This window comes from Pleurodeles waltl, chromosome 3_1 (genome assembly GCF_031143425.1).
Source record: "Pleurodeles waltl isolate 20211129_DDA chromosome 3_1, aPleWal1.hap1.20221129, whole genome shotgun sequence".
NCBI classification, from domain to species: domain Eukaryota; kingdom Metazoa; phylum Chordata; class Amphibia; order Caudata; family Salamandridae; genus Pleurodeles; species Pleurodeles waltl.
The window spans coordinates 962,973,364-963,045,452 of record NC_090440.1 but is presented as its reverse complement, the minus strand read 5'-3'; the positions used below and the strand labels follow the sequence as shown (position 1 = coordinate 963,045,452).

General features: G+C 44.9%; 1 protein-coding gene across 2 annotated transcripts; it reads right to left on the bottom strand.

Moving 5' to 3' along the window:
- Positions 1-23,660: 23,660 nt before the first annotated feature.
- LOC138284822 (uncharacterized) lies at positions 23,661-60,564 on the bottom strand. 2 transcript variants are annotated; one of them, XM_069224008.1, is made up of 4 exons: positions 60,446-60,564; positions 56,252-56,343; positions 50,598-51,338; positions 23,661-27,201 (listed from the first exon to the last, which is right to left on the bottom strand). In XM_069224008.1, exons 2-4 carry the CDS (start codon positions 56,316-56,318, stop codon positions 26,144-26,146), a joined length of 1,866 nt encoding a protein of 621 aa, XP_069080109.1. In that variant the 5' UTR covers positions 56,319-56,343; positions 60,446-60,564; the 3' UTR covers positions 23,661-26,143. The 2 variants fall into 2 exon arrangements, with proteins under 2 accessions (XP_069080109.1, XP_069080108.1); XM_069224007.1 differs by lacking the exon at positions 60,446-60,564 and adding an exon at positions 60,381-60,403.
- Positions 60,565-72,089: the final 11,525 nt, after the last annotated feature.

Sequence of the window (72,089 nt, the reverse complement as noted above, 5' to 3'; positions counted from 1 at the left end):
ACCGTCACAGTCATTGGCCCGCATCCCTACCCTTGCCATGACGCACATGCACTCACCGTCGTATCATGTATGCCTCATTCTTCCTCTCCTATCTTTCATCCACACCACTCCAAACAGGCATTGCCCATACAGCATGCTCACAGTGTACTCACCTGTTTGTCTGAAGGACCGTAGAGTAGCGTGTACTGGGGGAGGACCCCATCCACTAGTTTCTCCAACTCCTCCGTGAGTAAGGCAGGGGCCCTTTCCCCAGACACACGAGCCATTGTCTCTTCCAGACTCAGGTCACAGCAGCACTTGCAGTGTAGGTCCTCTCCTGTCGAAGATCAGGTATCAAGTGATTGAACAGAGAGAAAATGGTGGTGGCGTCTGCGGCGGTGCTTACCGTCACCTCTGGCGTACATCATCTTTGGCTCCTGGGACCTATAGGGTCCAATGTTAACCAATGCAGGATTGCACCGAGGTCTTTGACCGCCTGCCGCGACGGTGTACAACGCCAGCGCAGTTACCTCATATCCCCTTGTCCCACGTTACAGGTCAGGCAGCCGCCATTTCAGGGGGCCAAATGGCATTATTTCTGACTGTCACACATATCTTGGCCTTGCTTAAACACTAATTCAGCCATATGTCGATTTTAAAACATTTTCCGATTAAATTGTGTTGACGTACTTCAGTGTTGGTTGACTCTCTGCTCGCTGTTCTCCTCCATAGAGCACGTCCGCTGGGGCAGGTGAGGAGATGGCGGCATCCTCCGGTGTACAGACCGCTGATGGACCTGTCGACAATGGAGGAGCAACATGTAATTATCACCTACAGACTTGATCGTACCACAATCCTGGAACTGTGTGCCCAGTGTGAGCCAGACCTGATTTCAGCTATCCGCCATCCCACAGGAATCCCCCCTCTAGTGCAGGTGCTGTCAGTACTCCATTTCCTGGCAAGTGGGTCTTTTCAGACGACAGTGGCCATAGCATCAGGGATGTACCAGTCTATGTTCTCCAACGTGTTGTCCAGAGTGTTGTCTGCCCTGCTGAAACACATGCGCAGTTACATCGTTTTCCCTCAGGTGGAGGATTTGCCTACAGTGAAAGGTGACTTCTATGCTCTGGGACATATCCCCAACATCATAGGTGCCATCGATGGTACACATGTGGCCTTGGTAACCCCCTGCAGGAATGAACAGGTGTACCGAAACCGGAAGAGTTACCATTCTATGAATGTGCAGATTGTTTGTTTGGCCGACCATTACATCTCCCATGTGAATGCCAAATTTCCTGGCTCAGTGCATGACGCTTACCTTCTGTGGAATAGCAGCATCCCTTATGTGATGGGGCAACTCCAGAGGCACCGTGTGTGGCTATTAGGTGAGGACATGGACCCAATACAGTGTGACTAGGTGCCTGGGCCTGGGGATGTCCTTAAGAGTTAGTATGTGTCTAACAGTTGTCCCTCGCCATTTGCAGGTGACTCTGGTTATCCCAACCTGTCATGGCTACTGACCCAAGTGAGGAATCCCAGGACAAGGGCAGAGGAACGTTACAATGAGGCCCATGGCCGGACTAGGAGGATTATAGAGAGGACCTTCGGCCTCCTGAAGGCCAGGTTCAGGTGCCTCCATATGACAGGTGGTTCCCTATTCTACTCACCAAAGAAGGTGTGCCAGATCATCGTGGCCTGCTGTATGCTTCACGACTTGGCTTTGCGACGACAGGTGCCTTTTCTGCAGGAGGATGGTCCAGATGGAGGTCTTGTGGCAGCTGTGGAGTCTGTTGACAGTGAAGACGAGGAAGCAGAAGAAGAGGACATAGACAACAGGAACACGGTAATCCAGCAATACTTCCAGTGAGACACAGGTGAGAAGACAACACTGCCTGCAACATCTGATTTAATTCTTCTACCTCTCATCTGTCTGTCATTTTCACCCAGTGTATGGACACTGAGTTGTCACTTTCCCTTTCAATTTCACAGATGTGGGTCCCACTGTGTGACCTCTGCTTTGTTTCCGCATGGACTAGAGCTGTGTGACATAGGTATGTTGACATTACATTGGAGATAGCATTTTGCCACTGTTATTGCTAATACACATTTTCGAAAGCACAGACTGACTCCAGAGAGTTTTTTGATTTAACGGTGTTTATTTAAGTGCTAAATAGTGGAGGGGGTTGTAAAATGGTCTGGGGTGATGGTGGAGGAATGTCCATGGCAGAGTCCAGTCTATTAGTCTCACAGGTGCATTGTCCAAAGGGGCATAGGAAGTGAAGCTGGGGCAGTTGATGGATGGACAGGGTGACAAAGTGGGAAAGAATGATGACAATCAGGGTGGTCTTATTTCTTGGAGGGGGTCTTGGCATTGTTCTCTGTCTTTGTCCTGGATCTCAGGGAACGCTTGTGGGGTGGTTCTCCATCTGCAGGGGGTGGGGTGCTGGTGTCGTGGTCCTGTGGCGGTGCCTCCTGTCCACTAGTGCCGGCGAAGGTGGTAGGCAGTTCATCATCCAGGCTAGTATCAGGGGCCCCTTGGTGTGCCACAGTGTCCCTCCTCGTGTTCACAAATTCCTTCAGCACCCCTAGAATGGTGCCCAGGGTGGAATTGATGGATTTGAGTTCCTCCCTGAAGCCCAAATAGTGTTCCTCCTGCAGCCGCTGGGTGTCCTGAAACTTGGCCAGTACCGTTGCCATCGTCTCCTGGGAATGGTGGTACACTCCCATGATGTTGGAGAGGGCCTTGTGGAAAGTGGGTTCCCTGGGCCTGTCCTCCCCCTGTCGCACAGCAGCCCTCCCAGTTCCCCTGTTTCCCTGGGCCTCTGTCCCCTGAACCGTGTGCCCACTACCACTGCCCCCAGGTCCCTGGTGTTGTTGGGGTGGTGGGTTAGCCTGGGTTCCCTGTAGTGGTGGACACACTGCTGCTTGACGTGTCCTGGGGACAGAGGTATGGGCCCGCTGGGTGGGTGCTGTGCTGGTGTTTCCAGAGGGGGGAAGCTCTGTAGTGGCCTGTGCCAGTGTGAGAGGAGCCGACTGTCCTGAGGTCCCAAAAGGCCCGGGCTGGTCATCTTGATCCATTTGGACAGAGCTGCTGTCATCACTGTGGGCCTCTTCTCTGGGGGAGTGGACATGTCTGGAACCTCCTGTCCGGTGACGTTGGGTAGGGGTCCTGCAGGGGTGTAATGCCATGATTATTGCATCTGTGTGTGCCATCGTGTGCAATGGGGAGGTGACCCAGTACTCCAGTGTTTGCATTCTTGTCTAGAACCTTGTGTGATATTTGGTTTGGGGTCTGTGTGGGTATCTGTAGTGGACATGCTTGGTGATGGGTGTCCATGCTTTGGTGTTGCATGCAGGGCTTGGTGTTGGGATGTGTGGGTTGTGATAGTGGGACATTTGTGAGGTGTTGGAATGATGGGGGTGAGGGTGGGGTATGTGATAGTATGCAGGTAGGGTGCGGGATGTAATAGTTAAGATTTGACTTACCAAAGTTCATTCCTCCGGCTACTCCTGCAAGGCCCTCAGGATGCAGTATAGCCAAGACTTGCTCCTCCCATGTTGTTAGTTGTGGGGGAGTGGGTGGGGGTCCGCCGCCAGTCCTCTGTACTGCAATCTGGTGTCTTGAGACCACGGAACGCACCTTCCCCCATAGGTCGTTCCACCTCTTCCTGATGTCATCCTGTGTTCTTGGATGCTGTCCCACTGTGTTGACCCTGTCTACGATTCTGCGCCAAAGCTCCATCTTCCTTGCAATGGAGGTGTGCTGCAACTGTGATCTGAATAGCTGTGGCTCTACCCGGACGATTTCCTCCACCATGACCCTGAGCTCCTCCTCAGAGAACTTGGGGTGTCGTTGAGTTGCCATGATGTGGTGTGGATGATGTGTGAGGTGGTGTCAGTTGTGATGTGTGAGGGGATGTGTTTGTGTGTGTTGTCTGAGGTGCGTGGATGTTGTGTGTGTGATGGTGTTGTGTGGCTGTGGATGCTAGTGTTTTTTGCTGGTAGTGTCTCTCTCTGGGCTTCTTTCTCACTTTTAGTAGTAAGGGTTTGTGGGTGATGTGGGTGTGTGTTTTATATTGGATTGGGTGTGTGGGTGTGGTGTGTGTATGTGTATCAGATGTGTGTATTTCAAATTGTCCAATGTGGTTGTGTTTTGTATATGTGTGTGTATTTTGAGCGCAGCAGTGTGTAGGAATACCACAGTTGAAATACCGCTGCGTGGATTCGTGGGTCGTGATAGTGTGGCGTATTCCTGCTGGCGTGATGGTGTCAGTTTTATCGCCAGTTTATCACTGACCTTTGGTGTGCCGTACTTGTGTGGGTGTCTGGATTTTGGCAGATTCCGGGCTGTGGGTCATAAGAGCTGTAGTGGAATTCCGCCGCCGGAGCGGTGTGTTGGCGGTCTTCTGCACGGCGGTAAGCGGGATTTACCGCCAATGTTGTAATGAGGGCCTGAATCTGTCATTTGTAATCTTTGTAAGGTAGAACCCCAAAATTTGTACTATGAGTTACATTTATGTCCAGCCTTAAGGGACTCTAGAATTCACTATTTAAAACCTTTAATTATAAATGTTAACATTAATACACATTATGACCTGGTCCCTTTGAATATGTATCTGCCAAACAAGCAAGCCTCTTTCAGGACTTTTAAATATTTAAGGTTTTTTTTCTCAATATATTTACATATGTACATGTATGTGTTACCTAGTGGTAGTCGCCACTAGGTAGTTATAGTTAGGACCTAGTTTCTATAGAAAAAAGTTTTTGTTTTGCTAATAACTTTGACGCTATTTGATGAAACGTCACAAAATTGTGCAAAAAGCTTTCACGCTCACGTTTGCTGTTGTCTGAAAAGTTTTGGGGTGATCTGTCAAGTAGGAGCTAAGAAAAAGGGGGGGGTCCCAAAATGCATTTTCCCCATTTGTTTTTCCAGAGGGATTTTGAACAGCAATAGTGCTGAAACCACTGAACAGAATAACACCAAATTGGGCCGAAAAGTAACTGTCCAGAAAGAGGCCTTTTTGTTATTTAATGTAAATACGGTCAGTAGTTTTCTCATTATTAAGTGAAAGCCAAATTTTTATATATAGGTGTTAGATCTGACAGCCTTAGGGTGGTCACCCCTAACATTTTGCCTGCCTTCCTCCACTTTTGAGATACTGTTTTTGCTGGTTTTTAGACTCTGCGCACTTTACCACTGCTAACCAGTGCTAAATTGCATATGCTCTCTCCCTTTAAACATGGTAACATTGGATCACACCCAACTGGCCTATTTAATTTACTTATAAATCCCTAATAGAGTGCACTATATGTACCCAGGGCCTGTAGATTAAACGCTACTAGTGGGCCTGCAGCACTTATTGTGCCACCAACTTAAGTAGCCCCTTAACCTTGTCTCTGGCCTGCCATTGCACGGCCTGTGTGTGCAGTTTCACTGCCAATTCGACTTGGCATTTAAAAGTACTTGCCAAGCCCAAAACTTCCCTTTTTTTCTACACATAAGTCACCCCTAAGCTGGGCCCTGGGTAACCCCTAGACAGGGTGCTGTGTAGGTAAAAGGCAGGACATGTACCTGTGCAGTTTACATGTCCTGCTAGTGTAAAACTCCTAAATTTGTTTTTACACTGCTGTGAGGCCTGATCCCTTCATAGGCTAACATTGGGGCTGCCCCAGTGCTTAATTTGTGCTTGTAGTTTCCGGTGCTGAGCACCGGCACTTATTATATTTTTATAGAGAAAAATTAAAAAGCGTTACAAAGGGAGAGACCAGAAAGCTGCTGGAGTGAGCGAAAGAGACAGGGAGTGGCTATAAATTGAGTAAAGAGGCCTGAGATGGCTTCAGAATTATGCCGCTTCAATATTCCGTGTTTGCACATTTAATTGTAGCAAACGCGTGTTTAAGTGGAGGGCTTTGAGCACTGGCACCTTTTTATTTACAAATTAAGCACTGGGCTGCCCTCATACATTGTTTGAGTGGTAGCTGCTGATCTGAAAGGAGTAGGAAGGTCATATACACTATGGCCAGAATGGTGATACAAAATCCTGCTGACTGGTGAAGTTGGATTTAATATTACTATTTTAGAAATGCCACTTTTAGAACATGAGCATTTCTTTGCACTTAAATCTTTCTGTGCCTTACAATCCACGTCTAGTGGGTTTAGTTGACAGCTCCTTGTGCATTCACTCAGACACACCCCAAATACAGGCACAGGACACTCAGCCTCACTTGCATACATCTGCATTTTGAATGGGTCTTCCTGGGCTGGGAGGGTGGAGGGTCTGCTCTCACACAAAGGACTGTCACACCCCCTACTGGGACCCTGGCAGACAGGATTGAACGGAAAGGGGACCTGGTGCACTTCTAAGCCACTCTTTGAAGTCTCCCCTGCTTCAAAGGCACATTTGGGTGTAAAAACAGAGCCTCTTCCCCTACCAACTCAGACACTTCCTGGAGAAGAGAACCAGAACCTGCATCCTGCCAAGAAGACCTGTCTGGCTGCTCAAAGGAATCACCTGTCTGCTTTCTGTGAAGGACTGCTGCCTTGCTGTTGCTCTGCTGCCTTGCTGCTCTCTGGCTGTGGAGAGGAAGTGCTCTCCAAGGGCTTGGATAGAGCTTGCCTCCTGTTCCCTGAAGTCTCAGGACCAAAAAGACTTCATCTCTACAAGAAGGACTCCTTGTGCAGCGAAATTCGACACACAGCCTGCCAGAAACGACACACAGCCTGCATTGCGGTGAAAATTTCACTGCACCCTGAACCGGAACGACGCAGCCCGACTTCGCAATGAGAAGATTGACGCAGCGCCAGTGTAGCGACCAGAACTTCGACGCACGACCTCACCAGATGGACATATAGCCAGCCAGAACGACGCAGCCCAACTTCCAGCGAGAAATCGATGCAGCACCTGCCGTGCATTCGAAAATTCAGCGCAGCGCCTCCCGGATCGATGCAGCTCCTGTGACTTCGTCCAAGCAGCACCGGAAATCCACGCAGTGTCCCTGAGGATCCACGACAGAGCGCTGGAAACTGACGCGCAGCCGTCCTTGCGTGAAAACTAAACGATGCATCTCTGTGTGCGGCCCGAGAAATCAATGCACACCCTTTTGTTCCCACGCATCTCCTCCTCTGCGGCCCTTTGCAGATATTTTTTATGCAAACCAGGTACTTTGTGCTTGAAAGAGACTTTGTTTGCTTTGAAAAGACTAAAGACACTTTATATCACTTTTCAGTGATATCTCTACATTTACTTATTGCATCTTTGATCGTTATGCCCTGCATTTATCCAGGTAAATATTATACATTTTTCTAAACACTGTGTGGTGTATTTTCGTGGTGCTATATTGTGGTATTGTATGATTTATTGCACAAATACTTTACACATTGCCTTCTAAATTAAGCCTGACTGCTCAGTGCCAAGCTACAAGAGGGTGGGCACAAGATAATTTGGATTGTGTGTGACTTACACTGACTAGAGTGACGGTCCTTTTTTTTACAGGGGGTAACCTGACTGCCAACCAAAGACTCCATTTCTAACATTGGTGGCAGCGGTGGGATGGGACTTGTATTTGTGCAGTGACATACAGTAGCTAAGTATTTCACTACCTACCCAAAGTTAAAGGTCAACTTGACTTTTTTTTTTTTTTGCACTTTAGTTTTTTCCTGACAATTTTCTAAACTAAAATCCTCACTCAACGTGTCTCAGGCTGGGTCTCAAGCAAGAGATTGTGACCTGGCCCTGTTGGAGACATATACTGTCAAACAGCTGAAAGGGTTCTGCAGGAAGATGAGAGTACCCTCCCAAGGTGCCTCCAGGAAGGAGGAATTTCAAGCGGCGCTGAGGGCCTGGGCAGAAGCCCATTCAGAGTAGGATGCTGAGGAAGAGGATCCAGAAGATGGCCCCTCGGAGGATTTTTTGCCATCAGTGGATGAGGTTACCACTGCAATTGTGCCCCCTGCAAAATCAGGGAGCAGTGTCTCTGATCAAAGCCTGACCGCAGAGGAAAGGAGAGAGGAGAGGGAGTTCCAATTGCAAATGGCAACACTGAAAATTGAGGCTCAACAGGAGGGAAAGAGGGCAGAGAGAGAAGCACAAGCAGCTGAGAGATCCTTGGCTGAGAAGAAACTTTTGTTGGCTCATGAACTGAGTGTCAAGGAGCTGGATCTTAAGGCAAAGCAGTCTGAGTCCAGCAGTAATGGCGGCAGCATACAGGCAGTACCTGCTGTAGAAAAGAAGGTTTGTATACCCAAAAATGTGGTGCCCAGTTTTGTGGTGGGAGATTACATAGATAAATGGCTAGCTGCTTATGAAGTTGCACTATGGGCTCATGGGGTTCCTGAAGAGCAATGGGGTACACCTATGTGGGGTTATGTGGCAGATCATCCTTGGATCCTCCTCGGAAACTCCACCGATTCAGGGGCAAAGCAAGGCCCTGACTGCTGGCCCCAACCTGACAGAAAATATGTAGCTGCCATTTTGTTTCTCGCAGTGACTGGGGAGATGGGAAAAAAATGTGTAAAAACATATAAGGGGTCAGGATACAGCTATCCTGACCCCATAGGACACATGGAGGGGGTCCCTTACGGACCTCATTCATGGACAAAAAACTGCCAATTTTTTTCCGGCTGATCCATGGATTTGAGGATCCTCCTTAGATCCTCCTCAGATCCTGGGAAAAATCAAGCCTCTGACTGGCTTGCCGCAACCTGACACCAATATTAACATGTTTGTTAAAAAAACATAGAAATTCACTGAAAAAAACAAAGATTACAGGGACATTATAGTTTGGTTGATGTTTCACTCATACAAAATCATAGAAATTCAGCAGTTATAGTTATACTTCTCTGAAGAAACCATAACTTGTACCGGAAAGTAACTTTAGGCTACGAGTTATAGTTCCTTAACATAAGTATAACTATGTATAACTATAACCACCCGAGCTAACTCTAACTTGTGCCCCCCATAATGCACTGCTTATGAGCTCACATATTACATCCCTAATGACATGGTCAGTGACATCCCTGATGAAATTTCAAATGACATCACTGATGACATCATCCAGTAACTGTAAGTGGTTGTATGATCTCTGAGTGCTTGTGTGAGTGGGTCTATGGCAATGACTGAGTCAGTGGTTGAATCAGTTGCTGTATAGGAGAGTAATTTGAATATGTGAGTGACTTTATGGGTGAATGAGTGAGTGGTTATGTGAGAGGGTGCATTGCTGCAGTGGGTGGGTGTTTGAGTGGCTGTATACAAGAGTAAGTGAGGGTGTAACTGTTTCTATGTGTGAGTGACTGGGTGTGATAGTGACTGTTTTGGTGAGTGAGTTGATGAATCAGTGACTGTATAGGTAAGTGAATGGCTGTATGAGTGACTGTATTCATAAGTGAGTAGCTGTGTTATTGACTGTATGGGAGAGTGATTGGATGTGTGAGTACCTGTATCAGTGAATGAGTGGATGTGGCAGTAGCTGTATGGGTAGGTGATTGGGTGTGTGAGTGTTCATATGGGTGAGTTACTGGGTGTGTTAGTAAGTCTTTCGGAGAGTGAGTGGGTGAGTTCCTAACTGTTTGGGTGAGTGAGTGTGTGTATGAGTGTGTAGTGCTTTCCTCTTATTTAGTTTCTAAGCACTAACATAACACAACAGAAATGCACTTCTGAGGTCAAAGAAGACTTTTATTGTTATTTTATTCTTCCCCAACCACAATGTTTATGAATGAATGACGAATTAGTAGCTTTCAAGTCCGCGTTAATCAAACAAAATATATCAGTTTGCAATATACACAGCAGGTTATATTTATAAGATATTGAATGCAAAGCAAAACAAATACTTCACCGTGTAGGAACTATTTACAGCTACATCTTTCTAAGGTCTGCAAGCTGAAGACCCCTGTCAGCCGCGAAAAAGAGTGTCATCTACCCACACGGGATACTGGCAGCTGGCGCCAAGCTCCAGCACGAGGTCCGGCAGATTCGAATCTGACTCTCTGCAGCCTGTTACATTCGTTACAAAGGTGTGCCCCCTCCTCTCAGACCCGGGAAACTGAGCAAGCCTTTTGGAGACTGGCCAGGTCTCCAAGACTACTCCTGTTCCCAAGCTCAAGGGAAGAGAAACGACGCCCATGTACTCTCTCTTATCAGGTCTAGTCTACTGTGAGAGCAAAACATCTTGGTTCTCTGGTGCAAAAACACAGCTTGGAAAAATACAGCTTAGATTCTCAACTGCCATGTCTAACTCCACGTTAAAGGCAATGGGCAGCTAACCTAAATATCAAATGCAATGTCATGTTAAAGGCAATAGGCAGCTAACCTAAATATCAAATGCAATGTCTAGTGTCATGTCAAAGCCAATAGGCATCTAAGCTGAATACAAAATGCAATGTCTTATATCATGTCAAAGCCCATAGGCAGCTGAGCTGAATATAAAATGCAATGTATAATATCATGTCAAAGCCAATAGGCAGCGGAGCTGAATACAAAGTGTAATATATAATATCATGTCAAAGCCAATAGGCAGCGGAGCTGAATACAAAATGTAATATATGATATCATGGCAAAGCCAATAGGCAGAATATCTAATAGCATGTCAAAGTCAATAGGCAGCTAAACTGAATACATCATGTCAAAGTCAATAGGCATGCAATGTCAAAGCCAATAGGCGGCTAGACTGGATACAGCATGTCAAAGCCAATAGGCAGAATACAGAATGTAATGGCTAATGCAATGTCAAAGCCCATAGGCGGCTAAACTGAATACAGAAAGCAATGGCTAATGCCATGTCAAAGCCAATAGGCACAATACAGAATGTAATGACTAATGCAATGTCAAAGCCCATAGGCGGCTAAACTGAATACAGAAAGTAATGGCTAATGCCATGTCAAAGCCAATAGGCGGCTCAACTGAACAAAACATACCATGTGCTACTGGTGAACATTGAGCAACTAATATGCGCAGTGGTGAAACACAAAGTCATTGGTCAAAACAAACTTTATCAAATGGCAGGACATTCCGCCCTTTGACCAATGAATTTTTGTTTCACATATCTCATATTTCAAAAAAAAAAAAAAAAAAAAAAAAACATCAGCACAAAAAAAAAACATTATGATCAAAGCAATCCCTGTAAAGCAATAGAAGTGAATTAACACATTGATTTCATAACCTTTCACATCAGATACATCTACATAGAAAAGACTGGGCAATTTTTTTTTTTCTGAATGAGTCTCTAATTCAACAGTGTTAGCAATTTGATGTGGCATGAGTTCTACTCATGTAAAGGTGCACGGTCCACCTGAAAGGTTTGCTGGAAGGTAAGCAAAAGTCAGAGTTCCATACGAGAGGGAAAAAAAAAAAAAACACAGCGAACAAGTTGAACTTGAACTGAAGGCGCAGTTTGCGCAAAATGGATCCATGGTGCTGGCACTTTACTCAGCCAGGTTCAGGTTGGGGATTCGGTCCCTTCCCCGACCCCACACGCACACACCGGAAGGGGGACCACACAGCGCACTCAGGGACAGTGGCGAAACGTGGTCGGATCTGCAAAAGAAACAAGTATGACTTTTCTTGCAAATAACATTTTTCATTTAAACTGCACCCTTCCTCTTCCTTTCCCTGTTTTATAATCAGCAGGACGTTTTTGGGGCCCTTTGTTATATTCTCTGCAGGATCACTTGGGGCTTCAGCCCACACATCAGCACTGAGGTTTGTATCTGCTGCGCCACAGCTCCCCTTTTCTTGCACTGTCAGAAGGGCTGGGGCAGACTCCTTCTTTACCAAACCTCCATTCACTGCACTTTTGTCAATTTGGGCCATTCTGTCTCCAATTTGTATGAATGAATCAGATTCTTTTCTAGGTATCAGCATAATTTCGATTTTTCCTTGGTAATCTGCAGCAATCACTCTCCCTAAAACCTGATCACTTTGCCATTTCTGTTCTGGTAACTTTCCTCTCCCCAACTGCTCTGTGACTGCTTGCATGACAGATTGCTTTTGTGCGTGCTGCACAGTTTTTATCAAATCTAGGGGAATGGGCATCTCTCTCATCTCTGCCCACCTGTAAGTGGCCTTTTCACATTTCTGGGGCACCCACATAGCTATCCCCACTAAGGCAGAATTCTGGGTGTACACTTCTCTCTCTGCATTTTTCTCATTAACATCTGCAAGGTAATTGAACCAGTTAGGTACAAGCCATGTGGCTAAAACATTATCAAAGAACCAAAAATCAGCGTAAAAATGACACATCTCACGTAGCTCTTGCTTTAAAATCTGACACACATTATACAACTCTGTTCCTTCTACTGTGCCAGAAAGCAACATTTCAGTCAATGAATCATTAGTAAAACAAACATGCTTTTTATCTTCAGTGGACACGAATTCAAATGGTGCACACAACTTCATTGGTAATTCTTTTATCTGTGGTACTCTAGCCCTGTCTTGCAAGTACCAGATCCATTGTATGATTCTAGCTAGGGGCACTATTTTCTTTCCTTGTTCTTGAGTTACATGTACATCAGTTTTTCCTTCTTGCACTGCGCAGAAACCTAAAGTCTGCATTATTTCATTTGCCAAATCACAAGCGCGCAGCTGCATATTATTTTTCACAGTGACCATGTACAAAAGTGTTAGGATTTCTCTCAAATGAGGGCTATTCTTTTTCCAAAAATCAAACAAGCTAATGAAACTCGGGGTGTCTTGCTCTAAAATCTTTTGTTTTACTTGTGCATTTTGCAACGGTAACTCGTAAATCACATTCTGGTCTCTCTCCTCCGTGCTCAGTGCAGCTCGGAGCTGTCTTAACCCCCTCATTACTGGAATGGGACAAGAAAGATTCTTCAAAAACAGCCCTTTTATAACTTTCAGTCTTATTTTGAATTATTGTATCCTGGCTAATTTGCTCACGTAAATTCCTATTTTCATGTTCCAACTGCCTACATTTCTCCTGCATTTCTCTGTAAGCAGATAAAGGTATCCAGACCTTTCTGTCATCATTACTTCCAAAACACACTTTTTCTACATATATACAACGGGAATTATTTCTCAAAACAACATCAGGCATTTTAGCTACACATGCATTTTCTTCTGTAATTCCCCAAACAGAAAACAATTCACAGTTTTTCTTAGCACCATCAGGCAGTTCATCAACACATGTATTCTCAGACATGGTCTGCCGTGCTACTGTGATTCTCCAAACAGAAAACAATTTCTGTAATTCTCCAAACAACAAAAAACAATTACACTTTTAAAGTGTGCACTTAGAAATCTACTAACTCGTCAAACCCCTTTTAATCACCTCTTAATGACCGACCCCACTTCTGGTACCAATTGTAGTGCTTTCCTCTTATTTAGTTTCTAAGCACTAACATAACACAACAGAAATGCACTTCTGAGGTCAAAGAAGACTTTTATTGTTATTTTATTCTTCCCCAACCACAATGTTTATGAATGAATGACGAATTAGTAGCTTTCAAGTCCGCGTTAATCAAACAAAATATATCAGTTTGCAATATACACAGCAGGTTATATTTATAAGATATTGAATGCAAAGCAAAACAAATACTTCACCGTGTAGGAACTATTTACAGCTACATCTTTCTAAGGTCTGCAAGCTGATGACCCCTGTCAGCCGCGAGAAAGAGTGTCATCTACCCACACGGGATGCTGGCAGCTGGCGCCAAGCTCCAGCACGAGGTCCGGCAGATTCGAATCTGACTCTCTGCAGCCTGTTACATTCGTTACAAAGGTGTGCCCCCTCCTCTCAGACCCGGGAAACTGAGCAAGCCTTTTGGAGACTGGCCAGGTCTCCAAGACTACTCCTGTTCCCAAGCTCAAGGGAAGAGAAACGACGCCCATGTACTCTCTCTTATCAGGTCTAGTCTACTGTGAGAGCAAAACATCTTGGTTCTCTGGTGCAAAAACACAGCTTGGAAAAATACAGCTTAGATTCTCAACTGCCATGTCTAACTCCACGTTAAAGGCAATGGGCAGCTAACCTAAATATCAAATGCAATGTCATGTTAAAGGCAATAGGCAGCTAACCTAAATATCAAATGCAATGTCTAGTGTCATGTCAAAGCCAATAGGCATCTAAGCTGAATACAAAATGCAATGTCTTATATCATGTCAAAGCCCATAGGCAGCTGAGCTGAATATAAAATGCAATGTATAATATCATGTCAAAGCCAATAGGCAGCGGAGCTGAATACAAAGTGTAATATATAATATCATGTCAAAGCCAATAGGCAGCGGAGCTGAATACAAAATGTAATATATGATATCATGGCAAAGCCAATAGGCAGAATATCTAATAGCATGTCAAAGTCAATAGGCAGCTAAACTGAATACATCATGTCAAAGTCAATAGGCATGCAATGTCAAAGCCAATAGGCGGCTAGACTGGATACAGCATGTCAAAGCCAATAGGCAGAATACAGAATGTAATGGCTAATGCAATGTCAAAGCCCATAGGCGGCTAAACTGAATACAGAAAGCAATGGCTAATGCCATGTCAAAGCCAATAGGCACAATACAGAATGTAATGACTAATGCAATGTCAAAGCCCATAGGCGGCTAAACTGAATACAGAAAGTAATGGCTAATGCCATGTCAAAGCCAATAGGCGGCTCAACTGAACAAAACATACCATGTGCTACTGGTGAACATTGAGCAACTAATATGCGCAGTGGTGAAACACAAAGTCATTGGTCAAAACAAACTTTATCAAATGGCAGGACAGAGTGGCTGTATGCAAAGGTGAGTGACTGTAACAGTGATTGTAGGGGAGACTGAGTGAGTGGGTGTGTGAGCGGCTGTATAGGTGAGTGAGTGCTTGTATGAGTTCCTGTATGGGTGAGTGAATGGCTGTGTGAATGTTTGTATCAGTGAGTAAATGCGTGTATAAGGGACTGCATTGGCGAGTAAGCGGCTGTGATAGTGACTGTATGGTTGACTGTGGGTGTGTGAGTGATTGTTGGATGAGAGAATGGGTGTCAGTGGCTGCATGGATCGATCTGTGACTGCATATGTGAGTGGGTGCATGGGTGTATGACTGGGTGTGTGAGTGGTTGTATGAGTGTGTGAATGGGTGTGTGAATATGTGTATGAGTTTGTGATTAACTGAGCTAGTACTGTATTGGTTAGTGAGTGGTCCTGACTGTGGCTGTGTGAGTAAGTGTGTGTCAGTAGTTTTATGAGTTTGTGAACGAGTATGTCAGTAGTTGTGTGTGTATGTGTGCATCTACAAGACTTTTTATGTGGGTATGACTGGGTGAGTGAGCGATCCTGTGGATGATATCATCAGTGATGTCATTGACCATGTCATGAGTGATGTAAGATGTGAGGTCATAAGCAGTGTATTACGGGGGCACAAGTTAAAGTTAGCCCAGATAACTAAAACTGCTGAATTTCTATGGTTTTGTATCTGTGAAATGGGAGCCTTACTATAAAGTCCCTGTAATCTTTGTTTTTTTCAGTGAATATATATCTTGCTAAGTATATGGGTAGTTCTGTCATATTAGTCTGCATGCATCCATATATTATAAAGCCTTTTCTGATTTTCTGATTTCCATACTTATTTTCTCTCTCTATCTCAGTATTTATGTTTTTTATTGCTGATCTATGTTGAGGTCTATCCCAATTTTTCAAATAAGTTAAACTGAACTATAAAATAATTAGATCAAATATCAAACATGCTTCTACTCGACTCTCTTCCTCCATTTAGTGATTTGTATTAATAGTGTGCAAATCAATAAATAACTACCCCAAACAAAATATTCTAAACATTGCACCTTCAATTCAAGCACACAAAACTGGAGGAAACTAAAGAAATATTTTAGTGACATCCCCAAACAACAAAATTTAAGCAGAATAATCATAGACCAGTTTTTCGTACTGCTACATTGCATAACAAAATTACATTATATTGGCCCCTTCAAGAAAAAATAAAATGACTCATTGTCTCTTGCTTTCCTTTCTTTGAATGGCCTTTTAGTTTGTGGCTGTGCATGTGTTTATCAATGTTTATATGTTTGAATTGATAAAAGCTGTTTGCCTTTCTGTCGGGTTTTATCATTTGTTATAGACCTAAACCTAAAAAAGGTTCTGTTTTGCTTCTGACTGAGAGTGAGCGAAGCTAAAGAATGCGAAGAATGCAGCACTGTTGAACTGAGTAATGAATTTATTAATGCACTTCCCAGGTTTCAAATACAGATATCTGACAAGAATAACGTGAGCACTTAATTTGAATGCAGCAACACACGTGCAGCTACTAAAATAATCACCTCAATTGGATAATAATAATCCAAGAAAATGCAAGACATCAACAATGAATATATATGCAATGACTGCGTATATTTATGTATGCAAACAGTAATGCTAGATATTAAGAATAAAAAATGCATCACCATGGGTATAGAATCCAACATCATCCTTGTCTGCAAACGTGAACCCGTGGAACCTGTGACTGCTGAGATAGGAGAAACCACGCCAAAATGAGTATTCTGAGCAATGCGTCCACTCTCAGAAATTAGTTCCTTCTACCTCAGTGTCAAGCTTCCCCACCTTATATCCCTTAAACAAACTTAAGAGGAAGGTTCTAGAAACCCCCCTCCTATCAAGTAATTTGTGAAATTCAAGCGCTGGCAGTATTGGGCCAGAGTTGAAAAAAAGCATGCACGAGATTGGCCAGGTCCTAAGTTGTCTTTCCAAGACCGTGCTGTGCCCTTATCTCTCATAAACATTATTATTTCTCATCCTTGTACACGCTTATCAATGTTGCATCCCCTATATTATGTTCCCTTCCCTGGTGAGAAAAGCGAAAACACGTTAACAAACTGTGTGTGGAAAAATACCTGCACCACAAATGTGATGGCATTTGAAGCTAAACTAAGCACAAAATGGAGTCAGTGGTCAAGACGGAGTCGTGGTTAAATACTGGTTGCATTAAACCTACACATGGTTCACTGAGGATAACTCCAATTTATGGAGTCTGCAGAGAAGGCAGTTGTGGACCTTCTGAGATTGCCAGCCTCACTGCCCATATGTCTGAAAAGATGTCTATGTTTTGCCCCTCGTTCCACCTTTTTGTAGTCCTGGCTCTGGATAGCTGTTAGAAATGGGGTCTTTGGCTGGCAGTCAGGTTACCCCCCTGTCCAAGCAAGGGCCCTCACTCTAGGCAGGGTAAGTCACACACAATCCAAATTATCCTGTGCTCCCCCTCTGGTACCTTGGAACTGAGCAGTCAGGCTTAACTTGGAAGGCAATGTGTAAAGTATTTGTGCAATAAATCATGCAATAATACAGTAGAACACCACAAAAATACACCACACAGTGTTTAGAAAAATATATAATATTTATCTGATAAGATGCAGGTCAAAACTATCAAGATGCACTAAGTATAAATTGAAATATCACTGTAAAAATCATATAAAGTGTCTTTAGTCTTTTAAAAGCAACAACTGTCTCTTGCAAGCACAAAGTACCTGGTTTTCATTCAAATTCTCTGCAAAGGAAAGCAGGGGAGGAGATGCGTGGAAAAAGGGGAGGTGTGCGTCGGTTTCTCCAGTCCCACACAGATGATGCGTCATTTATTTTCCACTCAGGGAAGACGTTGCGTCCATTTCTGGTGTGCGAACTTGGATCCTCTTCGGGTTACAGGGTTTTCAGACGCCCCAGGGAGGATGCGTTGAAGTCCGGCGCTTGCAGGACAAAGTCACAGGGGCTGCATTGATCCGGTGACCGATGCATGGAAATTTCTACCGCACAGCAGGCGCTGCCTCAATTCCTCTCAGGGAGTCGGGCTACATCATTCTGGCTTGGCTTTGCGTCGATCCAGTAGGCCGTGTGTTGAATTTCCAGTCACAATGCTGACGCTGCATCGATCTTCTCCTTGCAAAAGTCGGGCTGTGTCGCTCTGGTTTGCAGTGCTGTGATTTTCTCACTGCTTCTCACTGTGATGCAGGCTGATTGTCGTTTCTTGCAGGCTGTGCATCGATTTCTGCCTCACAAGGAGTTCTTTTGAAGGAATTAAGTCTTTTTGGTCCTGAGACTTCAGGGAACAGGAGACAAGCTCTATCCAAGCCCTTGGAGAGCACTTCTCAGACAAGCCAGACCGCAGCAAGGCAGCAGGGCAACAGCAAGGCAGCTGTCCCTCTCAGAAAAGCAGTCAGGTGAGTCCTTTGGGCAGCCAGGCAATTCTTCTTGGCAGGTTGCAGGTTCTGGTACAGGGTTTCTTCTCCAGGAAGTGTCTTGATGAAGTAGTGTCTATCTCAGAAGTGTCTGAGTTGGTAGGGTCAGAGACCCTGCTTCAATACCCAAATGAGACTTTGAAGTGGGGGAGACTTCAAAGACTGTCTTAGAAGTGCACAAGGACACTCTTTCAGTTCCATCCTGTCTGCCAGGGTCCCAGTAGGGGGTGTGGCAATCCTTTGTGTGAGGGCAGGCTACTGTTCTTTGACATGTAAGTGTCAGGCCCTCCACCCTCCCAGCCCAGGAAGACCCATTCAATATGCAGATGTGTGCAAGTGTGACTGAGAATCTTGTGTTTGGGGTTTCTCTGAGTGAATGCACAAGGGAGCTGTCAACTAAACCTAGTCAGACGTGGATTGTAAGGCACAGAAGGTTTTAAGTACAGAGAAATGCTCACTTGCTAAAAGTGGCATTTCTAAAATAGCAATATTAAATACAACTTCACCAGTCAGCAGGATTTTGTATTACCATTCTGGCCATACTAAATATGACCTTGTTACTCCTTTCAGATCAGAAGCTACCACTCAAACAGTAAATGAGGGTAGCCCTAATGTTAGCCTATGAAAGGAGCAGGCCTCACAGCAGTGTAAAACCAATTTAGGAGTTTTACACTACCAGGACATACAAACTACACAGGTATATGTCCTGCCTTTTGTCTACACAGCACCCTGCCCTATGGGTTACCTAGGGCGTACTGTAGGGGTGACTTATAGGTAAAAAAAGGGGATTTTAGGCTTGGCAAGTACTTTGAAATGCCAAGTCGAATTGGAAGTGAAACTGCACACACAGGCCTTGCAATGGCAGGCCTGAGACATGGTTAAGGGGCTACTTAAGTGGGTGGCACAGTCAATGCTGCAGGCCCACTAGTAGCATTTAATCTACAGGCCCTGGGCGCCTATAGTGTACTTTACTAGGGACTTAAAAGTAAATTAAATAAGCCAATTGGATACAGTCCAATGTCACCATGTTTTAAGGGAGAGTGCATATGCACTTTAGCACTGGTTAGCAGTGGTAAAGTGCGCCGAGTCTTAAAACCTGCAAAAACAGTGTCTGAAAAGTGGAGCGAGGTAGGCAAAAAGTTAGGGGTGACCACCCTAAGGCTGTCAGGTCTAACAATAACCATGTACTCCTCAGCCTGAAGTATTGGACTAAAGTGCAAGACAATCATAGGCCAGTTAGGCTTGGATGAAATGCCCCATTCTTTCATGTTTCATGAGCCTTTTGACAGCCGAAACACCAACAATCAATACTGCTGTAGATCATAGAAAACTGCCTGCAGCCTGAAACTACCAAGGAAGGCTTTTTTCATACAAGTATCTGTAATGAGGGTGGTTGACATATTATCAGCCAACCCACCTATGTCAGCTGTCATTCTCACTCTGGGGGTTAAGACGTCTAGCAGAGAGACACTCAGGGTAAATAATAACCTTCTCCAGACCGTTTTAGCTGCTGGTGTGTATGGATTTCCTATTTTTACCTCTTTCGTTAATCTGTATAGTGGTTGGAAATTGGGGAAGCCAGGGTTGAATAAATGTCACTAATAATCTCGGTGTATGTCATCCTCATTTTTTCATCCTGTTAAGAGAATCTTGTTGAGCAAGGTCCACCTCGAAAGTCGCAGTCACCAACTTTGACTGCCAGGAAATGCAAGTCCTGTGCATGCATTAGCGTACATCTGGGAATGTCTGTAAGGTACTTGGACGGTGGAGCCTCAAAACAAATGCATGAAGCCCATTGTGAAGGTCTGCTAAAGTTGTGTCTGCCATTTTGGGGTTATGCAATCACCCCAGCCTTGTTAGAAACTTTCCAATCGTCTTTGCAGATTCAGAGAGCTCATTATCCCAGGGCACGGAGTCAAATGTGATAAGGACAAATTGAGAAAAACAACGCCCTCCCCTCACTATCACCAAGTGCCCTCTTAAATAGTTTTGAGAATCTTCTAGAGAGACATTTTTGGTGAGAATGTTTTGATGCTGCAATTTCCACATCTCAGAAATGCCTCATATCTCTTTGCAGCCCTTAAGAAGCAAGGAGCAGTTGGACAAGAATGATCCCAATTTACTGAAGATTCCACCAAGAGAGACTTGTGTCTGGGATCTTGCTTAATAGCAGTTCTGTCTGTGCCGGTAATTAATTTATGTATTAATTTATGTATTGTGCAAGAGCACACCATTCCGACACATATTCCTGTACATAGTAACAGAACTTCAGTTCATATGTGCATTGAATAATTGTTTTTTATTGAGTAGTTTCAATGTGAGTTCTTTAACTAATGGTGGTACAAGTTACTGGTACTCTTTGAGCCACTCACAAAATACCATGGTTACTTATTATTGTGGTGGGAACGTAAAATATCCACTTTTGTGTATAAAGTGTAGCTGTGTAGATTTTTATAGCTTCTGCATCTTTGACTAACGCACCTTAAAAATATCCTTTATCAATGTGAACATATAATCATACGATTCCTTGGGAGACTGCTTGCAAGACAAACATTCATGTTCGAATTAGTCTATTTCTAGCCAGCAGACTATGTCAGATGCCCTTCTGGTGTGTCTGGGCAAGAGGCTGGGAAAGAGGTAATCTGTGCATAGTGGATTACGTCTGAAAGTCACTGTCTTCCATATTTGAGAGGATCAGAGCCTCCTGCTCCTGGCTGGCTGACAGCTTTTTTCTTTGCAAGCATACCAGCCTCCAACAAGGAACAATTATAATCCCATTTGATGAGTGTTCTGAAGTGCTGGGATAAAATAACATTAGAAATATAATTGATTTGGTCACAAATGTGTAAATCCCAAAATAATGGAACAGAGAACTAAGCCTTATTAGTTGGATCTTAATTGATGTTGGCTAATGTATCTGGAAAATAAACAGATGTTTTTTAGACCTTTCTTGTTTTCAAGACATTTTTAAGTTTAAGGCATCACGACTCATGAAGTCAACCACTTTGTCATTGCTCAAATGAATCATGGCTGATACTGAATGGTGTAAATTAAGATGTACCTTTGTAAAGTTAGGCTGTCTCCCAGCCTAATATATACAAACTGATCTTTCTCCAGAATCAGCATTGCATATGTATTCCTAACCTTATTTGTTGTTAGGTTGTGATACTTCCTATGGACCAATGGCGTACTCTAGTACATCTGTTTTTGAGAGCGCATTTGTTTTGTTGGTCAAATGAAATGCTTCACAGCCATCAACAAAGAGAATTTGTTCCAAGATCTACAGAGCAGAGCATTTGCAATGTTAATGCAAAAAAACAGTCAATGAGTGAATGGAGAAATGGCCGGATTCTTGGAGGGAAGTAGACTGTATTCTAATGTGCTGTTCTTTAGAGGTGCGTTTTCAGCTTTTTCCTAAATTAAAGCCTGATTGGGGTGTTCCTTATGTATACAGGAATGTTGTTCTGACTCCTGGGAGCATGGATGGACAAAGCCTTTTGTCTTGTATTTTCTCTTTTTTCCACTTCCTTACTTCCAGCTGTATAGTGTCCTAGCTACCAATGTGTATATAATCATGATTCATATATTAATTCACCTTGTAATATTTAACCTTATGGCCAAAGAGGGATTCTCAAAGTGAGATGCTTGTATTTTTCAAATATATGATAAGTCTAGGACGGCATTAGTATTATACATAGTGGCCTTAAAAGCTGGAAGCAGTCTGTTCCCCTAAAATGGCTGTTATGGTACTCCTTGCTATAAAGTACACACTACTGGAATGTCCTGGACTCTGGCTTAACAAACTGCATTAAGATATAGCCCTAAAACACTACGCTGTGTGCTGTGCCTGACATATCTAATCCCAGTGGGTACAGCCTGCACCGCATGAGGAGCTTATTTAGAGTTTGTTTACTGGATACTTCGTCACAAACGTCGCATATTACAAGTGCATTATGTTCTATGGCACTTGTAATATGGCATACTGGATATCTCTAACGTTAATGATGGTGTATCCTGTCTGACGAACTCTAAGTATGGCGTGAAATCTGAGCATGAAAAATTTACTTCCAGGGTTTTTGTGACAGAAATCCTTGTGTTTGCTTGAAATTCTTAGCGTTTTTGTGGGATGTATGCTCATGGTGTCTTCTTCACTTTGAGGGACCCCACCTCAACCTAAGAGAAGATCACGTTAACTTCAACCAGGAGGCCCTGAAGTTCAAAGTCCACAAACATTTTGTAGTGGTTGAAGATATTCCTTCCAAGCCAAGCAGAGCTCCCATTAGTGGGCTCTCCAGGCTCTCTGAGTGGTGTTTCCTCAAAAATCCTTGAGGCTGGTGCCCTCTACTTGTAGATCATGGAACCATGATCCTTAGGTGATGGAAACAGCAGCTTCATTTAAATACCACATTTGTGTGTCCTTCTACAAGCCTTCCTCTAAACATCTGTCTGTGTCAATCTGAGAGTACATATCTAGGTGTCTCGTACATGGGCAAATCTGGCTGTGTCTTTCTCCATGCGCACACCTGAGCGTGTCTCGCTGCATTAATACCTCAAGGAGTATGACCTTGAGGGGCATATTTATGAGCCCCTAGCGCCACCGGAGCGTCACTTTTTGTGACACTCTGGTTGTGCTATGCCCTGCGCCGTATTTACAAGGTGGCGTTAAGCCACTTCTTGTGTCTTAAAGCCACCTTGTAAATATAACCCCTTCACACACAGCCCTTTGCGTGGAAGGGGCGTGCAATGGTTGTTGCCGTGGGCGTGCCACAGCAACACCCATTGCATTTGATACTGCTTCAGATTTACGAGTTTTTGTAGACCGGAGGCAACGCCAAAATCTAACGCCACCCAAAGGTGGCGTTAGCAAGGTGCAATGAGGAGGAATGCTTTTATTCCTCCTCGTTTTTTGCTTTTTCTATGTGTATTGCATTGTGCACCACTCATAGAAAGAGCAAAATGCCAGAAATGATTGTTTATGTGGGAGAAGGTGGCATTTTAAAATGACGCTTTGGCACTTCTGTGTGTGCTTCATTCTGCAGCACACAGAGAAGTGCCAAATCACCATTAGTGATTGTTTATGTGCAGGAAGGGATACCGTTCCGCACATAAACAATCAAAGCCCACAACACAGACATCCTGCATTGGCGCTGGCAGCACAATTTAGTGCCAGCGCAGGGGGAAACGCATTCTAATAAAGACATGCATCCCTGCGTTTCTAAAGTGATGCAGCGTGGCGCAGCCAATTTTGACGCAGCACCGCCCTGAGCCACATTTTTTCAGTAAAGCTGACCCTGAATGTTCACTCCCTTGCATGCACAGCACAGTGTGCATGTAAATTTCCATTTTCATTCACACTTCTGAGGTTGCCAAATATGCGTCTTTATAACTCTGTATGTGTACATGAGTATATTCTCTTTATATCACATCTCCAAACGTCTATTTTGTGTGTTTGTATGCCTGTCTGCATCGAAAAATATAACAGATACATGCAAACAAAGGACTTTAAATGCAGAATTTAAGAAATAATTTAATTTGCAGAGTAAAGAGAACAGGAAAGATTACTATTGGCTTGATAGTAATTCATTTAAACATTTTAACTGCCTTCAATCATGGTTACCTCAATATCAACCACCGCCGATCACAGAAACAAGCACTCAGTAATAGACTGAAAACAAAGTCGAGAGCAGCCATCAACCCCGAAAATGTAAGGTGGGACGAGCAGAACGCTTGAGGATGAATGTGTAGTGAGGATCAACTGTCCAAGCAGAAATGATGGCATCAGAGGGTCTAAAAACTTGAATCCCACGTGACTTTCCAGGTGTCTCGTACAATAATCACTTCAATACCTCAAGGAGCATGGCTCTCGAAATGTCTTGAACAATGGTAATTTCATATGACCCGTCAGGTGTCAAAAAGAACGGGTATTTGATGTGACTCTCCAGGTGTCTCAAACAATAGGTATTTCATGCAACTCTACTGATGTCTATGACAATAGACTTTTTATAGAATTCTCCATGTGTCTCAGACAACGGCCGTTTCAAGTGATTCTTCAGTTGTCTCAGGTAATAGGCATTTCATATGACAATCCAGGTCCCTTAGACAATGGGCATTTCACATTACTCTAAAGGTGTCTGATAAAATAGGCATTTCATGTGACTCTTCAGGTGTCTTAGACAATGCACATATATTGTGACTCCAGATCTTCTAGACTATAAGGCCCATATTTATGGAAAATTAGCATTGCCTTAGCGTAATTCATTCTGACACTAAAGCAGTGCTAACTTAACTCCATATTTATATTTTGACGCTAGACCCATCTACCATTAAAATATTGGAGTAAGCGCCATTTTCAGGAAGCACCAACCCACCTTGAGTCTCATTGCGACAATGAGATGCAAGGTAGGCGTTCCCTTCTTTAAAATGGTGCTAGCCCGCAGTGCCATATTTAACTCCTGATGCTGAAACAACATGCATCTAGGAGGCAGACCTAAATAATGTCACTAAGGCCGATTAGCGTCATTATTTAACACCTGGTCAGAACAGGCGTTAGGGTGCTGGTAGGACCATTTCCATGGGGGAACACCTGTAATGGGCACAAAGAAGCCAACCCCAACCCCCAGCATCACCACCACTCACAACACAGGGACACTACAGGAGGAGGGAGCCCATCCCAGGTAAGTTGCAGGTAAGTGTATGTGCGTAAGTGTTGTGTGCCACTGGGACTTCCCTTACATGGGGCCCCCTGACTGGAAACTGAGTGTGGTGGGGTTGTCCTGGTGACACTGGACTCCTGTGGTGGGCATTGGGGTTGTGCTAATGACTCCTGTCTGTACTTAGACAGGAGCCATTTTTTGGCTGCTTGTGCATCAAAAAAGGACGCTAGGCTGACTAGCAGCAGATATTTTGCTGCTAATCAGACTACCATCATTTTTGACCCACTAGAACCATTTCCCCTAACGCCATCCCTCACTGGCTAGTGTCTTTTTTTGAGACACTAACCATTCTTTAACGCCATTGTACGCCATGTCTTAAATATTGCGCAAGGATGGCGTTAGGGAATACCATTGGCTCGTGTTAAATTAAATGACGCAGAACTGCGCTAGCGCAGTTGTGCTCCATTCTTCATAAATATGGGCCTGAGGTTTTCATGTAACATTTCAAGTGTCACAGAAAACATGTATTTCATGTGATTCTTCAGGTGTCTGAGACAATGGGCACTTCATGTGACTTCAACTGCCTGAGACAATAAACATTTCATGTGACATTCCAGGAGTCTATGGCAATAGAAATTTTATAGGACTCGCCAGGGATCTTGTATAATGAATAATATATGACTCTTTACATGTATTAAAGATAATGGGCAAGTGGCACGTGACTTTGCAAGTGTCGTAAGAAATTTAATTTATTTGGATCACATAAGAGTTTCAGACACCAGTCTTTTCATTGTGCTCTCAGGCATCTCAGACAGTGGGTGTTTCCTGCTGCTCTTTATGTGTCTCATATATTGTGCATAGTAAGCAATTCACCAAGTGTCTCAAACAGTGAATATTTCATGAGACTGTACACGTGTTGCAGATTAGGCCAATGTCATGTGAATCTGCAAGTGTTGTGGACAAGAGGAACTTTGTAAGACTCAAGATATCCCAGGCAAGAGTATTTCATGTGACCACCCATATGATCTAGGCAATGTACATTTCATGAGACTCTTCAGGTGTCACGAACAAGAGGAATTGTATATGTTTTTTTAAGGTGTCTCAGACAATGTGTATGTCATGTCGCTATCCCTGTGACTGAGATAATGGGTATCTCTTATGATTCATGAGATGTGGCCGGTGTGAATTTCATAGGACTCTACAGATGTCTGAAACAGGGGATATTTCATGTGACAATGTGTATATCATGCAATACTCATAGGGGTTTTGTGCATACTCTTTGGTATATGTTGAAGCCAGATGTCAGAGTAGCTGCAATATCAGATATTGTCTGAGTGCGTCAATGCTTTAAAAGACAGGTTGAAGCCCCTGGATTGTCCACTTGAACAGTTGTTTGGTTACTGACTGTAGTGGTTGTGGTTAATGTGATTGTTCTACCAGCTAGTGCAAGTGTATTTTTATCTGTTGTTGTAGTGGTTAAGACTGGCTCCTGGACTAATGGGCAATATGTCAGCCACTGCTCTATGTCAGTGGTTGGTGCTTCATTCACCTGAAGTGTATATTCTGTTTTATTTTGGTTGTTTGCCTTCACAGATGTATCAATGGGAAGAGTTGTTAGGAAATGTGAAATGGATAACACAGTTGTTTTCTTTGTTTTTTCCCTGGTGATTACTGTAACAGTGGTTGTAGTTCTGGTAGTTTCCTTTATAGTTGTTATGATGGTTAGCATCCCATTGACATTTGTAGTGTCAGTTATGGCTTTAATTTTGCTTTCAGTATCAGTTTGGATTATTGTAACAGTGGGCCCTGGTATGGTTTGCCCAGGTGCTGATGATCTAGGTGTTGATGCCCTGGGGGTTGATGGCTTTGTTGGTGAGGATATAAGTGTTGAAGGCTTGGGTGTTGATGGTCTAGCAGTTGATGGCTTTGCTAATGTAAACCAAGTTAGTGAGGTCCTGGCTGTCGATGGCCTAGGGGTTGGTGGCTTTGTTGGTGAAGACCCAGGTGTTGAAAGCTTAGGTGTTGATGACTTGGATGTTGGTGGCTTTGTTGTTGAGGAGCTGGGTGTTGAAGGCGTGGGTGTTGATGGTTTGGGGGTTGATGGCTTTGTTGTTGAAGATCCTGGTGTTGAAGACTTGGATGTTGATGGTTTGGGGGTTGATGCCTTTGTTGTTGAATATCCAGTTGTTGAAGGATTGGATGTTGATGACCTGGGGGTTGAGGGCTTTGTTGTTGAAAATCCAGAAGTTGATGATGAGGGTGGTGAAGGGATGGGTGATGACTGACTTAGTGTAGAGGGCTTGGGTGTTGGTGTCAGTGTTGTTGTTGTCACAGTGGTGGTTGTTGTTGTGGTTGTTTGAAGAGTTGGTAACAGAGTTAGTGGTGTAGCACTAGGATCTAAAAAGAAACATAAAACATTAGTCATACACACATAATAAATATGTATTTGATAACAAACTATGCAAGTGGTTTGAATTAATGAAAAAGAAGTAGATATTGATGTAAAGCTTTTACATTTCATGCGTTGGGAAACCAGATTTATTTTTGTAAATAATCACAGTTCTTTTTAACGGCTATTGGTCTGCCCAGTGCCTAAATACACCCATAGGTTTGGTGGCCTTACATAGTGATCTAGTATGACTGCACACTCTACAATTTCCACCTGGAAACCAAGTTGCTGTACCTCCAACAGTGTTATTACTATTTTTATTATTTTTACATATTTTAATAGAGTGTGCCTCACCACACAGGTAGCGGAGAACTTTACATAAAGAAAAGGGTACATAGAATGAGAAAACAACACAGAAAAACTCACATTATATATACATAAGTCAATAAACACAACCTATGAGTCAATAACAAGTAATTACTGCAACAGTAACAAGGGATGAGTCCATTAGTTATCTGATTACAGGTAGAGTTTAAATGGGTGATTTGTTAGAGCCCAAAGGAAAGCTAGGAATGTAATTTTTTTCTGAGAGTTTCATGGAGGTTATTTCAAGTTGTAGGTACTTGATGTGGGAAAGCCTAGTTGAGAGATTTTTTAGTCATGGAGATTTTAGGAAGTAGAGTTGATTTCCCCTCCTCCCCCCGGTGTTGGTGTATTCCATTCCCTGCAACACCAGCCAGTGGCTGAGGCTGGACATCGTGCCTACCTATGGAACACTTAAGCTATGTTTGTGACTTGCTAGTGAGACGTTATGCAGGCAGCGCCTTTCTTAGTGCACAACGTTGGAGGTGTAGGGCATAGACTCTTAAGAAGCCTCCTACTCTTTCTTCTGTGGAGCTCCATGTATTCTTAAGATAGGGGGGCAAATGTACAAAGCTATTTAGAGGTCAAAAAGCCTCTTGTGCACTAAATCAGAAGGTTTCTGACCCTAAATGACTTTTAAAAACATACTAAACACAATTTGGGGCACATTTACAAATGGCTTGCTCTACGGGTGCGCCACTTTTTTGGACGCACCAGCAGCGCAGTCCCATATCTACAAGACCATGCAAAGCCACTTTGCGTGGCTTATCATGGCATTGGAGATACAGCATAAGGCAATGCAGTGCAAGTCGCTGCGTTGCCATCATACACATTTAGTTTTTGATGCATTCCCAGATTTATTAAGATTTGTAAACCTGGTATAGCATCAAAAACTGATGCCTCACAAGGGGAGGCGTAACAAAGAGAAATAACACTATTTCTCCTTGTCTTTCCTCTTACTATGTGTGTTGCATTCTGCAGCACACACAGAAGGAGAAAAAGCCTCCATTGATAGTTTATGAGCAGAAAGGTGTCCCTTCCTGCACAAAAACAATAATTTCTACAGTGAAGACACCCTTGCACCATGGCGCAAGGAGGGCCTGCGTTGGCGCATGGCAGCCAATTGTGTATCAGCGCAGTGAACGCATCCCTGCCCCTTTCTTTTGACAAAGGACAGCACTGCAAGAAGTCTTGTGGTGCTGCCCTGCACCAAAATACTGTAAATATGCCTCGTAGTGTTTATGTAACTGGTTACTAAATCACAAAATGGTTTCAGAAATGCATTACGAGTCTCTTTTTGGAAAGGGTTTGTTTAGGTCGTCCTTTCAGGATCTGATTCATGATAGTATCTATCAATAGACTGTGACTGCAATTTTGGTTGCAAACTATTGCTAGGGTACTGACTCCTCAAAGGAGGTGGCAACCCATTTGCAAAAGGAGAAGAGCTCTTCTGGGACTCCGCCTTTGTGAATGTAAATACAAAAATTGTTTGGGACCCCTGCCAACTCTTAAAGTATTTACAAAAAGTATTTTTTTTAATACATTACCTCTTCTTTTAAGGAACACGAGCTACAATCCAAAGAAAAGTTATTTATTTCAATGTGATCACAGACATGGTAGTCTGCTGGCACCAGCAGGCTAGCATTCCTGTGATGGCACCCAATCTGAGTGAGCTGCAATTCGTGACCTACCTCATGACTATTGACTATTGAAATTGTCAATCGGCCTATAGTTTGGTTTGCAAAACTGGTATGGATTCACAAAAATTCAGTGCACATTTTGCAACCACTTTTTGTGAATCTATTCCTAGTACATCTTGCCCAGGTTCAGCAAAATTAAAATTCCTTTAGACCTACGCAGACATTAGGCATGCCCATCTAAGCAGCTAATCAAATATTGTGAGAAATTGGGTTCTTGGTTGCCTGGAGTGTAAGCCTGGGTCAACACAGCCACAATCATTTGCAGGGTGACCCACAAAAAGTTACTAAATTAACATGTGCTTAAGTCTGGATAGCTTGGCACAAAAAGAAGTCAGGCTTCACTTAGAAGTAATGAGTAAAGCATTTATGCAGCACACAAACTATAATAAAGTGAAAACACAATTCATGAAAAATCTTAAACCAATTTATTTTGAAAAACAGAGTAAATTTTAATAAGGCATTTTACACCCGAAAAACTAAAATCCAATTAGTAAAACCAGAGTTATACATTTGTAGAAATGATAGTGAAAATAATGCCAAAAAGCACAAATTGTCAACTGTACTTATCTGCTCGCACTGGACTAGGTCAAAGTCACAAGTTGTGGCTGACTGCGATGGAGCACAGGACAGCTACAGTCATCAGGTTAGACTAGTTGAAGATTTACCTTCTCAGATCTGTGCCAAGAGTCCTATGGAGGGGCAATAAGGAGCAGGGAGAGTGCCTCGGGAGGCTGCCAGAGTAGCACAAATAGAAGAGCAGGCACTCTGGACGGGTGTTGCTGGAACTGCATCGCTCATGAGCTGTTGATGCTGTAGTGAGAAGGGTCAGGCTGACGGAGCTTCATGTTGAATCACAGCACGAGAGGTGAGGTCTCTGTGCAAAATGGACGAAGAGCCCAAAAGCTTGACTACAGCTCTCTGATCTATTTCAAGGGTCCAGGAACTGAGGGACACAACTTAGGGATCAGAAACCCACTTCAGCTGGGTCCAGGTGTTGGTGTATGATGTTTGGGAGCTTCTTATGTCCCTGAGGCTCAGATCAGGAGGCCAGCAGCCTAGCCCTTGGAGTCACTCTGGTAGCCATGCGTTCAAGATTAAGTTGCGCATCCAGTTCTCCCTCCCAGGCAAGGAGGCAACAGAGCAGAAAGGTAGCAATTCAGCAGGGCAGCAGGAGGTCAGCAGTACAGCAGAGTAGCAGTCCTTTCAGCAGCACAGCAGTCCTTCTTCCTGACAGAGTATCATCAGGCCTAGGACATGTTTTAAAGGCTACTTAAGTTGGTGGCACAATAAGTGCCTGCAAGCCAACTGGTAGCATTTAATTTACAGGCCCTGAGTATATAGAATATCACTTTACAAAGGACTTATAAGTAAATTAAGGCCCGTATTTATACTTTTTGACGCTAAACTGCGCTAACGCAGTTTAGCGTCAAAAAATTTTGCGCCGGCTAACGCCATTCTGAAGCACCATGCGGGCGCCGTATTTATTGAATGGCGTTAGCCGGCGCAAGCAGACCGGCGCTGCCTGGTGTGCGTGGAAAAAAAACACGTACACCAGGCAGCGCCGGCGTAGGGAAAAATGGCGTTAGGGCGTCTTAAAAATGGCGCAAGTCAGGTTGACGCTAAAAAATCGTCTTAACCCGATTTGCGCCATTTTAAACGACGCCCAGACGCCATTTACATGACTCCTGTCTTAGTAAAGACAGGAGTCATGCCCCCTTGCCCAATGGCCATGCCCAGGGGACTTATGTCCCCTGGGCATGGTCATTGGGCATAGTGGCATGTAGGGGGGCACAAATAAGGCCCCCCTATGCCACCCAAAAAATAAAAAAAATAAAAATCTATACTTACCTGAACTTACCTGAATGTCCCTGGGATGGGTCCCTCCATCCTTGGGTGTCCTCCTGGGGTGGGCAAGGGTGGCAGGGGGGGTCCCTGGGGGCAGGGGAGGGCACCTGTGGGCTCATTTTGAGCCCACAGGCCCCTTAACGCCTACCCTGACCCAGGCGTTAAAAAGTGGCGCAAATGCGGGGTTTTTTGACCCGACCACTCCCGGGCGTGATTTTTGCCCGGGAGTATAAATACGACGCATTTGCGTCGCCGTCATTTTTTTAGACGGGAACGCCTTCCTTGCATCTCATTAACGCAAGGAAGGCGTTCACGCAAAAAATGACGCTATTTGCCCATACTTTGGCGCTAGACGCGTCTAACGCCAAAGTATAAATATGGCGTTAGTTTTGCGCCGAATTTGCGTCGAAAAAAACGACGCTAATTTGGCGCTAAATGTGTCAGTTAGGTGTTAACCAGTCAAACCTTGTTTAGGGGAGTGAGCACAAGTACTTTAGCACTGGTTAACAGTGATAAAGTGCACAGAGTCATAAGGCCAACAAGACCGAATTCAGCAAAAAGTGGAGTGAAAAAAGCAAAATGTTTGGGGGTGACCCTGCATGGAGAGCCAGGTGCAACACGATCCCACTAAAGCATAAAGCCAGGGGAGACTAATCAATGCATTGATAGACGTTCCAGCTGAGGTGAAAGAACATGGATAATGGCCCTCTACTGCAAAGGCACTTACCACCTCTACACACGCCAGAATTCAGTTGGACCCCAAGGTCTACACTCTCCTGACTCACTGACATTACCATGGAAAATCCTTCTTTCCCCCTGTAGATCTTCTCGGAACAGCACCTAACCTTAGCTTGCTCACAGATGCAGTCCAGTAGACAGTCAGGACCATTGCCTAATAAGTGATGTGGCCCATTCCACCACTTGAATCAGACTTCTGTCTCCAGCCCAAGGAAAGACTGCCTGTAAGGACAGCAACCAACAGAGATTACTGACCGCTGTCAGTGTCAACAGCCACACCCCAGGCCATCCATGGGTCTTTGTCCTCAGTGGTTTCTCAAAGTGTGGGGTAACAGTTACAGGTGTTAAGCACCTGGTTTCCACTCTCCCTCCCACCAATCAAAAGGTAGTAGCCTGAGATGGTTCACTCAGCCCAGGATCTGTACCCTGAGGCTGAACAGGAGTTAGGGGTGATTCCTTCTTCTCCCTGCCCCTCCATCTGGGTTTCTGTACCCTCTGTTTGGAAGTAGTACGCCCAGATGTCTGAGCTGTCAGGGTGCTCTGGGCAGCCACTTCTCCTAGCTCTTCTATCACTGGTGGCAAGTCATTACCCAGGATACAGTCCATGGGCATTTGGGGACTAATAATGACCCTTCTCTGGATCATCTCCCCACCACATACCAGGGTACTAGGGTCATAGGGTGGATAAAGACCTGCCCCTAGGCCTGAGTTACCCCAAACATCTGACTGGTATACTGGTCTGGGGAAACCATGTTTTCCACTACCATGATATGGCTGACCCCAGTGTCCCTCAGAACAGTGACCCCATTTACCTTGACCTGGTACTAGTGACGGCTCCCACCCTCAGGGATCACCAGGCTACTCTGTGAGTTCATCCCTAACTAAGGGAGATTAAGGCATGACCTACCTCTTGTTCTTGGGGACTATCTATCCCTCAGGTCATATTGGCCACCCTTGTACAAGTTCCACCTGTGGCTGGTTTCTTTAGACCGACAGAGTCACCATGCTTGTGTCCTAGCTGAGAATAATCAAAGCATCGGAGTTGGAAATGGGGCACCCTGGGCCACCACCCTCCAGAACGTCCCTTCTTCTTCTCAGAAGGGGCATGGGAACCCTTTCCTTCCACTTAGCCTGAGACTTCTGTGTCTCCCTTGAACCCCCTTTACTCTGCTGTGGAAAACTGAACCAACCTTTTTGGGGTCACTCCCAGGTACCTTTTTGGACACTCTGGTGCTGACCCAGAGGTCTGGCTTCTCAGCAAGCTTCCTGGGGTCAGCAAGTTCGCTATCTACCAGGTGTTGGCCCAGCTCTGTAAAACAGGTATTGAGCATGTGCTCCCTCAGAATTGAGTTGTACAGTCCAACAAAATCATCCACTTTGCAGCCCCTCAGCGCCTTGCTGCAATAGTCTAAGAACACCACCCAGGACTGGTTTGGGAGTTTGTGGCTGCCCCTGAACCTCTGACAGTATTTCTCAGGTGTCATCCCAAATTTTAAGATTGGTCTTCGTGGAAGCAAACTTGGTCTGATCCTCTACCTCAAGTGTAAAATAAATAAAATAAATCCAGGATTTGTAAGGTGCTGCAGATTACCTGTGAGGGTCTCAAGGCGCTGAATTGTAGGCACGGAGAGATTAAGGGCCATATTTATACTTTTTGACGCTAAACTGCGCTAACGCAGTTTAGCGTGAAAAACATTAGCGCCGTATTTATTGAATGGCGTTAACCGGCGCTAGCAGACCGGCGCTGCCTGGTGTGCGCGAAAAAAAACACGTACACCAGGCAGCGCCGGCGTAGGGGGAAAATGGCGTATGGGCGTCTTAAAATGGGGCAAGTCAGGTTGAGGCAAAAAAATCGTCTTAACCCGATTTGCGCCATTTTTTTACGACGCCCATCCCCCATGAACATGACTCCTGTCTTAGTAAAGATAGGAGTCATGCCCCCTTGCCCATGGTTATTGGGCATAGTGGCATGTAGGGGGGCACAAATAAGGCCCCCCTATGCCACAAAAAAAATAAAAAAATAAAAAAATATATACTTACCTGAACTTACCTTAATGACCATGGGGTGGGTCCCTCCATCCTTGGGTGTCATCCTGGGGTGGGCAAGGGTGGCAGGGGGTGTCCCTGGGGGCAGGGGAGGGCAGCTGTAGGCTCATTTTGAGCCCACAGGTCCCTTAACGCCTGCCCTGACCCAGGCGTTAAAAAGTGGCGTAAATGCGTTTTTTTTTTGCCCCGTCCACTCCCGGGCGTGATTTTTGCCTTGGGTGTCCTCCTGGGGTGGGCAAGGGTGGCAGGGGGGGTCCCTGGGGGCAGGGGAGGGCACCTCTGGGCTCATTTTGAGCCCACATGTCCCTTAACGCCTGCCCTGACCCAGGCGTTAAAAAGAGGCGCAAATGCGGGGTTTTTTGCCCCGCCCACTCCCGGGCGTGATTTTTGCCCGGGAGTATAAATACGACGCATATGCGTCGAAGTCATTTTTTTAGACGGAAACGCCTCTCTTGCATCTCATTAACGCAAGGGAGGTGTTCACGCTAAACAATGACGCTAACTCCGTGCACTTTGGCGCTAGACGCGTCTAACGCCAAAGTATAAATATGGCGTTAGTTTTGCGTCGAATTTGCGTCGAAATAAACGACGCAAATTCGGCGCAAACAGAGTATAAATATGCCCCTAAATGAGTTGCCCAGACTCACAGGATGTTGAGCTGACATGAGTCCTCCCTCTCTCTCCTCGTTCTCTTTCTGTGCTCCCTCCTCATTCTCGTTGGCATCCACTTCATCCTCTCCTGAAGTGGACTGCCACCTCTGCACCTCTTCAAAATCCCGGGGAGCTACCTGGAGATCTGATTTGGTAGCCCAGCCCCCTTGCATGCTTTCAACTCCCTCTGCTTGCAGAGTTTCAGCAACTCAGCCCTGCTGAAGGTGTCACAGTATTAAAGTTCATCTCCATGGCACAAAAAGGAAGGTAGGGCCCTTAAATTTAAAAAAGGGAGAAAATAACCAATGGAGAACTATTGAAAAATTAAAGGGATCACTCTAATGTCAAATTACTTATCTTGGATTTGTGTTTAACGCAAATCACTGTATTGCACTGCTCAAACACAAGTCATGATCCCACCACTGCCAACAATGTGAGAAATTTGGTTGTTGGTTGACTAGGGTGTGCGCCTTGGTCAAGCAACAGCCACAATCCCTTGCAGGGTGAACCACCAAAGTTACTAAATTAATCTGTGCTTAACCCTGGGGCCCGTATTTATACTCCGTTTGCGCCGAATTAGCATCGTTTTTTTCGACGCAAATTCGGCGCAAAACGAATGCCATATTTATACTTTGGCGTTAGACGCGTCTAGCGCCAAAGTATGGGCAAATAGCGTCATTTTTTTGCGTGAACGCCTTCCTTGCGTTAATGAGATGCAAGGAAGGCGTTCCCGTCTAAAAAAATGACGGCGACGCAAATGCGTCGTATTTATACTCCCAGGCAAAAATCACGCCCGGGAGTGGTCGGGTCAAAAAAACCCGCATTTGCGCCACTTTTTAACGCCTGGGTCAGGGTAGGCGTTAAGGGGCCTGTGGGCTCAAAATGAGCCCACAGGTGCCCTCCCATGCCCCCAGGGACCCCCCCTGCCACCCTTGCCCACCCCAGGAGGACACCCAAGGATGGAGGGACCCATCCCAGGGACATTCAGGTAAGTTCAGGTAAGTATATATATATTTTTTTTAAACTTTTTTTTGGTGGCATAGGGGGGCCTTATTTGTGCCCCCCTACATGCCACTATGCCCAATAACCATGGGCAAGGGGGCATGACTCCTATCTTTACTAAGACAGGAGTCATGTTCATGGGGGATGGGCGTCGTAAAAAAATGGCGCAAATCGGGTTAAGACGATTTTTTTGCCTCAACCTGACTTGCCCCATTTTAAGACGCCCTAACGCCATTTTCCCCCTACGCTGGCGCTGCCTGGTCTACGTGGTTTTTTTCCACGCACACCAGGCAGCTAAACTGCTAAACTGCGTTAGCGCAGTTTAGCGTCAAAAAGTATAAATATGGGCCTGGGTGTCTTGGCAGAAAAACCAGTCAGGCTTAACTTAGAGGCAATATACAAAGGGCCATATTTATACTTTTTGACGCTAAACTGCGCTAACGCAGTTTAGCGTGAAAAAAATTAGCACCGTCTAACGCCATTCTGAAGCGCCATGCTTTTGGGCAGAGGGGGGCCTGATTTGTGCCCCCCTACATGCCACAATGCCCAATGACCATGCCCAGGGGACATAAGTCCCCTGGGCATGGCCATTGGGCAAGGGGGCATGACTCCTGTCTTTACTAAGACAGGAGTCATGTAAATGGCATCTGGGCGTCGTTAAAAATGGCGCAAATCGGGTGGAGGCGATTTTTGTGCCTCAACCTGACTTGCCCCATTTTAAGACACCCTAACGCCATTTTCCCCAACGCCGGCGCTGCCTGGTGTACGTGGTTTTTTTCCACGCACACCAGGCAGCGCCGGTCTGCTAGCACCGGCTAACGCCATTCAATAAATACGGCGCCCGCATGGCGCTTCAGAATGGCGTTAGCCGGCGCTAATTTTTTTGTCGCAAAACTGCGATAGCGCAGTTTTGCGTCAAAAAGTATAAATATGGCCCAAGATTTGCTCACCTCAAATGTCTGCTTATCTAGCAAAGTCTTTAAGCATAGGATCAGCACAGTGCTATCCTCGCCGAGCTAGATAGTGACAAAGTCTTTTGCCATTTGTACAGCAAAATCTTTAAGCATAGGATTGACATAGTGTCATCCTTGCCGAGCTGTAAAATGACAAAAGCCATTTACCACTCCAGGCACAGCATTACAGCTTTGGACTGGTCAAATACCATCCAAGCCAACCTGGAATGAGTAAAGCAACCCCTGACACGTGTTTCGCTCTCATTAGAGCTCTTCAGAGGAGTATAGCTTTGTCCAGACACAAGGGAGCACCCAGTATAAGTCAAACCAAAACCCTTTCAGGGATAGAGCGACGCATAAATTATGCAAAAAACAAAGGAGAACTCTGGGAAGTTCCCAATTTTAGGTGGAGAGCTGCTCTAGTAAGAAGCACCCTGCAACACCAGCGACACTCTAGATTTGCTCACCTCAAATGTTTGCTTATCTAGCAAAGTCTTTAAGCATAGGATCAGCACAGTGCTATCCTCGCCGAGCTAGATAGTGACAAAGTCTTTTGCCATTTGTACAGCAAAATCTTTAAGCATAGGATTGACATAGTGTCATCCTTGCCGAGCTATAAAATGACAAAAGCCATTTACCACTACAGGCACAGTATTACAGCTTTGGACTGGTCAAATACCATTCAAGCCAACCTAGAATGAGTAAAGCAACCCCTGACACGTGTTTCAATCTCATTAGAGCTCTTCAGAGGAGTATAGCTTTGTCCAGACACAAGGGAGCACCCAGTATAAGTCAAACCAAAACCCTTTCAGGGATAGAGCGACGCATAAATTATGCAAAAAACAAAGGAGAGCTCTGGGAAGTTCCCAATTTTAGGTGGAGAGCTGCTCTAGTAAGAAGCACCCTGCAACACCAGCGACACTCTAGATTTGCTCACCTCAAAAAGCCCATTTTTGAAAACCCACCAGTGTCAGCTGTGCAGCCACTGAGCAAACCATCTTGTACTACCTGAGGAAGGCGGAACCTGAAACGTTGTAGTAGAAATATATTTTTGTTCTTTAGTGAGATCATCTGTTTGAGTCACTTCTTTCTTGGATATATATATATATATATATATATATATATATATATATATATATTTATATATATATATCTCCTACTGGCAGTGGTCAGTAGGTAATTAACCCTTTCTGTGCCGTGGACGTAATGGTTATGTCCCGCGGCACAGTGCTCCTGTGCCGAGGACGTAACCATTACGTCCTCGGCACGGAGCCCGGAGGGAGCGCTAGCACTCCCTTCGCGGGGTGACCCCCACCCCCCCAAGGCGGGGATGGAAGGGGAAGACCTTAATATTTTTAGGCTGATCTGCCCCCAAGGGGGGGACAGAAGCCACTAGACGCCAGGGATTTTTTTTTTTTTTTAATGTTTTACATTTTTAGCGTTGGGGAGCGGCCCCTTGGGCAAGGGTCTCTCCCTTTTTGTGGCATGCTTATTGTGCCCATTTCTGCCCCCCTTGGGGGCAGATCGGCCTATTATTTTTAGGCTGATGGGCAGAAGCCACTTAGACACCAGGGATAGTGTGTGTGTGTGTGTGTGTTAGTGGAGGGGGGGCAACACCTTGGGCAAGGGTCACCCCGCTTTGGGGGCACGTGTACCAAGGCCATTTCTGCCCCCCTTGGGGACAGATTGGCCTATTATTTTTAGGCTCATCTGCCCCCAAGGGGGGCAGAAACCACTAGAACGCCAGGGATTTTTTTAAATATGTTTATTTATGTAGGGGGCCTTGAACTGTTGGCCATTTCTGCCCCCCTGGGGGGCAGATGGGCCTATTTCTTTAGGCCCATCTGCCCCCAAGGGGGGCAGAAGCCACGTAGGCACCAGGGATAGTGTGTGTGTGTGGTTTGGTTTTTGTTTGAGGGTGGGCCATTGGGCAAGGGTCGCTCCCTCTGGGGACACACTACCAAAGGTATTTTCTGCCCTCCTTGGGGCAGATAGGCCTATTTTTTAGTAGGCCCATCTGCCCCTATGGCAGAATCCACTTAGGCACCAATTTCTAAATGCTTGATGGTGGGATGTTTGTCAACTGACGAAGTATTTGCATTTGTGATAATTCTTTTCCTCCTTTTTGTTCTAATTCAAAGCTTTTGCTTTCTTTGCTATGGCTCCTTGCGGTTTTGGCGGTGGTTGACCTGCGGTTTGCATGGTTGCATGTTTTAGGTAAGTAAAAACAATTTACTCCAAAGGAGTATTGTTGCCATCCATGAATGACATGTTTATAGGTGTTGTACTAAATGCAGCTTTGTGTGAAATTGTCCTTAGATTTGTGCACAATTAAATTTTTGTTGTCTTATTTCTATTTTGCTTTTCTTTCTGTTTTTTTTGTGGGATATCATTGGTGATTGCTGTGTCTGTGCAGAGTAGTTGCTGGTGATTCAAGCTTTTTCAGGCAAGTGAGCGGTATAGTTTTTGAGTTTATAACTCTTACTAATAAAGCTACACTTATCTTACAGAGTGCTGGTTGTTTGTGGTGCATTTGTCCAGTTAATTTTCGTAGGAAAGATCATGGCTAGCCGCAGGATGACCGCTCAGCAGGTGGTTGGTATGCTTTTTGAGTCATTGTCTGATCATGATTATGAGACGGACTCTGCATCTGAGGCAGAGGAGGAAGTGAGGGATTCTGGCAGTGAAGTTTCTGTCGGAGAGGAATCTTCTAATGAGGAAGCCACACTCAGTACAGATGAAGGGCCTGTTTCAGAGGAGGACACTGATGTGCCATTAGTGCAGCAACCTGGGGCTGAAAGGTTTCCTGTTAGAAGACCTGAACTCTGGGTTGCCCCAAACATGGAGCAGCCAGAGTTGCCTGCCTTTACTGGTCTCCCGGGGTGTATAGTCAATACTGAGAACCTTTTGCCTGTCAATTTCTTTGAGTTATTTGTGGATGATGTGTTTTTGGAAGAGATTGTTGAGCAGACTAATTTGTATGCGGAGCAGTATTTGAGGGACAACGCTGCTAGACTTAGGCCGCACTCTAGAGCTGCCCAGTGGATTCCCACAAATTTGGAGGAGATGAAAAGCTTTTTAGGTTTGACTCTTTTGATGGGGTTGATAAGAAAGCCGTCACTGGCTTCTTATTAGTCTACTAGTCCCTTGATGGCAACAGCCATATTTCCTGCAACAATGAGTCATAATCAGTATTTGCTTCTTCTTAGGATGCTGCATTTTATTGACAATGCATTAGCCTTGCCACAAGATCACCCTGATTCTGACTGTCTTTTTAAGATTAGGCCTGTCCTTGATCATTTTGTAGATCGGTTTTCAGAGGTCTATGTTCCAGGCAAAGAAATAGCTGTGGACGAGTCTTTGGTTCTCTTCAAGGGTCGTTTGGTTTTTAGGCAGTACATTCCTAGCAAGAGGGCACGATGTGGAATTAAATTGTATATGCTGTCTAAAAGATGTACAGGATATGTGTATAATTTCCGTGTCTACACTGGTAGGGATTCCAGTATTGACCCCCCTAGTTGTCCTCCTACTTTTGGAGTTACTGAGAAAATTGTATGGGAACTTGGTAGACGACTGTTCAACAAAGGTCACCATTTGTATGTAGATAACTTTTACACTGAAGTGCAGTTGTTCAAGGAATTGTTTAGAGTGGACACTGTTGCTTGTGGCACAATTCGTTTTAACCGGAAAGGCTATCCAAGGGAGCTTGTCTGTAAAAAACTTCAGAGGGAACATTGCAGTGTCTTGCGGAATGATGAGCTGCTAGCTTTGAAGTTTTCAGACAGAAGGGATGTCTACATGCTAAGTACCATCCATGATGAGAGTACTTCCCCTGTGACTGTTTGGGGCCAGGTTGCTGAAGTGTGCAAACCTGTGTGCATTTTAGATTATAATAAGCACATGTGAGGTGTAGATAGAGTTGATCAAAGGTTGGAACCTTATACTGCTATTCGTAAGTCTTACGTTTGGTATAAGAAGTTAGCAATTCACCTCTTCCACTTAGCAACTTTTAATGCTTTTATTGTGTTTAAGGATAGGTCTCCAGAGTCAAAGATGACATTTGTGAAATTTCAGGAGTCAGTGATAGAGAGCCTTATTGTGGTGGAACAGGCCAGAGTTCCTAGAGAAGCAGTGGTGGAGGATGTGGCTAGATTGAAAGATCGCCACTTTTCTGAGCACATTCCTCCCACACCCAAAAAAGACTTTCCAGCTAAGAAATGTAGAGTGTGTTTTCGAAGAGGTAGCCGGAGGGAGACTCAAATGTACTGCCCAGATTGTCCTTCAAAGCCTGGGCTGTGTGTGGGTGGTTGTTTTAAGAATTAACACACCCAGAAGAATTACTGGGAACAACCATGAGTGTAAACTCATGTCTGTTTTGTATTTTCATGTGTTCAGTTTCATGGTTAGCATTTGCCATGTACTTAGTTAGAGCTTTTGTGTTTGTAGTTTTGTAATTATTTCTAATTAGTTAGGGGTTTCTTTGTTTAACTAAAAAAAAACAAGTGATGCTACTGTGTGTGGAGTGGGGCTTGGCTGAGGGTATACATAGTGTACATATTGACTTGTTGTTGGCTACTGCAACACACTGCCAGCCAAACACCAGTCCACACACTCCCATCAGCTGGTGTGATTGTTGTATCAGGCATGTGGGCGCATGTAAGTGATGGGCCTTTGAGTGGCTCTCTCTGTCGATGCGGGTGTTGTAATGTGCTGGGCCCGTGGCTGGCGGCGTGAATGGTTTTGTGCATGTCATGTAAGAAAGGTGTGTGAATGGACTGTAAAGCTGTTGGTGCCTTGCCGTGGCTTTACAGTTCACGTGCTGTGAGTATTGGTTCAGTTTTTTGGCTTTTCATTTATTAATAGTGCATTTCATTTTTGTGAAATCTCTTGTTAATAAAATTTGATCCACTGAACCATCACTCACCCTCGTGCCAAATCCAACCAGTATGTGTGATAAAAATGACAAAACCTGCACCGCTGTAATCAGGCACACCTGTGACACGATAGGTGCCTCGGGTGGGACCCCGATGATGAAGCATGCATAAGGGTCTTTTTCACATAACCTAAGTGTGTTTCTTTTCACAATTTTAGTGTTTGGCACATCACCGACGTATGTGGACACATCAAAATGATATATTACAAAACTACCTGTGTTTGGGGGGAGGGGGCACTCATGTTTTTGGTCCTGGGTGCGGCCTTCATCTAGGGAAACCTACCAAACCCAGACATTTTTTAAAACTAGACACCCCAAGGAGTCTAGGGAGGTGTGGCTTGCGTGGATCCCCCAAAAATTTCTTACCCAGACTCCTCTCCAAACCTCAAAATTTGCTTAAAAAAGCATATTTTCCTGACTTTCGTTTGTACGATCACCGCTCCAGCACAAAATTACTACTCCCCAGCGTTCCCCTCAGTCTCCCAAGTAAAATGACACCTCACTTGTGTCCGTCCCCAAAGCAGAGTCAGCCTAAAGATGTATAAAAGAAGAATATGTCCTTATCAACTTGCTGTGCTATCCCCTCTATCTCTACAAGTTTTTGGCCTTATTCTGTTGCAGGCACCTGGCCCACTTGGGGGAATGCAGGGTGGAAGAAAAGTTGTGGCTCCTCTCAGATTCCAGAACTTTATGTCACTGAAATGTGAGGAACATTTGTTTTTTAAGCCAAATGTTGAGGTTTGCAAAGGATTCTGGGCAACAGAACCTGGTCAGAGCCCCACAAGTCACCCCTTCTTGGATTCCCCTAGGTCTCTAGTTTTCAAAAATGCACAGGTTTGGTAGGTTTCCCTAGGTGGCGGCTGATCTAGAGGCCAAAATCTACAGGTAGGCACTTTGCAAAAAAACCTCTGTTTTCTGTCAAAAAATGGGATGTGTCCACGTTGTGTTTTGGCGCATTTCCTGTCGCGGGCGCTAGGCCTACCCACACAAGTGAGGTATCATTTTTATTGGGAGACTTGAGGGAACGCTGGGTGGAAGAAAATTTGTGGCTCCTCTCAGATTCCAGAACTTTCTGTCACCGAAATTTGAGGAAAAGGTGTTTTTTAAGCCGGTTTGCAAAGGATTCTGGGTAACAGAACCTGAACAGAGCCCCACAAGTCACCCCATCTTGGATTCCCCTAGGTCTCTAGTTTTCAAAAATGCACAGGTTTGGTAGGTTTCCCTAGGTGGCGGCTGATCTAGAGGCCAAAATCTACAGGTAGGCACTTTGCAAAAAAAACTCTGTTTTCTGTCAAAAAATGGGATGTGTCCACGTTGTGTTTTGGCGCATTTCCTGTCGCGGGCGCTAGGCCTACCCACACAAGTGAGGTATCATTTTTATTGGGAGACTTGAGGGAACGCTGGGTGGAAGAAAATTTGTGGCTCCTCTCAGATTCCAGAACTTTCTGTCACCGAAATTTGAGGAAAATGTGTTTTTTAAGCCGGTTTGCAAAGGATTCTGGGTAACAGAACCTGAACAGAGCCCCACAAGTCACCCCATCTTGGATTCCCCTAGGTCTCTAGTTTTCAAAAATGCACATGTTTGGTAGGTTTCCCTAGGTGCCGGCTGAGCTAGATGCCAAAATCTACAGGTAGGCACTTTGCAAAAAACACCTCTGTTTTCTGTCAAAAAATGGCATGTGTCCATGTTGTGTTTTGGGGCATTTCCTGTCGCGGGCGCTAGGCCTACCCACACAAGTGAGGTATCATTTTTATCAGGAGACTTGGGGGAATGCTGGGTGGAAGGAAATTTGTGGCTCCTCTCAGATTCCAGAACTTTCTGTTACCGAAATATGAGGAAAATTAGTTTTTTGAGCCAAATTTTGATGTTTGCTAAGGATTCTGGGTAATAGAACCTCGTCAGACCCCCACACGTCACCCCATCTTGGATTACCCTAGGTCTCTAGTTTTCAAAAATGCACAGGTTTGGTAGGTTTCCCTAGGTGGCCGCTGAGCTAGAGGCCAAAATCTACAAGTAGGCACCTTGCAAAAAACACTTCTGTTTTCTGTCAAAAAATGGTATGTGTCCACGTTGTGTTTTGGGGCATTTCCTGTCGCGGGCTCTAGGCCTACCCACAAAATTGAGGTAGCATTTTTATCGGGAGACTTGGGGGAACGCAGGGTGGAAGAAAATTTGTGGCTTCTCTCAGATTCCAGAACTTTATGTCACCGAAATGTGAGGAAAATTTGTTTTTTAAGCCAAATGTTGAGGTTTGCAAAGGATTCTGGGCAACAGAACCTGAACAGAGCCCCACAAGTCACCCCATCTTGGATTCCCCTAGGTCTCTAGTTTTCAAAAATGCACATGTTTGGTAGGTTTCCCTAGGTGCCGGCAAAGCTAGATGCCAAAATCTACAGGTAGGCACTTTGCAAAAAACACCTCTGTTTTCTGTCAAAAAATGGCATGTGTCCACGTTGTGTTTTGGGGCATTTCCTGTCGCGGGCGCTAGGCCTACCCACACAAGTGAGGTATCATTTTTATCAGGAGACTTGGGGGAATGCTGGGTGGAAGGAAATTTGTGGCTCCTCTCAGATTCCAGAACTTTCTGTTACCGAAATATGAGGAAAATTAGTTTTTTGAGCCAAATTTTGATGTTTGCTAAGGATTCTGGGTAATAGAACCTCGTCAGACCCCCACACGTCACCCCATCTTGGATTACCCTAGGTCTCTAGTTTTCAAAAATGCACAGGTTTGGTAGGTTTCCCTAGGTGGCCGCTGAGCTAGAGGCCAAAATCTACAAGTAGGCACCTTGCAAAAAACACTTCTGTTTTCTGTCAAAAAATGGTATGTGTCCACGTTGTGTTTTGGGGCATTTCCTGTCGCGGGCTCTAGGCCTACCCACAAAATTGAGGTAGCATTTTTATCGGGAGACTTGGGGGAACGCAGGGTGGAAGAAAATGTGTGGCTTCTCTCAGATTCCAGAACTTTATGTCACCGAAATGTGAGGAAAATTTGTTTTTTAAGCCAAATGTTGAGGTTTGCAAGGGATTCTGGGTAATAGAACCACGTCAGACACCCACAAGTCACCCCATCTTGGATTCCCCTAGGTCTCTAGTTTTCAAAAATGCACAGGTTTGGTAGGTTTCCCTAGGTGGCGGCTGATCTAGAGGCCAAAATCTACAGGTAGGCACTTTGCAAAAAAACCTCTGTTTTCTGTCAAAAAATGGGATGTGTCCACGTTGTGTTTTGGCGCATTTCCTGTCGCGGGCGCTAGGCCTACCCACACAAGTGAGGTATCATTTTTATTGGGAGACTTGAGGGAACGCTGGGTGGAAGAAAATTTGTGGCTCCTCTCAGATTCCAGAACTTTCTGTCACCGAAATTTGAGGAAAATGTGTTTTTTAAGCCGGTTTGCAAAGGATTCTGGGTAACAGAACCTGAACAGAGCCCCACAAGTCACCCCATCTTGGATTCCCCTAGGTCTCTAGTTTTCAAAAATGCACATGTTTGGTAGGTTTCCCTAGGTGCCGGCTGAGCTAGATGCCAAAATCTACAGGTAGGCACTTTGCAAAAAACACCTCTGTTTTCTGTCAAAAAATGGCATGTGTCCATGTTGTGTTTTGGGGCATTTCCTGTCGCGGGCGCTAGGCCTACCCACACAAGTGAGGTATCATTTTTATCAGGAGACTTGGGGGAATGCTGGGTGGAAGGAAATTTGTGGCTCCTCTCAGATTCCAGAACTTTCTGTTACCGAAATATGAGGAAAATTAGTTTTTTGAGCCAAATTTTGAAGTTTGCTAAGGATTCTGGGTAATAGAACCTCGTCAGACCCCCACACGTCACCCCATCTTGGATTACCCTAGGTCTCTAGTTTTCAAAAATGCACAGGTTTGGTAGGTTTCCCTAGGTGGCCGCTGAGCTAGAGGCCAAAATCTACAAGTAGGCACCTTGCAAAAAACACTTCTGTTTTCTGTCAAAAAATGGTATGTGTCCACGTTGTGTTTTGGGGCATTTCCTGTCGCGGGCTCTAGGCCTACCCACAAAATTGAGGTAGCATTTTTATCGGGAGACTTGGGGGAACGCAGGGTGGAAGAAAATTTGTGGCTTCTCTCAGATTCCAGAACTTTATGTCACCGAAATGTGAGGAAAATTTGTTTTTTAAGCCAAATGTTGAGGTTTGCAAAGGATTCTGGGCAACAGAACCTGAACAGAGCCCCACAAGTCACCCCATCTTGGATTCCCCTAGGTCTCTAGTTTTCAAAAATGCACATGTTTGGTAGGTTTCCCTAGGTGCCGGCTGAGCTAGATGCCAAAATCTACAGGTAGGCACTTTGCAAAAAACACCTCTGTTTTCTGTCAAAAAATGGCATGTGTCCACGTTGTGTTTTGGGGCATTTCCTGTCGCGGGCGCTAGGCCTACCCACACAAGTGAGGTATCATTTTTATCAGGAGACTTGGGGGAATGCTGGGTGGAAGGAAATTTGTGGCTCCTCTCAGATTCCAGAACTTTCTGTTACCGAAATATGAGGAAAATTAGTTTTTTGAGCCAAATTTTGATGTTTGTTAAGGATTCTGGGTAATAGAACCTCGTCAGACCCCCACACGTCACCCCATCTTGGATTACCCTAGGTCTCTAGTTTTCAAAAATGCACAGGTTTGATAGGTTTCCCTAGGTGGCCGCTGAGCTAGAGGCCAAAATCTACAAGTAGGCACCTTGCAAAAAACACTTCTGTTTTCTGTCAAAAAATGGTATGTGTCCACGTTGTGTTTTGGGGCATTTCCTGTCGCGGGCTCTAGGCCTACCCACAAAATTGAGGTAGCATTTTTATCGGGAGACTTGGGGGAACGCAGGGTGGAAGAAAATTTGTGGCTTCTCTCAGATTCCAGAACTTTATGTCACCGAAATTGTGAGGAAAATTTGTTTTTTAAGCCAAATGTTGAGGTTTGCAAAGGATTCTGGGCAACAGAACCTGGTCAGAGCCCCACAAGTCACCCCATCTTCGATTCCCCTAGATCTCTAGTTTTCAAAAATGCACAGGTTTTGTAGGTTTCCCTAGGTGCCGGCTGAGCTAGAGGCCAAAATCTACAGGTAGGCACTTTGCAAAAAACACCTCTGTTTTCTGTCAAAAAATGGGATGTGTCCACGTTGTGTTTTGGGGCATATCCTGTCGCGGGCGCTAGGCCTACCCACACAAGTGAGGTATCATTTTTATCAGGAGACTTGGGGGAATGCTGGGTGGAAGGAAATTTGTGGCTCCTCTCAGATTCCAGAACTTTCTGTCACCGAAATATGAGGAAAATGAGTTTTTTGAGCCAAATTTTGATGTTTGCAAAGGATTCTGGGTAATAGAACCTCGTCAGACCCCCACAAGTCACCCCATCTTGGATTCCCCTAGGTCTCTAGTTTTCAAAAATGCACAGGTTTGGTAGGTTTCCCTAGGTGGCCGCTGAGCTAGAGGCCAAAATCTACAAGTAGGCACCTTGCAAAAAACACTTCTGTTTTCTGTCAAAAAATGGTATGTGTCCACGTTGTGTTTTGGGGCATTTCCTGTCGCGGGCTCTAGGCCTACCCACAAAATTGAGGTAGCATTTTTATCGGGAGACTTGGGGGAACGCAGGGTGGAAGAAAATTTGTGGCTTCTCTCAGATTCCAGAACTTTATGTCACCGAAATGTGAGGAAAATTAGTTTTTTGAGCCAAATTTTGATTTTTGCAAGGGATTCTGGGTAATAGAACCACGTCAGACACCCACAAGTCACCCCATCTTGGATTCCCCTAGGTCTCTAGTTTTCAAAAATGCACAGGTTTGGTAGGTTTCCCTAGGTGGCGGCTGATCTAGAGGCCAAAATCTACAGGTAGGCACTTTGCAAAAAAAACCTCTGTTTTCTGTCAAAAAATGGGATGTGTCCACGTTGTGTTTTGGCGCATTTCCTGTCGCGGGCGCTAGGCCTACCCACACAAGTGAGGTATCATTTTTATTGGGAGACTTGAGGGAACGCTGGGTGGAAGAAAATTTTGTAGGTTTCCCTAGGTGTCGGCTGATCTAGAGGCCAAAATCTACAGGTAGGCACTTTGCAAAAAACACCTCTGTTTTCTGTCAAAAAATGAAATACAAAGGTTTTTTTGATAGCTATTTTTCACTCTTTAAATTTCAGCAAATGAATTGCTGTACACCCGGGATAGAATGAAAACCCACTGCAGGGTGCAGCTCATTTATTGGCTCTGGGTACCTAGAGTTCTTGATGAACCTACAAGCCCTATATATCCCCGCAACCAGAAGAGTCCAGCAGACGTAACGTATATTGCTTTAAAAAATCTGACATTGCAGGAAAAAGTTACAGAGTAAAACGTGGAGAAAAATTGCAGTTTTTTTCACCTCAATTTCAATATATTTTTTTTCAGTTGTTATTTTCTGTAGGAAACCCTTGTAGGATCTATACAAATTACCCCTTGCTGAATTCAGAATTTTGTCTACTTTTCAGAAATGTTTCGGTTTCTGGGATCCAGCATTGGTTTCATGCCCATTTCAGTCACTGACTGGAAGGAGGCTGAAAGCACAAAAAATCGTAAAAATGGGGTATGTCCCAGTAAAATGCCAAAATTGTGTTGAAAAATTGGGTTGTCTGATTCAAGTCTGCCTGTTCCTGAAAGCTGGGAAGCTGATGATTCTAGCACCACAAACCCTTTGTTGATGCCATTTTCGGGGGAAAAAAACACAAGCCTTCTTCTGCAGCCCCTTTTTCAATTGTTTTTGAAAAAACAAAATTTTCACTGTATTTTGGCTAATTTCTTGGCCTCCTTCTGGGGAACCCACAAAGTCTGGGTACCTCTAGAATCCCTAGGATGTTGGAAAAAAAGAACGCAAATTTGGTGTGGGTAGCTTATGTGAACAAAAAGTTATGAGGGCCTAAGTGCGAATTGCCCCAAATAGTCAAAAAAAGCTCGGCAAAGGAGGGGGAAAAGGCCTGGCAGCGAAGGGGTTAAAGTTAGGACCTAGTTTACAATGAAATACTGTTTTTTCACTTGCTATATCTTTGGCGCCGTTTAATGAAACTTCATGAAATTTGGTGTTCAGGGGTCTTGTTGTACATAGAAAATTTCAGGGTGCCCCGTCAAGCAGAGGCTGAGAAAAAGTGTGTTTCCCATTTTAATTCCCATTGGCATTTTGAACACAGCTACAGCCCAAGCCACTGGATGGAATTACACAAACATTTCAGAAAGGTAGCTTTTGGTCCAGAGATCACACTTTTTGTTATTTGGTGTAACTTAATTCAGTAGTTGCAGAGTTGTTAAAAGAAAAGGAAATTTGTATGAGTCGCAGATGTTCCTCAAACCCTCCTCGAATCTGGAGGAAAAGCAAGGCCCTGATTGTCTGGTTGCAACCTGACAGAAAAGTTGTGGCTGCCATTTTGCTTCTCGCGTTGGCTGGAGGGGTGGGGAAAAACAGTATAAAAAAATATAAGGGGTCAGGATACAGGCATGCTGACTCCCAGGACACAAGAATGGGTCCCCCAAAAAAATGCCCAATTTTTTGTTCAGCAGATCCTCGAGTCCTCCTCCAGTCCTCCTCGAATCCAGGAGAAAAGCAAGGCCCTGATTGGCTAGCCACAACCTGATAGAAATACCAATGTGCACATAAAGAAAAAATAGAAATTCACTGAAAAATCCCAAAGTTTCAGTGACATTATAGTTAGGTTAATGTTTTACCCATACAAAACCATAGAATTTCAGCAGTTATCATTATACTTATAGTTATACTTATCTGAAGAAACTATCATTTGTGCTGGAAAGTAACTTTGGACAACAAGTTATAGTTTCTTAACATAAGTATGACTATAAATGTAACTATAACTGCTGAATTGTTATGGTTTTGTATGAGTAAAACATCAACCTAACTATAACGTCTGTGTAACATTTAGTTTTTTCATTTTATATATATATATATATATATATATATAAATTTCATCAAACTTCTCCACAGTAGAGAAACGCCGTACTCCGGTGAACTGTAATGTGGGGCACTTTATTTCCAAAATCAACTATTCTTGCTTTCCTTTCCTGACGCATTTCGGCCGTCACTAGCAGCCTTAATTATAGGTATATGGTTTCTCCGGTTTGAAAATAATCACATGATAAAGCTGACCAATCATTTATACCATGGCTTTAAAGTCACAGAGTCATTATCGTCTTTTTACAAACTTGAGTGCTATTAATTAGTTTCACTTCTGCAGTGTCTTTTTCTTTTATATAGTAAATCAAAGCACACTCTAAATGTATAATTATCCTCATATTATTGCTGCATTTTTCTTTCTTAAAATGACCTTGCTAAGTTTCCTTTACAACGTCTTTCTCATGATTTCATGATAGCACTCAAGTTTGTAAGTTTGCTCTTTGATGGTGTCAGAGAGCAGCAGGCCTATCTCTCGGGTTGCTGGATATGCTGTCAAAAGTCCTCTCAGGTTTCAGTACTACTCACTGGCATGCAGGTGCTACAACAGCTGATGAGCTCTGCATGCCAGTGAGTGATACTGAAACCTAAGAGGACTTTTGGCAGCATTTCCAGCAACCCCTGAGATAAACCTGCTGCTCTCTTCTGATGAATGGCTAGACCCAGAAACACGTGTCCACAGATATACAGCACTAGCTGCACCTTCTAAGGTGAAAAATTACAGACTACTTAATGAAGTGAGAGTGAACTTGTACTACGTTTACCATGATGCAATGGGGCTGACTGCATGCTGGAGTGTGAGGCAGGGTGCTCCCAACTGTTTCCTGATAAATAATTGCCCTAAACCAATGTGAAGAGACACCTAATGAAGTGATTCTAATATCATGGGCAGTGCAATTAACATTGAAGGCTACACGCAATGATGGTGGCAGATATTGTTAACTATTCATATAGATCTAACAGTCCTTCTTTTGATGTCTCATCCAATAGTTGAGAGCCAAGCTACATGTAAAGGTCTGTAACTGACATTATTGAACTATACAAACATTGAGAAAGGCGATGCCACCGAACCGGGTCAGTTTGGGCCAATAAATCAAGTTCCTAACCTGCTGAGTGCTCTGCTTTTCCTTGGTGGAATCTTGTTTTATATATGTCAGTATAGATTTGGTTTCAGTCTTCTATTACGAAGTTACGCAACTTAGACATCAACTCTGAATGTTCATCTCTCTCTATACGGGCACTTACCTGTACAGAACACCTCGGTGTTTGCCTGGCCGGTATATTGGTAGATATAAAATCCATTGGAAACAGTATCCTCTGGACACGCCTTCACGAGCAGAGAGCCAATCGCCAGTGACGATCCATCCAATAAGTTCATCTGTAGAGGCACAGACTTGATTCCTTCACCCAAGGCAGGATGAGATGCTGCCAGACTGAAGGGCTTGGCCGATCCACATTTTAGGCCACCAATCACATTTCCCACCTGCATCCACACTCCAGAAGATCCTGTGTACCGATGCCAACCATAGATATTCCGGTCAGACTCGAAAATACCAGCTGAGCTTGTGTTGGAGAGACGTGTGGTGCCATCTAGCAATGAGTAGTAGAAGCATGGGTCAGCACACCTGGCACTTCCTTCAACATTCAGGCAGTCCATGCCTGGAGGACATGGGCCCACGGGGCATTGTACATCTGGGTAGTTCGGCCTACACCTATAGCCACCATTGAAGTTTGTACAGCCCCAACTGGGAACACACTTGTTCATAAATAAATCTGCTGATGTGCATTCATTTATGTCGATACAGTTGTTCTGGGCTGTATCCCACATGGTCCCACTAGGACAGCAGCCGGTGGTAGGGCAGGCAGCAAGGGGTATACAGGTGAAGCCATTTCCAAGGAATCCAGTTTTACAGGAACAGGTCACATATCCTTTATTAAGGACAACATTGGAAAATCTTTTGTCACAAAATGAGGCATCCTTCGCATCTGGGGGACAGAGAATTAAAAAAGGATTAGCATGTGAACTGTTCCCACATAAGTTGTGTGTATTTCAACCAAAAACAAAGCCGAGAGAGGCAAGAATAGATTTTGATGATTTGGCAAGCAGCTTCTTATTAACAGTAGCAATAAAAAGGATATTTTTGGCCCCATGAGCAGATGGCTCTGAGGATCCCAGGAAGGCATTAGCTCCCTGAAGATTACATCAAGTGGAGATCACATCTTAATGTTAGCACCAGGAGGCCTAAAAATAACATGGAGGTGTTTTCTCCTGAGGGCTGTGACTATAACATGGAGGTAGAAATCATAACAAAAACAGGTGGGTTCTAGGTGACACCAAGGATGAGGGTAAGGGGTAGCTCTCAGACGCCCTAAAGATAACATGAAGATCTTAGATTCTGTCGGCCTTAAGGATAACACTGTGCTGTCAGCTCCTGTTGGCCTTAAGGATAACACTGTGCTGTCACCTCCTGGTGGCCTTGAAGATAACACTCTGCTATTAGCTTCTGTTGGCCTTGAGGATACCGCCATGCTGTTAGCTTCTGGTGGTCTTGAGGATAACACCATGCTGTTAGCTCTTGGTGACCTTGAGAATAGCACTGTGCTGTTAGCTCTTGGTGACCTTGAGGATGGCACTATGCTGTTACCTCCTGGTGGCCCTGAGGATAACAAAAACGCTGTCAGCTCCTGGTGTCCATAAAGTTAATAAGATGTTACCCCTCCTTCCAAACTGTAACTGGTGTATGCTCCAGGTGGTCAGCAGGTTAACAGAAAGCTGTTAGGTCGGGACTGCTCTAAGAATAACGTGAAGGCACACCTGCACGAGGCCTTGAAGATAACATGAATGGGTCAGACCTATCTCACACTAAAGATAATGCAAAGGTGTTAGCTCCTGGTCTCCGTGATGATAAAATGAAAGTGCCAGCTTAAGGTGAGCCTGCTAGATAAATGAAAGCATTAGTTCCATACTGGCTTTAGAATTACATGAATATGACCTCTATTACTAATTGTGAGGGTAAAATGAATGTGTTCCCACCAGATAAATCAGAAGATACAATAGCGGCGGTGGCCCCAGGTATGTTAATAATACGTCAACTCGAGGTAAGTCTGCAAGTAAATCTCCCACACAATTCAGATCAGTTCCAGAGATTGGTTGGCCATGAAACATTCTTATTTGTAAGTGTGCAAGTGTGCAAGTTTACAGGGCTTGTGGGGGGAGTGGAAATGCCCTAGGCTAGCCAGCTGTGGCACAAATAGCAGGGGCCATTTAATTGCTCCTTTAAAGCAGCATTTATTGTTGGGTAAGGATGAGACCAAACGTCACTTCTAAGAGTGCACCATTAACCTTGCACCAGACTGTCATAGAGATAGTTTGAAAACTCTGAGGCAGAAGTAAGTACCATTGACTCTGGAGCAGTCTATGTTTAGGTTTCACCTTCTATATAACTTTTATAGGCATTTACATGTAACTGATATTTTCAACGATTGTTTAACTTCATTAATCTGTGTGCCCCACTCTAAGAATGTATTAGGTAATCATATCTTAGCCTGTTGAGAAATCATATGTAAATGTATTAAGTTGAATGATAATCAATGTAATTGCATTTATTAAATGTACTTACACTTTAGTAATAATCATTTTGATTTGAAGTTAGCTTATCCTGATGTTGGGCCTTAGCTGAGTGTTTCACACTTTAAAGTTTCGCAGTACACTGTTTATCGTTCCTCTGCAGATATGGCATGAGGTTCCTCATTAGTTAGAGAAAAGTTTATTGTTATGTATTAGAGTAATAGTGATGCATGGGAAGAGAAAGCTGGCATCAGATATGAAGGTATGACAACAAAAGGAGCCTCCTGTACTGGTGCAACTCTCAAGGACAAGCACATGTGTACTTAACTATGTGAAGATAGGAATGTGGGGAGTTTACCGGTTCTCAGCAAATGCTGGCACAGGATTGGTCTTGCACTCTGGAAGGGAGATAGGGATGCTCTGTAATTTTCAATTGTGTTTTAATTAGTTGTGCCATTGTTAGTTAGGGCAGGCCTTACCCTCACTTAGAAGTGAACAGACATTTCTGTTTGATTTTTCCCTAAGTGGAAAGTTATATGCCAGACACTCTTTTGTTTCCTCTGAACTTCTACTGAGGTTCACAGAATGCTGACACCTTCTCTTCCTCTTTAGAAATCCCCACCACTCTTTCAATTTTAATTTAGATAGCAAGGGTTTCTTTATGGAGCACATTATTTGGATAGTTTGCATTCTTTACATACTGATTGTTACTAATCTGTATTTCATAATACTTACGTTTAGAATACTTGAGAGCACCTAAAAATTCTGACTGAATTAATATACCTTTTTAGCCATTGCTAATTTTGCTGACTGATGATTTGACTAACAATCTGTAAATCAATCTTTACAGTTGAAATACTATCCTCTCTGTCGATATTGTGAAGCCAGCTAGGTTTCACTGTATTGGAAATGTATTTCTGATGTTAGTTCCCTCTCAACGCTTCAAGCGAACAACCAAAGGTTCATACAACCAGTGGGGGATTCTGTTTGATGCTTTCACAAAAAGACTGAGGTTCCAATACCCTTGCTCCATCAACTCTGCACCCCGGGTGCTTGTTTGCTGGTGTACACACCACAGTGTGGTGGCACTGAAACACATTAGTCACCTGAGAAAGTATCTTATCCATACCAACACAGGTGGTTGTCTTGGAGGTAATATCTACTTGCACCGTGGATCCCCCATGGGCTCACAAGGGGGCATTCTTTCTACTCAGTAAGAGTTAGAAACATATCCACACTAGTTATGTGGTGCAAGGTGCAGCCAGCAGTGAAATATATGTTTCATAACTATATAGTAACCATGAAATTTTGGAACAATTGGCTTCCCGCTTGGGGGTAAAGAAAAGAAAATGCCTATATTGGTTGGAAGAACATAGGCTCTCCGCAGTGTGGACTTCAGCTTTTATGCACTTTGCTGACCTGACACTGCTCCAAGAAGCTTTGAAGTAAAACCTCTGCATGTGGTTCTACATTACAAAGCGGCGAGCCTCTCGGATTCCAGTCAGAAGACAAGATATCTCTACTGCACATATCACATGAGAACTAGGCTTATTATTTTCTTAGCCCATCCCTCCCCTAGAGTAATGCCAGGATGAGTTCTCATGGTTTACAAGCCATACAAGATTGAGTGGCTGCACCCAATAAGTTGGAAGGAAAAATGACTAAGGGCCTCATTTTGATCTCAGCGGATGGGATTCTCCGTAACAAACGAGACGGATATCCTGTCCGCCGTATTACGATTCCCATGGGATATAATGGGATCGGAGTACGGCGGACGGTATATACATCACGTTTGTGACTGAGTATCTCCTGTGCCAAGATCTAAGTCAGGCCCTAAATGCTTAGCTCTGCTCACAGTGATGGATCCCTAATGAAGAAGGAGAGGATCGACTTGTCCGATACAACCCACGCTCTCTGATGGCAAGTACTTCACCCTGGTTTTTGTGGATTGCACAACTAGTTCTGTCGGTGCTGTGCCACAGAACTCTATTGACAAGTGCAATGAGGCTGATATAAAGTAGTTTGTGTTCTGCTAGGAAAGTGCCTCTCCTGCAGGGATATCTGGCTATGCCTCATGGTCTGGGGCACTATATGCACATAATATAGCACATATGCAGGTAGAGTTTACTTAGCAGTTGCTACCTTCCACCTACCAATGGACTCCAGCTCAAACATGAGGCACTCGTAGTAGTAAAGCACTAAGGAATATAGTGTGAGAGATGTCTCCCTCCCTTGCAGTTCACTTCCAAGACAATGCCACAAGATAGCAGTAGTAGTGCGCCCTTTGAACTACTATATGGGGTACAGAGTCAGTATGCCATACACAATATATAGCATCACTAAATTATTGGAACCACTCTGTTGCATATTAAGGCCAATGTAAGTGAATAAGGTGTTTAGAATGGTAAATGAAAACCCTCTGCCATGTAGTGGTAGGTATTCAAATGTATGCAATATTTGTGTAAGCTACATAAAACCCTATATGGCAGTTATGGAAGCGAGCACCAGATTAGATCTAAGATGAGGGAAGGATGTAGCACCTGGTCACCTGACAGACACAGGGCAATATGAACCAGGCTTCCTGCACTGTATATAAACAAACTGTGGGGACAGAGAGAGAGAGGGAGAGAGAGAGAGATGGGGGGAATGAGAGGGAGGCATGTATGTTTTTTATCCCAATTCACGCTTACACTCTGCTAAAGCAAAGAGGTTAACCTTCTGAGCACATCGATTGGAATGACTTTTTACGTAGGGAATCAGTCACATCAGATACTGCATTCATACAATCAGTGCCTGGAGAGTACTTTCCAATGGACGTTTAGATGAAGTCTGTAGTCATCAGAGGCAGCATGAGCCTACCAGTTTGTGAGGAATAAACCAGGTGAGGCATTTTATCTGGAACAGATTATGGTTGCCTTTTCAAAGCTCACATTTAACACAGCAGAGCCTGTGGCATGAAGCTGGGGAGGGCTATGTTGGGCAGAACTTGTCACTATTTATTTATTTGTTTGTTTATTTATTTATTTAGCAAAAGTGGACCCTCAGTAAGGTATTGAAATACACACTGGTGAGGCCTTTCAGATCCTGAACAATTCTCATATTGCGGTACAATAGTCTCCGTGGTGTGACTGACTCTGGCCTCTCAATCCTTCTTTGGTATGTTTAGTGTCACAAAGTTCTCAGAAGTGTACGTCAGGCAACATAGTAACCCGGGTAAATACATTTATACCTTTTGCATAGTCCTAAATCCCCTCAACGGACACAATATGGTCATTATGATACTCAGTCTGCAAATGTACCATGAGAGAATGGAGGGTTCATGGATACTTACTGTCTGCATCTATCACTCCAAAACAAGCGACGAGCAGTGCGGCACTGAGGAGAATCTTCATCGACATCACGGGGTGGTCTTCAATGGCACACCTGTAAAAGAAGCATGAATCTTCGTCATGGTCATACTTCATCAGGGGTCTTCAACTCCACTGCCCTAGATCGATATTTGGCCACACCAACCCTTCATTCCTCTCACTACCCCTAGGTCTCTCCCTGTTCCACAAAGTTGCCCCTATAGCTTTCTGTTTATCTGCCACATCTCATACTGCCACGTAAGTACATCATGTGGTCCTATCTCTCCTCCTCCTGCAGGTCCCTCCCCTGGAGAGGCTAATGGCTAATTCAAGCACAAGCTTTTTTGGCACAAGGGCTAGCTAGCCAGGCTAGAGTCTTACTTCAGGTTGTGTGTGCGTTTATGGATCATTGAGAAGATGAGGATATGTGTGCCCTGCGGCACATCAAAATCAGGGTCTGCATGCAACCTATCCTCTGTGGCAACAACAGAATACTGCTGCAGGCTCGGGAAAAAAGCTTGCTAGACAGGAAGTCCTTCAATAGATCACAGTGAAGTAGTTGCGCTATTATTCCCAAAACTCCCATTCAGAACCAATTCTTATAAGTAAGGCAAAGTTCACAGCCTCAAAACGAGTCTGAAGTGAAACTAAATGTAGGACCCTAAGCAGCAGCCTAAAGCGCTCCAACTTCCCAGTTCATGTTGTAAGAGGGGCAATCGAATGCAACACATCCCAGGTGCAAAGGGCGCCTGGGACGAGGTGTGTGACAGGCACAGCGATTGTACAACATCCCACAAGCGATGAATCCAGATATAATGAGCACCAGACATTCTGAAACTGTGTAGCATTACCGCTGGCTACCTCTTCAGTTGTCAGCATTTAGTTGCTTGCATTACCAAAACTGCAGCAAACTGCAGGGCTGCTACAGTCACAGGATAAATCTCTAGGAACAACAGAAATATTGCTCTGCAACTGACATTTAATTGAGGTAGTTAGAGCCTACCACAAAACGAAGTCACCAATCGACAGCCTACACAGAAGCAGTAGAGTCATTAACCCAGTATAACTCTGTAATTGCATTGAAAGTCCCGAAGAAAGAGGAAAACTTGATTATTGATCAATTCAATTTTGGGCACGCTATGATCCGTCAGTGGGAAGCAAATCTACTGCTTGTGTCACCTTTCCATGACATCTAAAGATGTAATTGTATGCTATCCTTAGAATGATAAAGGACACACCACACTTGGCCACGTTGATCAAATACTTTGAACATAACCTCCTTCTTTAAGAGAAATATATAATGTCCAAATGCATCTCATACTGCTCGATTTGCAAACGAGACAAGTAATGCTGTATGGCGCGCCTCCAAGCGGCTGCACTCAAAGGGTTTAGTTCTCCAGATTTAGATTCTAGCCCCACAATGGGTACTCTTCTGCAAGAACAACCACAATTGCCCCATCCCTTTCTCCATCTTATCAACTCCTCTGAGCAGAGTGCATCAGTCAATGCCTCTCGACAGGAGCCTGTGCCCAGATGACTACCACAAGACAGAGAACTTTGTTGAATATGGAACCAGTTTGAGAAATGTAGTGCACTCGGTCCATCCAACCTAGGCCTCCTTCTCTCCGTTGTTCTCTAGATCTCCATCTCTTGGCTCTTCCACCTGGATCTCATTCTCTCTTCTCTAACTTTAGTCGCTCACTCCTTGACTTCGTTCTAGGCTCTCTTCTCTCCATTCCGTTCCCCCACGCCCTTCTCCTGTTTCAGCATTTCCCTTTTACTTTTCGTCTGTCTTCTCCTAAATGCTCTCTTCTCTGTTCTCTTTCTGTATCTCTGGCTTCTGTCGTTTTCCTTTCTGTAGCCTCATCTCTCTCTCTCACATTCTTTCTGTACTTCTCCTGTGGCTCACTCTTCCTACTTTACCTCAGTGTTTTCCATCATGTGCCTATCTGCTGTCTCTTTCACTCTCTTCTCTTCCGGGACTCTTCACCTCTATTCCCCTCACTTCTGACAGCCTTCTCGCTATTCTACCGTGCCTGTGGTTCTCCCTTCATCTGCCTTTCCCCTGGGTCTTCCTCCCCATCCTCTTTCAAAGGGTTCACCCTTTCTGGCCCCAGTGTGGGTCTTTCATCCTGTCTCTGCTGTCACCCTGGCTCTCCCTACATTTCTCTGATAGCTACCATCCTCAAATACCCCTCTCGTTGCTCTCACACTGGCCCCAGTCTCTGTCTCTCCTCTATCACTCTTTTACTTCATCTCTTTTTCTTTCCCTACTTCTCCATCTCTCACACACTTTCTCTACCTCTGCCTCTCTATCTCTTGTTTCACCCTTGAGTCTGTGCGTGTGTCTTTTTCCTTTATCTACTTTTTATGACCTTGATATAGACGTGTGTCTCCCTCTCTCCTTGGTCTTTCCTTGTTCTCTCGCTGTGTCTCCCTGTCTCTTTTTTCTTTCCTGGTCTTCCTCTTTCTCCTTCTATAGGCCCCCCTCTTTGCCCATGGATCTGCCCGTATAGCTTCTTATGCAAAGCATAATGGCACAACAGTTATTTAAAGACCCTAGTCCCACTCCAGCCACATACACCTTAGTAGCTCCACCCCTTCCCATACCCTACTATCTGTTGCCATGCCTATATCCTGGTACTTCTATACCTACCTATACACCAATACCCCATCCATTCTCCCTACCCTATTGGATATACCCCTGATTATACAGGATGCATGTACCCATCGATAGCCTAGTACCTTCCACCTGTACCCTAGTACCTCTAGGCTTACCCACTTCTTATTGTCTCGTCCCTTCGCCATACCTTTTTACATCTATCTCTACTTACACACTACATGTACTCCATTTATTGACTCATACTTCCATCCTACATCCCATTAACTCCACGCATTACTACAGCCTACTACTGATCCTTTTTTCCATAACTGTGCCTCGTGCCATTTTCTTCTTCTCTCTTTGCAATTTCTGAAGTAATCGATTTCGATTTATTTACATTCCCAAAATAATCCGTAGTTAAACTAAATTATCAATTAGAAGATTCACTTTCATAATTATTACATAGGCAGAATTCATAGAAGAAAAAGTATGACTGTTCATCGCATTTTTGTGTAAACAGCGATAACATTCTTTTTACAAGGAAAGAATGGTATTTACAGTGCTTAATTTGTGCTTGTTGTTTCCTGTGCGGAGCACCGACACTTATTTTTGAGGGCCGGCACTTCTTTTGCTGCCTCAAGCATTTACTGCGAGCAAAAGGCACATTTGGGAAAGACGGAGGAAGAGAAAAACGAAAAAGCGTCACAAAGGGAGAAAGCAAAAAGCTACAGGAGTGAGCTGAATGGGCAGGGAGTGGCTGTAAATGCATTAAAGAGGCCCGAGATGGCTTTAGGATTCGGCTGCCTCAGTATCCACTGCTCGCACATTTAATTGCAGCAGCCGTATGTTTCAGAGGGGAGCTTTGCCACTTCCACGTCTGTATTTACAAATTAAGCACTGGAATTGTAAGGTTGCTTCTTGTCAATTAGATTAGGTGCTCAGGTTCTCTAGCAGCTAGATTCGGACTTCTCTGACCCATAACCCGATGATTCTGCACTTACACTCCTCCTCAAACACCACAACACACATGTCTACCAATCCTCTGTGCTTCATCTGTGCATGACACTGCTTTCTGACACACACACAATACATAAGTGCTTCCGGACACGCCCACCTTTACAGGCACGCCCACCATTACAATAGAAGCTAACAAAACTGCAGAGGTAAAATACTTCAGTCCAAACTAGGATCCAGTAGTACACATTCAAGGCCCGTGAAGCAAGTGCATTGTGAGATCCTCTGCACAGCAACATCTTATGTGTGGCAAAGGGCATAGGGCACAACGTTAAAAACTAGGGAATATGCAAGATGCAGGTGCTTCCAGGCAGAAACAGTGTTGAAAAGCCAAATGACATATATATATATATATATATAGATATATATATATATATATATATATATCTATATATATATATATATATATATACATACATACATGGACGTATGCAGAATCATACATCTTATCATTGACAGCAGGTGGAAACAATGAAGCAATACTCTTACTGACCAACCTCATCATCCCGGCTGTTACCTGTGCCGCCTTCCCTCCATGCTCTCTCCCATCAGTGGTGCTTACCTGTCTCTCCTCTACGCCTCTGCTCTGTATCTCTCACGGGCTCAGAAGGGCACCATTTAAGGGCCTGGTGAGGGTGAGGGTGATGGTGGATCCGCCCCCCGTGCGTACGGTACTCATGCTGGAGGGGTGTAGGTGGGCCCGTGCGGACAAGGCATTATTAGAGACGGGGCCGAGCCCTTGAGTTTATTAGATTCCATTACAGGAATCACTACACCTGCCCCTGAAGCCAGCCGGCCGAGGCCCATAAAATCATATGTGAGACTCTAAAAAAAGAAGTGGCATGCTGCGACAGGTGACAATCAAAGTGGGAGAGTTCTTAAAGAGCCCAGGGCATGTTCGTAGACGGCCCGGTGAAAGACAGCGATTATAGAGTTTTCCTGGCATGTACCAGTTTATATTGTGCCATCCGTGTTCAAGGTTACATAGACCTCCCGTGGCGTGTCTCAGTTCGATGACAGCTCATTGCTTGTCGAGGTCCACAGAGTGCCCGTTGCATGTACAGGTTCATATTGTGTCATGTGTGATCACCATGGCATGTCTGTATTCATAGACTACTCATTGTTTGTGAGGTGCATGGAGTGCTCCATGCATGGACAGGTTTATATTGTGCCATGTGTGCTCAGGGTTTTAGACTTTCCGTGACATGTTTGTGTTCGTAGACAGCTCATTGCTTATCGAGGGCATTGGCGTGACCACTGCGTGCCCAGGTGGAAAGAGTGTCTTGTGGATGTTTTGATGTCTAGATTCACAGTGTCCATCGCATGCCAGATTCATAGTCTACCAATTTCATAGTATGGTTTTGGTCATGGTCAGCCCAGTGCATGTTCAGGGTCATGGAGTGCCGCATTAAGTATAGGGTCACACACTGTCTAGCGCATGATAACATTATTATATACATGGAGTGCCTGCATCTAGTAGTAGACTGATAGATTGCCCAATGCAAGTCTAGGTTCCTAAAGTGCCCAGTGCATAGGATGCTATGTGCATGTCCAGACTCATACCATGTGCATTGAATGCCAAGCATAAAGTGCCCTCTGAATGTCTAGATTTATTGTTTACACATTATGAAAGCTTTCATAGAGTGCCTGGTGCATGCCCAGATTCATAGAGTGCTCAGTACATGCCTAGATATATTATGTCTATTGTATGCCAGTCTCTATAGAGTGCCCTGTGCGTGCCCATTATTAGTGTGCTCATTGCATGCCACGTATCAGGAAATGACTAGCGCAAACCCAGGTTTAGTGTGTCTTCATCATTATGGAGTCCCCAGTGCATGTCCAGACTCATTACGTGCCCATTGAATGCCAATGTTTTTTTTAATGTCCACATCTTGCCAAGCTTTACAGAGTGCCTAGTGGATGCCCCGAGTCATAATGTGTTAATTACATGCCAAGTATCAGCAGTGACCAGTGCAAGCCCAGATTCCTAGTGTCCACATCACGACAGGTTTTCTAGAGTGCCTAGTGTCTGACTGGGTTCCTGGAGTGCCCCTACACACCCATATTCCGTGGCTTTTCAGAAACCTTTAGCTGGACCGGGGTGAACTCAAAACCTCTCCATGGTGAGCCCGCTGCCTGCAAACCGCAACCCACTGAAGGCATGGAGATGAATAACTAGGGCATTTCTACCCTAGGTGTCACCACTGCCTACTTACAACTGCTCGTCTAAAATGCGTTTTCCTTCCCATATTGACAGTTTTGTAATTTGAGCACAGGGCGCGATTCATTACAATATTAAGTTTTGAGACAAATGTTGCTAATCCCCAAGCTGACTAGCTACAAGTGCCCCTAGAATAACGAGTACCTCCGTCACTCTCATTTTCAGTTCTGCCAGACCAAGGACCTGATTTACAGTTTGGCAGATGGGATACTGCGTCGCAACGTGACAGATATCCCGTCTGCAGTATATGTCTCACTTGAAATAGGGTGGGCTGGTCTGTCATGTTTGTGATGAAATATCCCTTCTGTCAAACCGTAAATCACGCCATATGTCCTACTAACAGAATCTCTAACAGTGTCCATCCCATACTGAAAGCTTTAGAAATTCAGACATAATCAGTGCAAGTGCCACAAAGCAAACACTGGCAACTCATTTACAATCAGTGTCACAATCTTCATTCCAAACTTCGTACTTCAGGCGCCATCCATTCCGTTAGTGCCAATGCAAGCCTTATTACCTGTTTACTGTCAGCGTGATCACTCACAGTCATGATCAATATCCCACTACCACCTGCACAATCCTTAGTAAACCGGTCCCAATCCCTGCCAGTCCAGGACCTGCAAGAGAGTGTCAGTCTATCACACCGGTGTCAGCACCACAAGTTCAGGTTCTAGTTACTCCATTGCCATCACCGTGAGTACCGCCAGTGAAAGAGTTAGTAACTCCATCAACATAACAGCCAACATCAGGTGCGGCCCGTCCTTTAGGGCGGTGGGGCCATCCCCCCATACCTTTTGCCCCTCATGAAGAATGCCTGTCAGGCTGAGCAAAGGTCAGCCTGACAGACACTCTTCATGTTCAGCTCAGGCAGCCAGGATGAGACATGCTTGATTTGCGCAGACTCCTGGCTGCCTGAGCTGAACTTTGCTGGGCTGAAGAGGTCACAGCTCCTATGGGCGTGACCTCCTCGGCTCAGCAAAGGTGCCTCAAGGTCCTCCCCCTAGGCGACGGGGGAAGTGTCACCCAATGACTCTGACCTTGGTGCTTCATGTTTAAGCCCTGAAGCGCCCAGGGTGAGTGTCAGTCAGTGATACCTCGTCACAGAGTAGGATGGGGTCACTCTGTGATGAAGTTGGGACTGCTGCCTTCCCTCACTGGCTGACCTAAGGTCAGTCCCAACCCTCCTGGTACCTCCGAGCTGAAGGTAAGTGTGTGTGTGTTTTTTTTTTTAATGAATGTTTGGTGCATGTGTGTATGTTTGAATGCTGATGAGTGTTGTGAATGGATGTGCGTGCATGTGTGAATTAAGGAGTGTGAGTGTGCTTCTCATCCGCCCCCCACCCTCCTAAAATTGCCAGCCGCCACTGGCGTACATCACTAGTACTTGAGAGCTAACAAATCACCATGAGTGTCAGTACCACCGGTGTAAGCCTTAGTAGTTCTTGCACCATTGGTTTTAGTCCACCAGTGTAAGTATAGATATCTTCATCACCATAAGTGCCAGTACCACCAGTACATGTATACTAATTATATCACACTCAATGCCAGTGCCTTCTTTGCAAGCGTTAGTAACTCTATCACCATCAGTGCTGGTACACCCAGTGCAAAAGTAACTAGGTCCATCATTTTATCAACAGTGCAAGCATGAGTAACTTCTTCAAAATTAACGTTGGCACCACCAATGCAAGATTTAATTACTTTATCATGCTCAGTGTCATTTCCACAAGTGTAAGAGTTAAGAACTTCACAGCCTTTAATTTGCAAGTCCTGAATATTTAGGAATGCTGAGCACTGTCATACAGTGCACGAAGTTGTGTAGCTGGACTGCAAAAGACCACTCCCAAATCTTCAGGATCCATGTGTTGTGTGCACAAATTAGGCACAATGATGTCACAGATGTGCTGCACAATGTTCCCCACTGTGACATGCAACCATGGATTGGAAATGGCAGTTGTGACACCATGTCACTCAGTTACTCAGTTGGTGTGTGGGAGTGCAAACTGTATGAATGGCATCATGTCAACTGCCCTTGACAATATTGGACAATCAAAAGCCTTGGCTAATGCAAGGTAAGCCAAAAGCAACTTCTGGGCATGCCCTTGGACCTATGCATGTGTCTGTGTCAGCCATGTCTAGTATGGCACCACCTACCTAGGCAGGACTTTACAAAAAGAATCCCATCCACATTCTGTCTCTCAACACGTAGTGTGAACACATCGCATTGAGTAGACTAGAGGACTACAGTGATGGGAAACGGGCACCACCAAAATCTGCTGCAGAAATATGACAGACAGGATGTTGAATTCTATTATGTATCTCGTGGTGCACTGCATTTGGCATCACATAGAGTGATTGAACAGGCCCCTGTTAACGTCAGTACACTGGCAGGATTCACACATCATGTGGTCCTAAAGGGGAGTAGAGAATGACAATACCACTACGCATGACACACATGGGCAGGACTTTTGCAAATACAGTAATCGAAAACATTGACACTGCCTCTTTTTTACATTTCAGCTAACCAAGGACACCCAGTGGGTGAAGACCCTGTAGTAGGCTGTCTCAGTTTATGGTGTGCATATACTGTGTGGCACCCTATACTGAGTCTAGGCAGCCCTTATTAATAGTGAATAGGTGTCCAGATAGCAGAAGCTCTCTATGGGTAGCTGACACGAGCAGCTAAAGCTAATCCAGGAGGAATGTAAAGCACTTACAGTACCACAGTAGTCTGGCAGTAACTTATTCGCAAAAAAGAGCCACACAAGCTTTGCAAAAATAAAGGATACTTTATTACAGCACTACTATGAAACTGATATATCTCCCTTTGGATATATTACATACAATTATACACACAAAATAACCAGCAACAATAGCATAGAAATATACAGGGTCCTAGGGGAGGGACAAACTATATACTACAAAAATGGAATGTGAAAGTGGAACTCCATCCAAGGTAAGTGTGGTGAATTAACTAGGGACTGGGGCCAGTTAGAGATACTAGGGGTAAGTACAGTAGGTGACCCCAGTAACCAGGAGTAAGGCAGTTACCCACCCATTTGTCTCATAGGCTAACACAGGAAGCAGTGGTTGGAGTTTGTCGAGTTCAGGACCCTTCCCAGAAGACTCAGAGGAAACCAGCCGGTAAAAGGATAGATGAATAGTGTCCCTGCCCCAGGATACCAAGAAGTCAGGAGTACCTACACTGGGGCCCAGATGCAGAGGAGAGAAGGAACTTTCTCAGAAGACTGTGAATGCCTCAGAATGTCCAGCTACTGTCATAACCCTGGGACCAGGCTGGTGGAACTCAAGGATGGATTCCGGATGTGGAGGACCTGAAAAAGAAGGGGACAGGATCCAGCATCCAAGGAGGTGCCGTGGTGGTGCAGATGGCAATGCCCATCCTCCTGAAGATGAAGATCCTGCAAGTCGGTGGAAGAAGTCCAGCTGCTGGGTCCAGGGGGCAATTAAAATCCCAGGAGTCACCTACAAGCTGTCCCTCGATGGTCGCCAGATTTCAGGAGGGTCAGTGACTATCCAGGTCAACAACAAACACTAGCAAGTGCAAATGGAAGCAGAAGAGAAGTTTGCAAAGTTGTGGGGACCAGCAAGGTTCAGGAGACTCTACCCAGGAGGGAGAGTCAGTGGTGGCCCTTAGTACATAGGAAGGCCAACATATGTCGATGGAGCCCCCACGAGTCACCACAGGTGCCTGACACTGGGAGTCCCAGGGAGGCCTTACCAGCCCAGTAAAACAGAATTCCCATCTCACAGGAGTTGCAGGACAGGAGTTGACCTTTGGTTTGCAGAGTGATAAGGGCCGGTGCTTCTTGGTTGCTGAAGATCTCTCTGAGGAAGAGTTACCAAGCCTTGGCAAATACAACAGTTGTGAGCCAGCCCAGTGGCAGGAGCAAGGGCCCCCAGTCTCCCAACTTGGATAGAAGACAAGTAAGACCCAGAGGAGGCCATAAACTCACCACCTGTGTTGCAGGATCTTCAGATGTTCAAAGACAGCAGACCCCACCAACCGGTCAACATTACCTTGAAGTGCCTGCGTATGCAGGGGAGTGAATCCTTCACTCCAAGAGAGATTTCTTCTTGCTTCCTGGTGCAAACAGAGTCCTTGTGACCCTAGAGGATGCACAGCTTTGAATGTTGCAGAATTCTTCCATGATCCAGAGAAACAGTGTTGCAGTGGGAGCCTTCCCTCCGAAGCAGTCTTGTTTGGTTCCAGGCAAAGACGAGCACAGTTCCAGAGGCCAGGGGCAGAAGATGTCTTGCAAAGAGTTCCTTGTAGAGTCTTGCTCAAAGAATCTAAGGACCCACCCGCGAGGGAGCCTGTGAATAACTCTAAAAGGGGATTGGTCACTCTCTGCAGTGACCTACTTATCAAGGGGGTCAGGGACGTCACCTGCCTGGCCTAACCAACCAAATGGTCCCAGGGGCCTCTGCACATCTTGTTTTCAAGATAGCAGAATCAAGTGGCCACCTGGAAGAGCTTTGGGCACCTCCCTAGAGGAGGAGCTGGACAGGGGGGTGGTCACTCTACTGTCCTTTGTGTAGTTTTGCACCAGAGCAGGAACCGGGGGTCCTAAACTGGTGAAACCATATTAGGTGAGGAGGGCACCAAATGTGCCCTTCAAAGCAGTCTGGTGGCACTCGAAGGTCACCCCACCCCAGCCCTTAGACACCTAATACACAGGGAGAGGTGGTGACACCGCTCCATTGCAGGAAATACTTTGTTCTTCTCCCCTGGCCTGAGCCTGGCTCATCAGCAGGAGGGCAGAACAGTGTCTGGGGTCACCAACAGGGCAGGCTGGCAGCTGGACCCAATAAGGCTGCACAGGCAGAACTTGGGGATCCCCTAGGGGACCGCCCGAGTACATGGTATCATGCAACTAACACTGGAATCAGTGTAGCTGCATGGTTCCAACCTGTTTGATACCAAACATGCCTAGGTTCAGAGTAGCCATTGTGTAGTTGGACCACTCATGCTGACCAGTGTCCACTACATACCTTAAGATGGCTTCCCCGCACTTACAGGGTCCAGGAATTGGCCTGGGGCCTGTAGGGCTATCTGCACACTTAGAGACATGCACCCTGCCCTTGGTCTGAAGGTCCTACCAGAGAAGTGACTTATCATGTCGAAGTACAGTGGTGAAGGGTGCTTGCCCCCTCTCATGCAGGCTGCAATGGCAGCCCTGCAGTCTCAGTTTCAATGGGCTCTGTGAGAAAATAGCCTCTTTCTAGCATAGTTACCCCCACCTTTGGCCTGTTTGTGAATGTGTGTCAGCGTGTTTTTACTGTGTTACTGGGATCCTGCTAGCCAGGACCTCAGTGCTCATAGATAAAACCCTATATGTCAGTGTGTTTTGCCTGTCTCACTGGGATCCTCCCAGCCAGGACCCGAGTGCTCATAGTTTGTGGCCTAATGTGTGTGTTGTCAGTAGTGCTTGACTGTGTCACTGAGGCTCTGCTAACCAGATCCTCAGTGCTTATGCTGTCTCTGCTTCTAAATTAGTCACTGTAGGCTAGTGACTTCATTTACCTATTTCAATTGGCACACTTGACCCCCCCTTATAATTCTCTAGTATATGGTGCTTAGGTACCCAGGGCATTGGGGTTCCAGGAGATCCTTATGGGCTGCAGCATTTCTTTTGCCACCCATAAGGAGCTCAGACATACCCTTTCACAGGACTGCCACTTGTAGCCTGCGTGAAATAAAGCACACATTATTTAACAGCCATTTTCACAGCACGTAAGTAACTTATAAGTCACCTAAATGTCTAACCTTCACTTGCTGAAGGTTAGGTGCAAAGTTACTAAGAGTGAGGGCACCCTTGCACTAGCAAAGGTGCCCCCACATAGTTCAGGGCCATTTCCCAGGACTTTGTGAGTGCGGGGACGCTATTACACTTGTGCACTACATATAGGTCAATACCTATATGTAGCTTCACAATGGTAACTCCGAATATGGCCATGTAAGGTGTCTAAGATCATGGAATTGTCCCCCCATTCCAAATCTGGTATTGGGGAACCAATTCTATGCATCCTGGGGGCTCCACTACAGACCCCAAGTACTGCCAAACCAGCTCTCTGAGGCTTGCACTGGAGCTACAGCTGATGCCACCTCACAGACAGGGTTCTGCCATACTGGGGTCCGAGCAGCTCAGTTCCAGGAAGGCAGAACAAAGCATTTCCTCTGAGAGCAGGGTGTCACACCCTCTCCCTTTGGAAATAGGTGGAGGGGTAGCCTCCCGCAGCCTCTGGAAATGCTTTAAAGGGCACAGATGGTGCCCTCCTTGCATAAGCCAGTCTACACCAGTTCAGGGGCCCCTTATCCCCTGCTCTGGCACGAAACTGGACAAAGGAAAGGGGAGTGACCACATGAGGCAAAATACAAAATACAGCTGCGAGTGCACTTAGACGCTCACACATTGTGAAGAATTTCTTTATTTACATGCATGTCAGTGTATGTATGATAGTGATTCAACATGTCAATAAATGATTAAATTTAAAATATGTCTTGATGTTTATTTCCCAGTCCCAGTAAAAAACAACTCACCCACATTCAGGAAACCATACATAGACAGCAGCAGTTGTTAATGAAGTGCAAACACTGTAATCATCCCCAAAGTACCGGACACAATGCACAGATTTCTGAAAAGTGTGGTGTGCAATGTTTGCATTGCCTGTCGAACAAACCTGTGGAACTGAAAATACGCATATCAGGCAAGTATTTGTGGGGAAAAAAGAAACACAAATAGATCTGGACTCAGTAGGGTGCATTTTGCCCAAACAAAGTTTATGTACGAAAATAGTAATGATAAACTGCAATCAGTATGAGATATGTGACACCTCAATGGCCAAATGAATATTTTTTACTGGTGGCAGCTCACCACATCCATGTCATTTGCCCTCATATTTATGAGAAATAGTAAGTGTATCACAGAGGACTGTACACCTGTATGGCATAGTGTCAGTCAAATCAGTGATCATCTTGCATGTATGCCAAACAAATTCATAGCACATCTCATACTGTTGGCAAAGTGTATGAGTCAATCAGAACACGGAATATTTTGAATATAGATGTGGGGACATCAGCTGTCATGACTATTCTCACAATCCACCACTACTCACTGTGCATCTAAAAAAGGATATAGGGCCAGATGTATCAAAGTTTTTTGCATTTGCAAACGGTGCGAATCGCAAAAATCGGCCGTTTGCAAATGCAAAAATGCCATTTGCGATGTACGAAAGGCATTCGCAGTGTGAAAATAAGGAATCGCTAAAATAACGTTTTTTTGCGAATGAGACATGATTTTGCGTGTCGCAAACAGCGTATCCCAAATAGCAATATGAATTACCGAATCGCTAAGTGCGAAACGCAAAATGCAACACCGATTAGGGATGCTATTTGCGATACGCTGATTGCGAGATGCAAAAACCGAATCACAAATGCGATGCATCAAAAAATCTCAAATTGCGATTACTTGCAGAATGGCCTTTTGCACATGCAATTTACCACAAATTGAAACCAGGTGGTAACCAGGTGCAACCTATATAAAGAGGCCCAGAATGCCTCAGCTGCTCTTCCACAATGGCTGCACTCTACGTCATGGCGAGGAAAATGAAGATCTTGGCAAGTCTGAGGAGAGGGAGGAGGAGACAGAAGCGCATTTTCCGAGTGCACATAAACCTTTTTGACCAGACTGAGGAGGAAATTTATGAGAAGTACAGGCTAAGCTCAGCCTTGTTACTTGACCTCATAGCTGAGCTACAACCCATGCTGCAGCACACAACACACAGGACCAATAGCATACCCACCCATGTGCAGGTAACATGCTCCCTGCACCTACTAGCCTCAGGGAGCTATGAAGGGGTCATAGCAGCAGCTGGAGGGGTGTCACAGAGTGCCTCTCTAGATATTTCAATGCCTTCATCAATGCCATGCGGAGCAGATTACAACTGTACATAAGATTCCCACACCCCACAGGCATTACAACAAACTAAAATTAATTTCTACCAGATAGCACAGTTCACACATGTCCTAGGTGCCATAGATGGGACACATGTAGCAATCTGTCCACCATCGGCCAGCGATGTGTATCACAACCGTAAAAACAATAATTCTATGAACATACAGGTGATATGCAATGCCTTCCACATCATTACCAATCTCATGGGCAGATATCCAGGTAGCACAGATGACTCGTACATCTTTCGCCACAGCGGGATTCACACAAGACCGCTACCTGGGGAGTTTGGTGAAGGATATCTGCTAGGTAATTTGATAGTTTACAATGTTGCATTGATGTAAGTGTGACATCCAATATCACAAGTACACATTTTATTCCCTTTGCATTCAGGAGACAGTGCCTACGCTGTGCGCACCTATATGCTGACGCCCTACCTGAGCCCTGCAACTCCAGCAGAGAGGAGGTACAATGCTGCACATAGGGCAACCCGCAATGTGGTGGCGCGCACTTTTGGGCTTCTGAAGAGCCGCTTCAGGTGCATCCATAGGAGTGGAGGTGCACTACAGTACAGCCCAGAGACAACATGAAAAATTGTGGCCAAATGTGCTATCTTGTACAACATAGTAAACACCAAGGGCATACCAGTGGAACTCACGGAGCCGGACTCAGATGAGGATGATGATCCCTTACCACCCTTTCAACCAGCAGACAGGAGCAGTGCAGCAGAGGGCAGGCAAAGGACAACCATTTTTGATGTATGTAATGACAACTCCACTTGAATAATATCTATTTCCGTAGTTAGCATCTTTATTACCTTTACTTCAGGTAACAAATGTGTCAATAGGACATAGCTATGCACAATAGTCAGACATGAACGATTAACAGTGTCACACTATTGTCATCATGGTATAACTGTAATGCTACATGTTTAGTTAGTTCCCTGTAACCCTCAACATCACTTCTTACATCCAAGCACTCCACTTGAGTGCTCAGTGCCCTCGCTGGCACCTCTTGTAGCAGGTTCACATGCAGTACTGTGTCTGGCACTGCAACGCCTTGGATCTATCACAGGGACTGTCAGACTGCTGAGGCTAGAGGACTCCTCACTAGCCCCAACACCCAGTTCGCTTTGTGGCACTGCGTGCTGCTTGCATTGCCTCAAGTACGTTGGTTATTTGCACCAATCCCTGCGCAACATCCCGACTGCAATGTGCCATCTCCACCTGTGAGGCCACGGCACGCCGTGATAGCAAGGCTGTTGAACTTGCAAGCCGATTGACGGATCTACAGAAGCTATCAAACCGTCCCAAGAATTGGTGATGGCCCCTGAGCTGGCTGACGCGCTCCTGCCATATCTCAGTGCAGAGTTCCCCTTGGTGTTTTCAGCTGCTGTTTGTTGTCCCTCAATCAGAGTCTCCAACTGCTTGTGTAGTAATCACATATTGTAACTGTGAGACACAAACTGTCTGTCCAGTGACCCCATGTGTTTGCATTGCAGGCGCTGCACCTTCAGTATGGAAGCTTCAAGGCCGCCAAAGATTGATGGGCCCTCTCCTTCATCTGTGCACTCTCTGCCTGCATCATGGCGCCTCCTGAGGGGAGTTGACTGTCGCTGGCACTGGTGCAGGGACTGCTGTCTTCCTGTGGGACTAGCCTCTGGTGGTGGTGTAGGTTTATCTTGTTACATCTCATCTGAGTCCAGGTTATACTCTGGGAGTGGTAACACCCTTGCCCTGCGTCTAGTAGGTGCAATACTGTAGGACTCATTGGAATTATATTCAGACTGTGGCTGTGTTTCTGGTTCCCCCACTTTTTTAGATCCTGCAGCAGCAGGGAATGGGGCATCTTCAAGGACAATGTGCAGCATGTCAGTTTTTGCATTTTTCACAGACTTTCGCATTGTTGCTTTAAATGTACAATTAAATCATGTCACTATAAGTCGTTTGTGGTGTTTCTCTATGCGGATGACCACTATCTTGCTATTTATGTTGTGTATTCACCCTAGGGTT

What these genes read in the sequence shown, in the direction of transcription:
- LOC138284822 (XM_069224007.1), bottom strand. An exon ending in TGGAGTGATAGATGCAGACA is followed by an intron (nt 51,339 to 56,251) that starts GTAAGTATCCAT and finishes TCTGTCCCCCAG; the next exon opens with ATGCGAAGGATGCCTCATTT. An exon ending in CACCGAGGTGTTCTGTACAG is followed by an intron (nt 27,202 to 50,597) that starts GTAAGTGCCCGT and finishes GTTTCTTTTTAG; the next exon opens with ATCCTAGTGCTACACCACTA.